This window comes from Lynx rufus, unplaced genomic scaffold (assembly GCF_022079265.1).
Source record: "Lynx rufus isolate CCGP_SWC_20201006 ecotype Redwood Valley unplaced genomic scaffold, mLynRuf1.p SCAF_12, whole genome shotgun sequence".
Taxonomy (NCBI): domain Eukaryota; kingdom Metazoa; phylum Chordata; class Mammalia; order Carnivora; family Felidae; genus Lynx; species Lynx rufus.
Genome location: NW_025814826.1, coordinates 12,868,920 through 12,941,008, shown reverse-complemented (window position 1 = coordinate 12,941,008; position 72,089 = coordinate 12,868,920). Strand labels below are relative to the sequence as shown.

The 72,089-nt window shown below is 38.0% G+C and overlaps 1 long non-coding RNA gene across 1 annotated transcript; it reads left to right on the top strand.

The window, feature by feature from the left end:
* Positions 1–38,081: 38,081 nt before the first annotated feature.
* LOC124507402 (uncharacterized) lies at positions 38,082–59,833 on the top strand. Its single transcript, XR_006961025.1, has 3 exons — positions 38,082–38,156; positions 48,389–48,450; positions 57,894–59,833. It is a non-coding gene; the product is annotated as an uncharacterized LOC124507402 (long non-coding RNA).
* Positions 59,834–72,089: the final 12,256 nt, after the last annotated feature.

Genomic DNA, 72,089 nt, shown 5'->3' with positions numbered 1-72,089 from the left:
AAAACTGAGAACTTTTCCTATAGGATCAAGGGTAAGACAAAGATGTCCACTCTCAACACTTTTATTCAACACATTATTGGAAGCCCTAGCCACAGCAATTAGACAACATAAGGAAATAAAAGGGATTCAAAATGGGAAGGAAGAAGTAAAAATCACTATTTGCAGATGGCATGATATTATATAGAGAAAATTCTAAGGAATCCACCAAAAACAAAACAAAATTGAAAAAAGCAAAAAACAAAAAACAAAAAAACTACCAGATCTGATAAATGAATTCAGTAAAGTCACAGGGTATAAAATCAATATACAGAAATCGGTTGGATTTCTTTTTTAAAAAAAATTTTTAATGTTTTTTAAAATTTATTTTTGAGACAGAGAGAGACAGAATTTAACTGGGGGCTGGGGGGCAGGGCGGCGGGGCAGAGAGAGAGCGAGACACAGAATCCGAAGCAGGCTCCAGGCTCTGAGCTATCAGCACACAGCCCAATGCGGGGCTCAAACTCACGAACTGCGAGATAATGACCTGGGCAGAAGTCGGACACCTAACCGACTGAGCCACCCAGGGGCCCTGAAATCTGTTGCATTTCTATACACTAATAATGAAACAGCAGAAAGCGAAATTAAGAAAACAATTCCATTTGCAATTACACCAGAACAATAAAATATCTAGGAATAAACTTAACTAAACAAGCGAAAGACCTGTAGTCTGAAAACTATAAAACACCGATGAAAGAAATGGAAGATGACACAAAGAAATGGAAAGACATTCCATGCTCATGTGTTGGAAGAATAAATATTGTTAAATTGTCTATACTACCGAAAGTAGTGTCAAAATGCCAACAGCATTTTTCACAGAGCTACGAACAAATAATCCTCAAGTTTGTATGGAACCACAAAAGAGCTCGAATAGCCAAAGCAATTTTGAAAAAGTAAAGAGAAAAACTGAAAGTATCACAATTCCAAATTTCAAGTTATAGTACATAGCAGTAGTAATTAAAATAGTACGGTACTGGCATACTAAATCAATGGAATAGAACAGAAAACCCAGAAATAAACCCACGGTTATATGGTCAATGAAAAACGAATATGCAATGGGAAAAAAGACAGTCTCTTCAACAAATGGTACTGGGAATACTGGACAGTCACATGTAAAAGAACGGAACTGGACCACTTTCTTACACCATACACAAAAGTAAACTCAAAATGGATTAAAGACCTAAATGTGACGCCTGAAACCATAAAAATTCTTAAAGAGAGCACAGGCAGCAATCTCTGACATTTTTCTAGATATGTCTCCTGAGGCAAAGGAAATAAAAACAAAAATAAACTATTGGGACTATGTCGAAGAAGTTTCTGTACAGTAAAAGAAACAATCAACAAAACTAAAGGGTAACCTTTGAAATGTAAGAAGTTATTTGCTAATGATATATCTGATAAAGGGGTATCCAAAATACATAAAGAACTGATACAATTCAATACTCAAAAACCAAATAATCCAATTAAAAATGGGCAGAAGACATGAACAGACATTTCTCCAAAGACGACATCCAGATGGCCAACAGACACATGAAAATATGTTCAATATCACTCATCATCAGGGAAATGCAAATCAAAACTACAATGAGATATCACTTCACATCTGTCAGAATGGCTAAAATTAAAACACACACACACACACACACACACACACACACACACAAGGAAGAAAAAACAGGTGCTGGTGAGGATGTGGAGAAAGGGGAACCCTGTGCACTGTTGGTGAAAATGCAAACTGGTGCAGCCACTGTGGAAAACAGTAAGGAGCTTCCTCAAAAAATTAAAAATAGAAATACCTTATGACCCAGTAATCACACTACTGGGTATTTACCCAAAAAATACAAAAACACTAATTCAAAGGGATAGGTGCTCCATTATGTTTATTGAAGCATTATTTACAATAGCCAAACTATAGAGCAGCCCGAATATCCATATAGATGAACAGATAAAGACAAGAAGGTGTGCTATATTAAAATATAATTACATATAATATAATGGAATATTATTCAGCCATAAAAATAATGAAACCTTTCCATTTGCAACAACATGGAGAGAGCTAGAGGGTATTATGCTAAGCAAAATCAGTCAAAGAAAGACAAATACCATATGATCTCACTCCTATGTGGAATTTAAGAAATAAAACAAATGAGCAGAGAGACACACATACAAATCAAGAAACAGACTCTTAACTATAGAGAGTAAACTGATGGTCACCAGAGAGGAGGTAGGTAGGTGGGATGGGGGAAACATGGAATGGAGATTAAAGATTAGACATCATGATGAAAAAAAAATAACAAAATCAATGCATATGATAAAAATTTTAAATCTATTTTGCATTTTTTTTGTATGATATGAGATGGAATTCATTTACCATTTCTTCATGAAACAGTTGTGGCGGTTTATCCTTTTCTTCTAAAAGTTTTTAATATGTGCATTTTTTATGTCAAGGATCTAATTCTGAATTCTGTATTTGCCTGATATATTTATCTGTTCCTATATTAATTCCATATTCATTTGATGGATACATAGTATGTTTTTTGTTTTTTTTTTAATTTTTTTTTCAACGTTTATTTATTTTTGGGACAGAGACAGAGCATGAACAGGGGAGGGGCAGAGAGAGAGGGAGACACAGAATCGGAAACAGGCTCCAGGCTCCGAGCCATCAGCCCAGAGCCTGACGCGGGGCTCGAACTCCCGGACCGCGAGATCGTGACCTGGCTGAAGTCGGACGCTTAACCGACTGCGCCACCCAGGCGCCCCACATAGTATGTTTTAATATCTGGTAGCAAGTATCTTCTCAATTTATTTTTAAAAAATTTTTTTCACGTTTATTCATTTTTGAGAGACAGAGAGAGACAGAGCATGAGCGGGGGAGGGGCAGAGAGAGAGGGAGACACAGAATCTGAAGTAGGTTCTGAGCTGTCAGCACAGCGCCGGATGCGGGCTCGAACTCACTGACCCTGAGATCACGACCTGAAATGAAGTCAGACGCTTTACCGACTGAGCCATCCAGGTGCCCCACAATTTCTTAATTTCATTATCTTATTATCTTTTTTAAAACACTTACTGTTCACTGCAAACTTTACCCATTTTATGCATTTTCAAACAAGTCTCTTGAATTGCTCATTGGAACTGCGTTGTACTTGTATATAATTATGGGAATATGATACTTTTAAGATATTAGATTTTCCCATCCAGGAATGTATGGTTTTTGATTTATTCAGATTCACTTTATGTTTTCATCCAGCATAGTTTTTGCATGTTGATAGATATTTCTGTATAGATATACTTCTTAATAGAGAAATATAGATATATTTCTTAATATTTTAGAGGTTGTTTGTAAATGGCATGCCATTTTCAATTTTCACTTTTAGGTGTTTATTGCTAGAGTATAGAAAAGCTGTTAACTTTGGATATTTATCTCGTATTTGTTCCCACTACATATTCATCTTAGGAATTGTAATATTTTCCAGATAATTTTTTTAGTTCTAGGTATGCAATAATATCATCAGAATGAAGACATAAAACTATCCCTTCTTTTCAAATATTCCACCTATTTTTTTTTGTTATAGTGCATTTCCTAAAGGTAATGATGATTTGTTCTATCTTAGTAGGAAATCCAGCATATTTCCTAATTTTAATTAAAATGATTTTGGTGATCACCATTAGATATTTGCCTTTAATGTTTGATTGGCAGTCTTTATTATGTACAAATAGTTCTCTTTTATTTCTTTTTATTAAAGTTCTCGTTAACAGTAGTGGCAGGATTTAATAAATGTATTTTTCTGAAATGTATCTCTTGATATGTTGTGTTTTTTTTCTCTTTTAATTTATTAATACAATTGATTATATGGATGGATTTCCTGGTACTAAGCCACTCTTGGATTTTTTAAAATAAACCTTCCTTGCTCATAGTATATTATTCTTGTAATATGTTGTAAGATTCCATTTGGTAAGCATTACTTACAATATTTATAGCTTTATTAATAAATGAGGTTGGTATATAGGCTCACATTCGTTTATCCTTTCCAGGTCTTTTTTTTTTTTTTACTTTCAAATATGTGCTATTATTATTATTATTATTATTTTAAGTGAAGTATAGTTGATATATCGAGGACTTTTTAAAAATATTTAATTTTGAGAAAGAGAGAGTGCGAGTGGGGGAGGGACAGAGAGAGAGGTTAGAAACAGAATCCGAAGCAGGCTCCACAGCTCAGACCCACCAACCAGGAGATCATGACCTGAGCGGAAATCGGATGCTTAACTGTCTGAGCCACCCAGGCGCCCCCAGATTTATTTTTAATGCTGATTTTAGCAACCGCAGGGCCTTCCATCTGCAATAATTTAAATAATCTTAAATAAATTGTTTCTTTGGGTTAGATAAAACTCAACTCTGAAACCATCTGTCTTTTATTTATTCTTGAGAGACGGCAGGGGGAGGAGGGGCAGAAAGGGAGGGAACGAGAGAGAATCCCAAGCAGGCTCTGCACTGTCAGCCCTGAGCTTGATGTGGGGCTCAAACTCATGAACTGAACCCTGAGCTAAAATCAAGAGTTGGAGACTTCACCAACTAAGCCACACAGGTGCCCCTAAAACCATCTGTCTTGTGGTCTTTTTTAAATAATAACTTTAACTACCTTTCTAACTTCTACAGTGATAATTAACCTAATGAAATTTTCTCCTTGTTCGAACATCAGTTTTGACAATATGTTAAGAGACAAACATGCAATTACTCCCAAATTTTCATTTTTTCAATGAGATGTGTTAGTTTTCTCTAATGGCTCTTTATCTCCTTTCTTATCTCTAGTCTCCTATTTTTGCTCTTCTATTTTTTTTTCTATTCTCAAGATCGCAAAGATTTAATCTATTTTATTCGTCTCTGCTTCTCTTTTCTCTGTGAATATAGGCATTTTAAATTATAATCTTACCGTGTTCCGTAAGTTTTTTTTTGTTGTTGGTTTTACTGAGCATTCTGTCCATCAGTTGTTAAGAAATAAATGATTTTTGCATTTATTGTTTGATCTTGGAAATGTTTTTAATTTCTAAGTATTTAAAATATTTCAGTCATCTTTTGTATGCATTTAAAAATTTTTATTGTAATATGACAGAGAAAGCGTTAAAAATTTTTTTTTTAATGTTTACTTATTTTTGACAGAGAGAGAGACAGAGCATGAGCATGGGAGGGGTAGAGAGAGAGGAAGACACATGTCTGAAGCAGGCTCCAGGCTCTGAGCTGTCAGCACAGAGCCCGACGCGGGGCTCGAACCCACAGACCGCAAGATCATGACCTGAGCCGAAGTCGCACGCTTAACCAGCTGAGCCACCCAGGCGCCCCGAGAAAACATTTTTAAACTTCTGCGTTTTCATTATCAAGCACAGATTTTTCTTTTTTAAATTAATTTTACTAATCATGATGATATTCTGATTTCAGAGACATCAAAATATTAAAAAGTATGTATTAGAACGATTCCTGTATGTGGATTATTTATTTAAATATTTTTCTTTATCCTTTTTTAACTAATTTGATCATAGTTTTTCTTCATTTCCTTCTCATCCTTGAAAACTTCTGAAATTATTTTTTAATAGTCACCAAATGGTGTCATAATGAACTTCTATCTTTTTTATAACATAGACTATTTCCCCTTTAATTCTTCTTCTCCCTTACTTTTCTCCTTTTCAATGAGAAATTTGGAAAGGTTTTCTCCTGTTTTCTCCCTCATCACAATTCCAATATTTTGCTACAATACATCTGCACTTACTAGAATGTATCTTGATGTAGGCCTCTTCCATTTCAAAAGTTTTCCTTAAACTCATTTTATACATTTCCAGAAACTTTATACTTATTATTAAGTCATATATATTCATTGCTCACAACTTTTTCCTCTTCTGGAGTTTCACACCTGTCTCAAGTTCCCTAAAGTGTGGCCTCATTTGCTATTCGATTAAAGTCAATTATCTGTCTTCAAATGAGTATTTAGTGGTATACTCTCAAAGTTCTTGAATATTTTTAAATATAGATAGACAATAAGTAGATATATCGAGTCAATTATTTGACCTTAAATAAACACTTAGTAGCATGCTCTCAAAGCTCTTGAATATTTTATTTTATTTATTTATTTTTTTTTAATTTTTTTTTCAACGTTTATTTTTTTTGGGACAGAGAGAGACAGAGCATGAACGGGGGAGGGGCAGAGAGAGAGGGAGACACAGAATCGGAAGCAGGCTCCAGGCTCTGAGCCTTCAGCCCAGAGCCCGACGCGGGGCTCGAACTCACGGACCGCGAGATCGTGACCTGGCTGAAGTCGGACGCTTAACCGACTGCGCCACCCAGGCGCCCCTTGAATATTTTAAAATAGATGATAGATTATAGATAGATAGATAGATAGATAGATGATAGATAATAGAACCATAAATAATGATAGAATAATGGATATACCTAGTGGCACAGATATATCAGTATTTATGTATTTATAAAAATTTGCCATTCATCAAAGATCAACCTTTTTTTCAATTATATACTAAAATTTTTAGTTCAAAAGTCATAGATTTTAGGGGTACCTGGGTGGCTCAGTAGGTTAAGCATCTGACTCTTGGCTTCAGCTTAGGACATGATCTCATGGTTTGTGAGTTCGAGCCCCACATTGGGCTCTGCTCTGACAGTGCTGGGCCTGGTTGAGATTATATCTTCCTCTCTCTCTGCCCCTCTCTGCCTCTCTCTCTATCTCAAAATAAATAAATGAACTTAAAAAAATAAAAAATATACAATATGAATGGATAAAGAAATTGTGGTTTATATACACAAGAGAATACTACTTGGCAATGAGAAAGAATGAAATATGGCCTTTTGTAGCAACGTGGGTGGAACTGGAGAGTGTGATGCTAAGTGAAATAAGCCATCCAGAGAAAGACAGATACCATATGTTTTCACTCTTAGGTGGATCCTGAGAAACTTAACAGAAGACAGTGGGGGAGGGGAAGAAAAGAAAAAAAGAGAGAGGGAGGGAGGCAAACCATAAGAGACTCTTAAAAACTGAGAATAAACTGAGGGTTGATGGGGGGTGGGAGGGAGGGGAAAGTGGGTGATGGGCACTGAGGAGGGCACCTGTTGGGATGAGCACTGGGTGTTGTATGGAAACCAATTTGACAATAAATTTCATAAAAATAAAAATAAAATAAATTTTTTTTAAAAAGTTAAGAGTTTTTAGTTTTAACAGGTCTTTTCGTGCTGTTTCAGATATCCCAAGTGTTCTTCCTTTGTTTATTTATACCTCGTTCTTGTTTAGGACTTCCAGAAGTTCAATTTCACTAATTATGACGTGTGATTCTTCAACCTATTCCTCCTCTTGCCACACCGCGGATGGTTTGATGCCTCTTCATGCTCCAGATCTTTGGTTTTTCACTATCAGATCACATCATATGTGAGACAACATCCCAGGACATACTGTGCTGTCCATACTTAATCTATCTTCTCTTTACTCAATTATCATCAAGGGTTCAAAACAGGGAGCATTCCATCCCCACTCAGAGTCGCCATGCTGTACAAGCGCTAAATGGGACATTTGGGAGAATATTTGTAAAGGGCTCATTCCCCGTGCCTGGCATAGAAATTACTGGGGCCAATGTTATCTCTCTCCCAACATCGTTTCCTCTGAAAAAATATTGATCAAGATATTTTATCTGTAGGCCATGAAATGCTTTATTCTGTGGAATGACTGGTCTAGATTTATGTTTTAAAAGGTTGCTCAAGTAGAAATGTGAAGGGCGAGACTACGCCCAGGAGACACCACTCACTGAGGACAAAAGAGGGAGATGGTTAGAGGAGAATGAGGCTGGAGACATAGAGGCCAAAATGGAAGCTACAACTGCATATTAAATGTTTTTGAAAAGGATGATAGAGATAATGAAAGTTAAATGTTTAAGTTTTTTTTTTTTAATTTTTTTTTCAACGTTTATTTATTTTTGGGACAGAGAGAGACAGAGCATGAACGGGGGAGGGGCAGAGAGAGAGGGAGACACAGAATCGGAAACAGGCTCCAGGCTCTGAGCCTTCAGCCCAGAGCCCGACGCGGGGCTCGAACTCACGGACCGCGAGATCGTGACCTGGCTGAAGTCGGACGCTTAACCGACTGCGCCACCCAGGCGCCCCAAAAGTTAAATGTTTAAGTTGACAAGGAGCAGAGCAGCCCGGCTGGATTCAAATCCAGGCTAGCTCCAAACCCTGTGCGACACGTGGTAAAATAGGGCAAAGAGAGAATGATTGACTGAGTGCCAGCGGTCAAAGACCAGTGACATGTGACCCAGAGGTTTCTAGTTTCGGGAGAGTTGGAAATAAGCCCTCAGGGCTTTGATTCTTAGAAACATGATACATTCTCCTTCCTCTCCTATCTTGAGCTTATACTTCTCACAGTATGGACCCTCCGTATTTTCTCTGGACTGTAATAGCACTTCCTGTAAAATATATGTCATATTTCTTTTAAAATGCTCCGATTGAGTTCAACCTGGCCGAGTCCATGCACCTGCTGGGGTTTGTGAGAACTTCATGGTCAGTCATTATTGGAACTCCCCCCCCTCCCCCACTGCATCATGCAAGTCCGGGAAAAATAAAGGAACCTGTTTTCAAGTCCACAACGGACTCCTTTGGCCAGTCTTTGTTGCTGTCCTTAGCCATCAGTGGCCTTGAAGGCCACCATTGTACCCAAAGCAAAACCATGTAAGAGTAAGTAACAGGTTTGTATGTGCCCATGCCACTATTCCCATACAAGTTTTTTTCTGGGTCCCTGAATTTGAGAGGGACCTAAATGTTCTTCCACCTGGGGAAACTCCAAGTACCATGTTCTTCTCTCTTTCAGGGAAACTTCTTTCCTTTAGCTCTCAGTCTTGGCCTCCCCATCTGCTCCCTTTCTCAGAGCACGTAGCTTAATTTTCCCACAGGCCTTGGGCCAACAGTTCAACACCATAGTCATCGGGACAGATCTAGCTCACTGATGTGCTTAGCTGGTCAGTAAAGTGCTGACCGATTCATGAGTATGAATTTCCAGTAATCACAAATGTGTATATTTCATATAAAAATCTAGAGCCCATATTCACACCCGGAAAAAAAACAGACTGGTGTTTTTAATGGTCGTCATTCTTGTGTATGGGGTTTGCACACCCCGCACAGCCCCCCTTAGTGCCCTGGCATGAGGATCAGTCAGTTCTCTTTTTCCTTTGACCCCTGAAGATATTCCATGTATCTTCAGACATGCAGTAACTCAGAGTAAGTGAAGCTCAGACTGTTGGGATGTAAAGCCCCTCACTCGTCTCTTAAGGAAATAACTCTCTATTCTTTTCTAATAAGACTGCGATGAAAAAAACATAAACACATTTATTTTCTCATTCAGGTTATCCTGCCACATTAACTTCTTAGTAGAATTCTTCTGTTATGATGATGTTCTGTCATCTCAACCATAGATGTGTATATAGTGAGCTAGAGCAATGAAGGTGTTACTTATAAATATTACTTACGTACTTTGAGAGAGAGAGAGAGTGTGTGTGGGTGGAGGAGGAACAGAGAGAGAGGGAGAGGGAGAATCCTAAGCACGCTCAGCTGTCAGCAGAGAGCCCGGTGCGGGGCTCGAACCTTCCAACCTGTAAGATCGTGACCTAAGCACAAATCAAGATTTGGACGCACCCATGCACCCCAGAACTTGTTACTTGTAACACCCCAGTGAGCACTACATCTCATAGGTCGGGAGAGCTGTCCATCAAGTTGGTTACGAATTGCCACCAGGAAGACTGGGTAGACAGATGTGTGCTCATGGCAGTTAGATGATAATGTGATTAATTGTTTGGATTTAAATAGAATTATCGTTATTCAGGCAAAGCCGAAAGGTCCATATTACTGAGGAAATATTTTTTCATGCAGCAGTCTCCTAACAGTTTCTAAACTGATCACACTGTTTCCAGTAGATCTTGAAAAACACACTTGAAATGTGTTTTCTGATAGGGAACTTCTATTTATAATTTAGTAATTGGCAAGAAGGAAAAAGAATGAAGAGGAATGAAGCAACAATGAAGAAGCTGCGATGTGAAGAGCTCTTGTCCTCTGTAGGGGCCAGGTGGCCCCGTTTCCTACAGCAGAGTAACTAATACTTTGTTATTTAACCCTGGTTTCTCATGTCTTAGAGCCCATTCTATTGAGCTTGTCCAGTTTTTACCAGGTAGTGCTTTGGAAGTGGAACCCAATAAAATTTCGATATAGATTTTTAAAAAATGTTTACTTATGTTTCATAGAGAGAGAGAGAGACAGAGCGCGAGCAGGAGAGGAGCAGAGAAAGGGAGACCCAGAATCCGAAGCAGGTTCCAGGCTCTGAGGTGTCAGCACAAATCCTGACATGGGGCTCGAACTCACCAACCGGGAGATCATGACTTGAGCGATGCGGAGTCGGGTGCTTAACCGACTGAGCCACCCCGGTGCCCATCAATATAGATGTTTTAAAAGATAGTAAGTATAGCAGTTCTAGCATTGACTTTATTCAAAGAAGTTTCAGGTTTCACAACTCATTAGATCACAAAACAGCAACACTTGCAATAAGATAATGACTCCTGCCATGATTAACACTGCGTACGTTGGCTGTTCTGAACTGATGTATGACAAACTCCTTGCAAATCAGAGAATTGTATTCACCCTCATGAGAACACAATTATAATCTTAGTCATTATAGAGAAAATATATAATAAGGAGTTATTACGAACGTATGAATATTTAATGTTTTTGTAATTTGTGATTACGCATTACATCACTGGCCAAAATATGTTTGAAAATAAGTCGGCAGACACTCTTTGGTGTCAACATACACACTTTTAGGACTTTTGCAGTAACTTTGTGGCATCCTCCCCCTTCAGTCGTCGTCCATAAATCACGAGCTGTTAGCTACTGATTTACACAAAGCACATTTCGAGGGTTGAGTTGCACAAATGAGTCCTATTACCCAAATCAGAGTATGAGTGTATGTGGGCGTAACCCTATTGCACCATGCACGACTCTAGAAGAACCCTTTAAGGAAGCTAGCCATTGCTCGTCAGTTTTGAGCAACTTTGGCAAACTGTCAGTAACCCACCAAGGCTCCCTTCTTGACATGTTTCCAATCTGAACAGATTGTGAGCAGAGTTGCTTTAATGCAGCCTGTCACAGGGCTCACGACTGTAAATCAAAGATGCGTGGCGTGAGATCACATGTAGGGGGAAAATGACATACTTTGTGAAGGCGTGCTGGATAAAAATCTATCATCTCATCTGTTTTGCAGACCTACCACCGCCATTACGATGCATAGGTATTAAGCGCAGGACACAAGCAAAAATAAAACGTTGCGCTTCTGTTAGTGTCAGTGTCAAAAGCACATCTCTGAAGTCCTCTTGCCGTATCAAGGAGAAGCAGCGACGGTCTTTTCAGAATATTCCTGCCAAACTGATTAACACCAAAAATACCTCTATGTGTGTACTCTACTCTCTGATCTTCAGCCGAGTTATTTTTTTTTCCTCTTTTTTAAAAAAATTGACCTACAGTTGACGCCCAGTGTTACATTAGTTTCGGGGGTACAACATAGTGATTCGGCAAGTCTGTGTTATGCTGTGCTCGCCACATAGCTACCATCTGTCACCATACAGCGTGATTACAGTCCCATTGACTGTGTTCTCTAGGCCGTATACCATGACTGACTCGTTCCGTAATTGGAAGCCTGTACCTCCCTCCATTGTGCCCATCACTCCCCCTTCCCCCCCTCTGGCAACCGCCAATGCATTCTCTCCATTTATGGATGCGTTTCTGTGTTTGTTTGTCCATTGTTTTGTTATCCAAAATATTTTGATTTTAGGATTTTAAAAGTAAATTTCACCCCCTTTAGTCCATATTTATAACTTTTCCTCATAGCTTGGAATTATTAGATTGTTGATCTAGACCTTGGGTAACAATCTTTAGTAACACACGGAAAGTATCTGGGTTTTTAAAACTTGGCGAAGACTACTACTTTATTCTGGTCAGCTGCTTGATAATTAGATTCATTTTCATTTCCACCTAAAATCACTAGTTGGGTGTAGCGTTCTATGATCTTCAATACAGACGTAGATTTGTGAAACAGCCACAACAGACAGGATTGGAATAATGCCATCACCACGTAAAACTTCATGGTGATTTCCTCTTGCGGTCAAAGCCTCCTACATCCCTAATCTTAGCAACTACTCACCTGTTCTCTATCTCTATAGCTTTGACATTTCCAGAATGTTATATAAATGGAATCCCACAGTAAGAGAACTTTCAAGACTGGATTTTTTCACTTAGCATATGCATTTAACATCCATTCGTGTAGCTGCATGCATCAATGGGTCACTCTTTTTCATTGCTGAGTAGTATTTCATTGCATTGATGTACCACATGGTTATTGATTTGCCCACTGAAGTGCGTTTTGGTTGTTTCTATTTTCAGCGATTACGAATAAGATGCTATAGATATTCACACACAATAGTTAGCGTGGAGATTAATTTCTATTTGTCTAGAGTACCTAGGAATGAGATTGCTATATGCTATGGTAGCACGTTTCACTTCCTATGAAACTGCCAAACTATTTTGCAGAGTGATGACAGCAGTTTGCAAAGTGACTAGCAAAGAATGAGAGTTTCTGCTGCCCTGCATCCTTGCCATCATGTGGTATTGTCACGTTTATTTTTCCTACCCATTTTAGTAAGTGTATAGAGGTATCCTCTTGTGGTTTTGATTCGCATTTCTGTAATGGCTAAAGGTGTTGAACATCTTTTATGTGTTTCTTTTCCCTTCTGAATAGTTTCTTTTCTAAAGAGTCTGTTCCGACTTTTGCCCATTTATAAAGTGGGTTCTTTGCCTCTTTATTGTTGGGTTTTCAGAGCATTTTAACGTATTATGGATATAAGTCTTATGGCAAATATTTAATTTTTGCAAATACTTTTTCCCAGTTGGTGGGAGGGTTGGTTTTTGGCTTTCACAACATAATCATAATTTTTCTAGCAAAGAAAAATTACTTTAATTTTAATGAACTCCAATTTGTGTTTTTTTCTTTTGTGGAATTATTATTTTTATGAATTTTTGCCCACCCTAAGTTTCCAAAGATTTTTCTCCCATGTGTTCTATGAATTTTGTATATCTCTTACATTTAAGTCAATCATTAGCTATTATTAAATTTTTATATACACTGTGAAGTAGAAGTCCATGTTTAAAATTGTGCATCTGAATATCCAACTGTTACTGTACCATTTGCTGAAAAAAAGCTTTCATATCTCTACTGATTTACCTTTGAAGCTTTGTTAAAAAATCAGTTAACCATATTTGCCTAAGTCTGTTTTTATAACTTCTATTCTACCCTATTGATCTATGTGACTATTTTGTCATCAAGATAACCTCCTTGAGCACCAAAACTTTACAGTAACTCTTAAATTTTTGTTGTCAGAGTCCTCCAGTTTTTTTTTCTTTTTCAATCTGTTTTGAGTATTCCAGTATTTTTCTTTTTTTACTCTTCTTATAAATCATGAAGTCAGCTTGTCTATATCTATAAAATTCCTACTAGAATTTTGATTTGGGATATATTAAATCTGTACTTAAATTGAGGAGATATTAACTATATTGACTATTCCAATAATGAACACAATATGTCTCTCTATTTATTTAGGTCTAAGAAGATGACTTTTTTCATCAATGTGTTACACTATGTAAGTCCCATAACATATTTTGTTAGATTTAAATGTGTTTCTTTTGTTTATTTTTTGAAGGAAGGTACTTTTTCAAGGTTAGGTTTACAATTGTTTGTTTTTAGTTTATAGAAATATAGCTGATTTTTGTAACTTGACTTTGTATCTTGCAACTTTTCTAAGCTCCCTTATTAGTTCGAAGAGCTTCTCTTTTTGTAGATTTGATGGTGTTTATTACACACAGTCTCATTGTTTGCAAATAGGAATTGCTTTATCTCTTCATTTCTAATTTGCATGACAGTTATTTCTTTTCCATGCTTTATTTCATTGGCTAAAACTTATAGTAAGGTTTTGAATAGAAGTGGTGAAAGTGGACATTCTTGAGTTTTTCCTGATTCATGGGGGGAAGAATTCAGTTTTTCAAAATGGCCTAATGCTACCTGTAGATTTTTTATAGAGGTCTTTATCACACTGAGAATGTCTCCTGTCATTCCTAGTTTGCTAACAGTTTGTATCATGAATTGATGTTTAATTTTGCCTGATACGTTTTCTACATGTATCGATATATTCATGTACTTTTCCCGTTAGGTCCTAAGCAGATTAGTAGAAGATGTAAAGAATCTCTTAAATGCACTTTGCAAATGTCAAATCTCTGTAAAATCTGATGGCCTAAAGCCAAAAGCAATCCAACAAATACATTTCTGTGTAGTTAAGATAATAAGGTTCATATGTGCAAGTCTTCTCATTATAAATTTAATACATATTTGGCATATACTATCTGTGATGGTTCTAATCTTCTGGGCTAGCGGCCAAATCCTGTCCAAAATGTTTTTGACTTGGTCTATAAGATATTTTTTTAAAAGTTGACTTAGAGTCCAGTACTTAAACTTCAACAGGTTTCATTTCCTTTTCTGGATTGCTAGTTTCCCTTGGAAGCTCTCACAAAACTAGACCTCATTGCTGTGTGGCACCATCAGGTGGAGTTGAGTAGCAGCGATCCCTGTTTTACAAGAGTCATAAGGTCTATTTCACTATAGTACCCAGAATTCCCTGAGCTGTTTTGTTCATTTATGTTATCTGTCTTACAGCAATAGGCTATGGAGTTTGCAATTGCTGACCTAGAAAACTGGGTAGATCCCTTGTTAATGAGTGAGTATACTCTTATTAAAAAATTACCAGAACCTACATAATGAGATACTATTTTGCGCAATGGGATTCCATTTTTTAAAAAAATAATTCAGATATGCTATTGAAATGCACAATTCTAAATATTTTGGAAGCAAATAGAACTTGACGTAGATAGTTGCTGTTATTATGGCCATGTGGATCAGAGTCTTAAAAATACTCATATCTTTGAACAATTAATTCTCTTTCTTGGGATTTACCTTAGGGAGATGATTATAGCCATGTGTAAAATTTTAGCAATGATTAAATTAATGATTGTCACCGGCACTTAGGAAAAAAAATGGGAAAATGATGAGTTACCAGGTTAGCAACATATCAATGACATAAAATCTTCCTACAAATTCCAGCCATTTTCAAATGCCCGGGAAATGGCCTTTATTGTGTCACCAAAGGCTTGCTATAAAACAAGACCAAAAAATAAAACCTCCTGAACATGCATTTTCCTTGAGTAAAACCAAACAAGCATGGAAGGATGTAAAGAAGGTGAAAAACCTTCTTCCCATCAGATCACTCTCTGCCTGTAATTCAGATCACAGGGTCTGTGCTAACCAGAAAACTTGGCCCCTGCCTTCTTTTGAATGGAATCTATGTAGGGAACTAGCAAGAACTGAAGCCTTTTCACTTCTTCCTTCAAACCTATTCAGAGACAATAGATACAGAAGAAAACATGGTTGAATACATTTCAAAATAAAAAGCATAAGGTGCATAATTGGACATGGGACAGGCCTAGTGAGGAGGGCAGGCCTGTAGTTGTACATCAGTTATGTGCAATATTTCTATAGTGGGGAACTCTATATCCTACCTCCCAAGAATAATGGAAGAACCATACCATCAGAGCCAAAGAATCCAATGAAGTCCACCAGACCCAATCTGGATAAATGTCAACTACACACAAGAAATTGAGTTGGAGTTACAGGCATCAACTTCTCTTCTGTGTCTAGTCTTCAGAAGTCCAATCAGAATAATCCATAAGTCTTGTCTTTCAGAAAACCTCAGGCCCAGCTTCCTTTTTAGTCAAAGAAAACTAATCCAAACAGAAAAAGGTAACAGCATGAAGACTATAAAAAAATTCCAAACCAGAAAGTAACAGAAAAGCATAGCCTTGAATATTCAAAAGAGGATAATTTTAGACATAATTTGCATAACATTTATGTTCAATAATTTTTTTTTTTTTTAATTAACAAAAGTGTTTAGGCCTTGGAGGTTGTTTTCAAGATTTTCACGTTAGAGATAATCTATTGCTAAATGCTGACATTTTAATCTCGGTGTACTCTTTGACCCAAGAATTGAATAAAGGAAAATTCCTTTTTGTTAGAGTTTTGTGGCCTTTATTTGGTTGTATTAAGTGTTTTAGTTGTTTGCACTGCATTGTGGTCACATTGGAGTCTCTAGAATATCAGTTTTCTTTATGTAATTTGAACTTTATTAATGTATTGCTACCTGGTTCTTTTTGAAAATAGTCTACAGTTGTTTGGAAATAACATGCCTTTTTTGCTTAAATAAACCAAGTGATATTGCATTATTTAATCCTCTATATACATTTTATATGTTCTTACTTATGTCAATAAGTTTGTCACAGTAAACATGTGAAAATTTCTACCTTAATATTCAGTCTTTTAATAGCATGTCTCCCCTAAATGCCATTTCACTAGGTATCTGTCTACTGAAAACCTAGTTTAAAATTATTTATCTGATAGTGGGGGAATTTAACTTCAGCAAATATATCTGTTGATCACTGATGTGTTTGTCTTACTTCATTTCACTTAAATATCTTGTGTTTATTATACTTTCTTATATTCCCTTTCATTTACTTTTCCAATCTTATAATATTGATCAAGTTTTGTTCGCTTTTTATTCCAATGATATGTTACCAGTTAATTATTTTTAATTTCATAGCATATATTTTAACATACATTTATCTGAAGTCATAGATAAACATTATGTACATTCTTTCCCCAAATAAACAAGATCCCTGCTTCTGCCTTGAAAAATTTAGGCATTCGCCATTCTTCTTCTCTCTTTTCTTCCTTCTTTTCCCTCCAAACTCCTACTATACTTGTCTTTGATATTTTATTTTTATTCTTAGATTTTATCATATGATAGTCATCTCTGTGTTTGCCTATGTTTTTTAAGAGAATTAATTTGTTTTCCAGTCTATCTCATTAGAAATGCAATTTCCATCAATTTCCAACTTTTTAAAAAAAATTTCTACAATCATGCTTTTTTTTATTTCAAGGAGAATACTTTTTCTTTCTAGTGCAGTGGCATATATATCGCCATATATATATATATATATATATATATATATACACACATATATATATATACATATATATATCTATCTTCGCTTTAAAATTTTTCTTGTCAGGTTATTAAGGTTTAATTTACATAGTAAATTCCACCTTTTAGAAATACATAGTTGATCCATAACCACCACCACCATCATTTCCACCTCACCAAAAAGTTCCTTCATATCTAATTGCTGTCCAGTCTCTTCCCTCACCCCTGAGCCCAGCAACCAATCCAATTTCTCTTCCCACAGCCTGAGTTTCCCAAAATGTCATATAAATTGAGTCAGACAGTGTATAGCCTATTGTGACAGGCTTTTTTCACCTGTATAATGCTTTGAAGAATTATCCATATTGTTGTATGTGTTAGAATCTCAGGTCATTCGTTGCTGAGTAGCATTCCATTGTATGGGGAAACCGCAATTTTTTAAACCCATTCCCAGGTTATAGGGCATTTAGATTTTGGCCCAGATTTTGACTATTACCTATAATGCTGCTGGTCATGTACTGATCTTGTGTAAACGTAGGTTTTCATTTATCTTAACTAAATGCCTAAGAGGGATTGCTGGTCTCTGTGGAAAGTGTATGATTAACTTTGTAAGAAACATGGCTGCAGTATTTTGCATTTCTCCCGGAAATCTAACCGATTTCAGGTTGCTCTGCATATTCATTAGGACTTGGATTGTCAGGCTTTTTTTTTTTTTTTTTTTCACTTTTAGCCATTGCAATGGATGAGTAGGAATATGTGATTGTGTTTATAATTTACATTTCTTTAACGCTTATTTTTATTTTTGAGACAGAGAAAGACAGAGCATGAATGGAGGAGGGTCAGAGAGAGAAGGAGACACAGAATCCGAAGCAGGCTCCAGGCTCCGAGCTGTCGGCACAGAGCCGGAAGCGGGGCTCGAACTCACGGACCGCGAGACCATGACCTGAGCTGAAGTCGGACGCTCAACCGACTGAGCCACCCACGCGCCCCTACATTTTAAAAATAACTAATGAACAATGGTGAGCATCTTTTCATGTGTATATGTGCTATTCACGAAACTGCTTTGGCGATGTGTCCTCGTGAAAGTCCAATAGAAATCCAATCACTCCATCCCATTTGTTGAAAACACTATCATTTTAATATTGAATAGCCATTGCATCTTTGTAAAAATCAATCGATGATACTTCTGTAGGTCCATTAGTGGATCTTTCCATCTGTTATAATGTTCTATCTAACTATCCTATTCAAAACCTTACTGTTTTGATTACTGGAGCTTTGGGGGGACCATACTTTCTGGTTTCTTGGTATGCTTAATGAGTTTTCAGTGACAACTAGATATTTAAATATTATAATGGGATAACTCTGAAAATCAGATTCTCCCCATTCCCAGGATTTGTTGTTCTTGTTTGTTGCAGGCTATAGTTATTCTTTGTTTTGTTACTTTTCAGAACTAGTTTTGCAAGTTTTTCTCCAGCTTGCGCATGGTCACTGTATTCTTTTTTCCTTTAGCGTGTTTTCCGCTAATGTTCTGACCCAGATTTCCTCAAATGCTAGCAGCTAAAACACGCGTGCACGTGCTCACACAAAGAAACGAGCAAACAAAAACAAAAAGCCTCCCAGTCTTTGCTGATTGGCTTTGAGCTAGAACACTGTTTTGACACTTAGCCCGAACGTTTATAATTCCAACTTAGTCTTTTTGCACTGACCCAAGAGATCAGTCAGAAGTGAAAGCTTATAGTCTTCTTGGGTCTTTTCTGAGAATGTGTCCTGCCCTGTATAAGTGTGTGTGTGGCATACACAGAGAATGAATGCCTTAATTTCTCAAAGAAACTATATCCCCAGCTTTTCTTCCTATCTTTGGCTGATCCACTGTGTTTTTAAAAATTTGGTGTTTTACATTTAATTTTTTTAACATTTATTCATTTTTTGAGAGACAGAGAGAGACACAACGTATGAGTGGGGAGGGGCAGAGAGAGAGAGGGAGACACAGAATCCAAAGCAGGCTTCAGGCTGTGAGCTGTCAGACAGATCCCAACGTGGGGCTTGAATTCACGACCCACAAGATCACGACCTGAGCCAAAGTTGGACACTCAACCGATGGAGACACCCAGGTGCCCCATGGTCTTTTATATTTTATTCATGCTTGAAATTCTCTGAAATTCTTTATCTATCTATCTATAATGTTTATTTATTTATTTTTAAGAGAGAGAGAGAGAGAGAGAGGCAGAGAGAGAGAGAGGGAGATAGAGAATCCCAAGCAGGCTCCACATTGTCAATGCAGAGCCCCCCAAGGGGCTCGAACTCACAAACCATGAGATCATGACCTGAGCCGAAATCAAGAGTTGGAGGCTTAACTGACTGAGCCACCCAGGCACCCCCCTCTCTGAAATTCTTGAATCTGTGGTTTGTCTTTCTTAATTTTGAAAATTTCTTAGCCATATTCTCTTCAAATATATCTTTCTCTTTTCTTTCTGGAATTTCGGTTATACCTGTGTTAGACCACTTTATATTTTCCCACAGCTCTTGGGTTCTCTATTCTGGTTTTTCACACTTTATCTCTTTGTATTTCAGTAAAGATAATTTCTATTAAAGTTAGATTTATTTCCAAGGAAATATGGTTCTAGGAATCCATTGAAAGTAGAAACCATCCAGGAAGGATTACCATCTGAGCCCTAATCTTAGAGAGGTACCACTGCTACAGAATCAATGTGCCAAAGCAGGGAGAAACAAGTAAAAATTGTCTCAACCACTCTGTCCTCTTGACCTTTAATCTCCTGTCATTTCCTGCTAGTGGCTAACTCCAACTAAAGCCTTATGAAAAAGATGACTGAGTAATGCATGTTGGGGTCATGCTCCAAGGATTTGGAACACCATAGAAAATGGCAGGCAATGGATGGAGGAGAGACTACAATTGCCATCATTCCTGTTAATCTGAAAATATGAAATAATGTATCATCATGGTTTAATTTGTATGACTTCTATTATGCAGGAGGTTGGCTTCCTATAATACCTTTACGGCCATATCTACTTACTTTCCTGAGGCTATTCTCTGCCAAGATTTTCCTTGTAGCCAAAACAATATCCTATCTGTATAAAAGTATCCATGATTACCTAGGAAAAATCCTTTAATAACTATTTTCACGTAAAATGAGTAGATTAGATATAGAGAAAATAAAAGGGATACACACATGCACACATTTTTCTAAGGTCGCTGTAGCAAATGTCCACGCCCTGGGTGGCTTAAAGCAACAGAAATGTATTCTGTCCTGGAGCACCTGGGTGACTCAGTTGGTTAAGCATCCGACTTGGGCTCAGGTCATGATCTGGTTTGTGAGTTCAAGCCCCCAAGTCCAGCTCTGTGCTGACAGCTGGGAGCCTGGAGCCTGCTTCAGATTCCGTGTCTCCCTCTCTCTCTGCTCCTCTCCGGCCGGAACTGTCTCCCTCAAAAAGAAATAGACAGAAATGTATTCTGTTCTGGTTACCAGTAATCACTGACATTGCTCAGCTCCCAACTCCAGTCCCTGCCTTCATCTTCACGTGGCTTCATCCTCTGTGTCCGGGTCTTCTCTGTTCCTGCCTTTCTCAAATCTCCCTCTACCTTTGTCTTGCAAGGACACTGGTCATGGAATCTGGGGCCCACCTGAACCATCCAGGATGACTTCATCTCAAGACCTTTAATTTAATTACATCTGCAAAGATCCTTTTTCTAAATAAAGCAACATTAGCAGGTATGCGGTATGAATATCTTCTTGGAGCCTTTTTTCAGCCTGTCATTTATCACACATACACCTCAAATAGGTCTCTTATTAATAATGCTAGGCAGATCTTCTATTCCTAGCCATATTTTTGTCCACTTGATGTCTCATAGCATGAGATAGGTGAATTAAAATGGTATGTTTTACTATTTTGCTCTTTATCCTCGAATCTCCTATAATTTCTGCTTTATGAACACTGCCACTAAGTTATTTGGTGCGTAAAAATTTATAATTATATCTTTATTATGGATTGCACATTTTGTTGCTATAAAATGTCCTTATGATTTCATGCAGTGTTCCCTTGTCTTACAGTGATATTGTGACTCCCGGCTTTATTATTTGAATTTAGCTGGTTTATCATTGCCCCGTCTTTAACTTTCAGTTATTTTGAATCACTTTCTTTTAGAAGTGTTTTCCTTTTTAAACGTATAGCGCATAGGTGTATACTCTGAGCAGCACGAAACATTTTTCAACAGGCGAGTTTGGGCGATTTCATTTATTTACATGACAGGTAAATTTGATTATAACTCTAATATAGTATGCTATATCTTTTTTTTTTTTTTAAAGTATCAGGCACCTCTCACACACCCTCATACCTTTAAACTCACCTGCCTCTTGTGCTGGCCAACGCTGCACCTGGGCTCTCCAGAAGACTGGATGTTGGCCCAAGCCCACAGACCTCAGTGCACCTCCAACTCCGAGCCAGTTGCCTGTTACTGCAAAGTCTCACTGCCAATTGCGCCGCTGGACATGTACGTGTAAGAAACCTGGAGCCATGTGGTTTTTGTTGATTTTTTTTTTTTTTTAATATTTCTCAGTTTTCACAGTTGTCTTGTCAAACGCAATTACACCCAGTACTTAATCTGTCCATTTTACCTGGCGTCTTTTTACCGGTGCAACTGCTGAAGGTGAGGACGTTATTATGCTGGGACCACCTCTTACCTTCTTTTCCATTTTTCTTCATGTTTTTAATTGACTCTCTTCTAGGAAGTCAAAATACAGTATGCCTATTTCCTGTTTTGTCACCATAATCTTTCCCTTCGTTTTTGTCTTTCTTCTACATTTATGTAGATTCATTGCTCACTGCCAAGCCTCTCTCTTTAATTGTTCAGTCGTCTTTAGTTCGGTTGGAGGTTAATCTCTATTAGATCCCTCAAAAGGGGATCAGGGAAACGCATTTCTTTTAGGTGGATGTTCATAACTCTACACAGCTTTTATATTTGTATTACAAATATCATGCTTTTCCTGAGGATTGTACACATTTTGCTCCAATATATTCCTTTGAAAGTCTGTACAGTTTTTTTCCCTTATAAGTGACTTATTCCTTTTGCCTAAATGCTTAAATGACTCACTTAAAATTTAAGTGAGTGGCTAGGAGTGCCTGGGTAGCTCAGTCGATTACGCATCCGACTTTGGCTCAGGTCATGATCTCACGGCTCATGAGTTTGAGCCCCGCATCAGGCTCTGGGCTGACAGCTCAGAGCCTGGAGCCTGTTTCGGATTCTGTGTCATTCTCTCTCTCTCTGCCCCGCCCCTGCTCACGCTCTAGCTCTCTCTCCTTCAAAAATAAACATTAAAAAGTATTTAAAAATTATTGATGGCTAGAAATTGTTCCCCTAAAGAGGTGTTTTCCCCCCAATTTAAGAAACTTTTTCTTCAATTGTATATTTAAAAATCAGGCTGTGCTTTTCTGCGTAGTGCAGCTCTGCTACACTACCTCTCCTTCGCTCTCTGTTTCTATAATTATCCCTTTAACTCAGATTAAGGCAGTGATTTTTCTCCCTTGCGTTCTTTCGGTTGATTGTCCATGTTTCTTTACGCTTAAATTTCCACCCCCCCCCAATGTATTTCCTGACCTCTTCCAGCTAGCATTTTTCTCTACCAATTGTTTGGTTCCACTCTTTCCTCTTTGAGCTCTTGTAAAAATTTTTTATGCTTTTACTTCATAGAGGCCATTGACTCACTAAGAGTTTTGTGGTGTTGTTTTCATTCACTGAGAAATGTTAGGTCACAAATTTCTTCTTCGTGACAACATGTTCTTTTTTTTTTTTCCTGGTATTTTTCTCCGTTCACTGGAACGTGTCCTGTGCTGCTTTATTTTTGATTCCCCATCTTGGAAGGAGAAGAGTTATTTCTGAACCACCTATTTATAGGAGTTTCTGGGGAAAAGGTCTATGGCTGCGTCCCACGCTGGCAGTTTTCCTTAAGATGCAGGATTTGGTGCATGCATTCTTTCAACTTTCCCTTTTCCCCATGCAGCAGAGATATGAAGCCTTAGAACTGTCCACATAACAAAGTCTCCTGATCCCCCGCGTCCCATTCATTGGCTGCTTCCGGAAAATGTGGCTTAACTGCGTTAGAGTTCACGCACGTCTCGATGGTTGGGAACTCCTCAAAAAGGTATGGCAATTCTGACGGCTTGTTTATTTCTCCCATCACGGCTTAGGAACACTTCTGTACAGGTTGTGTTCTGGTAAAATAAAGATGTGATTCTAGTCTAGAGAATTAAGTGGACTGATGTGTCTTATTCAGGAGGAGGATAGTGATATGGCATTCTTTTAAAAAAAAATGTATAAAAGGGGCCCCTGCGTGGCTCACTGGGTTGAGCTTCTGACTTCAGCTCAGGTCGTGATCTCACAGTTGTGGGTTCGAGCCCTGCGTCGAGCTCTGCACTGACAGCTCGGAGCCTGGAGCCTGCTTCAGATTCTGTGTCTCCCTCTCTCTCTGTCCCTCCCCTGCTCATGCTCTGTCTCTCTCTCTCTCTCTCAAAAATAAATAAACAGAAAAAAATGTATAAGCAATTGTATTAAATATAATTCTTCAATTGTAAGTGACAAAAGAATAACCGTTGAATTATAATTGTTCCAACAGAAATAAGATAGATTTTAAAGAAATTGCTAAAAATATGTAATAAATGAATTGATTTGAACTTGACAAATTTTGACAGTTATAAGGAGAAATTTACATTATATTCACATGCTTCTTCATTGCTGTTTCAGAAACTTGGAAAGAAAGTACAAAATCAAAAAAATATATTGTTAGGGCTAACGACACAGTGAGGCAGAATTCGACTGTATTTCTCTATATCACAATTTACATTTAGAAAGTAAAACAAAACCCATATTATTTATAACAGCATTTAAGCCATCAATTATATAGAAATAAATCTAACAAAAGATGAGAACTCTATTGAAAAACATAAAACTTCATTAAGAAACACATAAGTGGAAAGTATGCCACGTTCATGGAAATAAGACTAAAATATTATAAATATACTAAATCTGTGTCAAATTTATTTCAATATTCAATGACATCATTTTTTTTCCTCTTGTGGAACTTGAGACAGTAAGTTCTAAGTAAAAATGGAAAAATAATAGTAACATTTTTGAAGCTGGGAAGACTGAGTCTCAAGGCATTCTGACATATTTATTATAAAGCTCTAATCATTGAGAGCTCAGGTAACTGATGCAGGAATAGAAAATAGTGCACAAAAGCATAAAAGGAGCAAGAAAAAGACACACACATGAGGAACTTCGATATATGACCAAGGGACAAGGTAGATGAATGGAGAATGTGAATATTCCAAAAACGGCACCTAGTAATTGAGTGCCATTGGAACAGAATTAAACTGGTTTCCTGTTTCAAACATTACAAAAAAAAGTGTATATTGCATAAAGTTTAATTATGGAAAAAAGTATGAAGATTTTAGAAGACATTATAGAATTACATACTGAAGGTTGCCTGGGTGGCTCAGTCGGTTAAGCATCTGACTTCGGCTCAGGTCATGATCTCAAGGTTCATAAGTTTGAGCCCCCACATCTGGCTCTGTTTTGGATTCTGTGTCTCCCTCTCTCTGTGTCCCTCCCCCACTCGTGCTGTATCTCAGTCTCCGTCTCTCTCTCTCTCAAAAATAAACTTTAAAAAAAGTTAAACAAACATAAAAGATGAATTATACATTCGAGATTGCAAGGTAGTAAATGATTTCCTAAACGAGACACAAATTAAGGGAAAACTTATAAATCTGTGCCCCCCCCACTCGCATGCACACACTCTCTCTCTCACAATAAATAAATAAACATTTGTTAAAAAAGAATATTTAAAAAAGCTTAATATTATGGCTCATATAATTGCAAATTAAAATCATGATAAGCTAGTGTATACTTATCAAACCAAAATTTGGCGTTGAATACGGAGCAATCAAGCTTTCCTCCACTACTGTGGCAATGCACGTTGGCACAGCGTTTTAGAAAATAGTGTGTGTCACCTACCGAAATTGAAAACTATTCGTATATATATAACCCAGAGAATTCGCTTCCAGACATGAGTTCAGGGAGACTTGCACATGAACTTGTACGTGAACACATATCCATGAACGTCCATAGCATCCCTGTCAACAGAACTGAGTGTAGCCAAATAAGTAATAAACTGTGACATAGTCACACAGCATGGATCTCGCTGGCATAATTTTGAGTAAAGAAACAGGACATCAAAGAGACCATGTTGTTCTATTAACACAAAATTCCAAAGCAGACAAATCTAAATTTCTGTTGTTTACAGGTACATAATTGTATGGGAAAATTATAAAGAAAAGCTGGGAGCTGATTACCATGAAAGTTAATATGGTGGCTACATTTAGACCCAGAGGGGGTTGTTTGAAACACAGTGGAAGTTATTTTAGAGGAGGGACATGAGGACATTTTCTTGAGTGTGAGCTGTGTCCTATGTCTTGTTCATTGTAGTTTGCTCATCTATCCTGTTACTTTGCCCATGTGTTTTATTTACTGTTGATAGAGTATGTTATATTTTATGAGAATGAAGAAACAAAATATTCACAATGCCAGTTAAAAAGACATGTCATTGAGGAATAACTCTGAAATCATACATGAATTTATGGAGCCGAATATAAACTTGGCTTCTCTTTAATGTCCTTCAGTGAGGGAAGAACACCAGTTAACAGACTGCAACACGCAGTGCAGAAAAAGTTTACTTGTCCCACACGTAACCTTTAAATGCAGAGTAATTCTAACCACAATCTCAAGAGGCTTTGCCAGGGGGGTTGACAAACAGGTTCTGAAGTTTATTTATAAAAATGAAATTTGGGGTCGCCTCGGTGGCTCAGTTGGTTAAGCATCTGACCCTTGACTTTGGCTCAGGTCATGAGGACCTCATGCGTGAGTTCAAGCCCAGAGTTGGCTCTGTGCTGACTGATTCTTTCTCTCTCCCTCCCTCTCTGCCCCTCTCCTGATCATGCTCTCTCTCTCTCTCTCTCGAACTAAATAAACAATAAAAGAATATATAAAATTTTAAGTGTAGCCAAAATTATTCTGAAAAAGAACGAACACCTTTTGGTACTAAAAATGTTACTTCTGTGAGGAACCACTTTTGTTACCTTAAAATGAAGTCACAACCACTTCAGGTCCTTTACAGCTCACAGAATGTGAGGATACTTTCAATTCCTTTCTCCAAAAGGCCTTTAAAGAGGAAAATACAAAACTTCTTTTAGCATCCCATTTGAACTGGTATTGACTTTCCGTTTCGGAAGTTATTTTTGTGGCCCAAACGAAATTTCTTGTCCTCACGCTTGTGTCTTATGTTGTCTCCATTCTCTGTGCTTCAAGGCTTCCAATCTTTAAAGATTCTTCCTAAGTTCTCATTATTTTTCCCCCTCCCAATGGGGAGAAAAAAATAGCAGCTCCAAGACTTTCCCTGATTTTCATACTTCCTGTGTTCTCCAAAATTTTCTCTCTTTTTGTTTTGTTTCTCTTCAACTTGACTGGGGCAGGAGGGATGTGAGAGGGTAGAGCCTAGGTAGAGGCAGAAGATATTCACCAGTTACGGGGGACATTTTGTTTTGAGGAGTATATGCTCGCTGTTACTGGTCCTGCAGGTTTAACCAATATTATAAATAGGAAGGAGTGTTGTAATAAACAATAATCGTTTTTTTTCCAGGTTTGCTAAACCCAAGCCAATGGCGTATTTATCTAACAGAATGTATGAGTAGCACTGTATAATTTTCTGTTTATTTTCACATACATTATTTCATTGTATTTGCTAAATGGTTTTTTGAGTTGATGACTGGTATTATTACTCCCTCGGATGAGGGCACCCTGCGTGTTGACCTGATTTGCCCAAGGTCACCCGAGGACAGCAGGACAAGCCCTTAAGCCAAGTCTTCTTTTAACTGATATTCTTTCTTTTTCACATACTCAAGTACTCATTTGATATATCCAAACTCCAGCATCACAAACTAATTTGGATAACCTCCTAGCATTTACATAATGTATTCCATTTTGGGGTTATTGGGCGATTTCTCCTGTGGAAGAACATCTGCCTGCGATCGTCATTCGTAACAAATAGAGCGGTGCCCCCTCACTCCACCCCACCCCTCCCCCCATCAATATATTCGCATCCTAATTCCTCCAAGCTGGTGAATGTGCTACAGACCCTGGTAAAAGAGAAGTGGCAGATGGAATGATGGTTTCCAAACAACTGATCTTAAAATAAGATTGCTCTGGATTATCTGGTGAAGCCAAGGGAATCACAAAGGTCCTTGAAATGTGGACGAAGTGTCAGAAAAGGCTGTGTCAATGTGATGTGATGTGACGGCAGAACAAATCAGCCATTGCTTGCTTTGAAGATGGAAGGGGCCATGAGGCAAGGAAAGCAGGAGGCCTTAAAATACTAGAAAAGGCAAGAAAACGGATTCTCCCTGAGAGGCTTGTTTCCCGATGCCCAAAGTTGGGATCTTCTCCAATACCAATTCTCTAGTTCTCCAACACTGAGTGGGTGTCCAGCATTTCAATTAAATTCTGACACTAAGTCCCAGGGTTAGCCCCCCAGATTAAGGGCTCAGTCCCACCGGGCTGCCCCCACTTCAGACACCAGCCACAAATGCGGTGTCCAGGGTACTCACATTTCTGCCTGTAAATGCACGGGTTCCCACAACTCCTCCTCAGGTTCAGTAACTTGCTAGACCTACTCAGGAAGCTCGGGGAAACAGTTTACTTACCATAGCCTTACCATAAAGGATACAACTCAAGAACTGTCAAATGAAAGAGATGCGAATGAAAGAGACGCAAAGGGTAAGGGCTGGGGATGGGGTAGGGGTACATGCAGAGCTTTCTTCCTCCCCAAACCTTGATCTGTTCGCCAACCCAGGAACTCTCCAAAGTCCATTGTTTAGGGGCTTTTAATGGAACTTTCTTACGTAGGCATGCTTGATTAAATCACGGGCCAACAGCAATTGAACTCAATCTCCAGCCCTTCTCTCCTCCTGGGAGGTGAGTGGTGGGGTGAAGTCAAAACTCCCAAGGCTATAATCAGGGTTTGGACTTTGTGCTGACCAGACTCCATCCAGAAGCTGCGTAGGAATGTCCCGCCCAACAGTCATCTCATTAGCATACCAAAGACGGTCATCACTCCCAGAGTCCAAGCATTTTAAAACCTCTGTGCCAGGAACCGGAAACAAAGACTAAATATTTTTTATTATCTCACACGCCCCCAGAACCTCCAAAAAGGAGCACAGCTCTACCAACACACCTTGATTTTAGTCCATTGGGACCCAGTTTGGACTTCTGACCTCCAGACCAATTTGCATTGTTTTAAGTCACTAAATTTGTGATGATTTGTTAGAGCCATCTGAGACTAATACACCCTTTTATAAACATTTGCAGCAAATTATCACACTCCTGTAGCGAGGCAGGATTTCAAATATTGACAACATGGGAAGAGCTTTGGTTTTTGTTTGTTTGGTTGGTTTTTTGGTTGTTGTATTTATCAAAGATTCTCACAGCAAAATTTTTCCTCTTGTATAGCTGTTTATATCAATGCAATGCAAACTGACAGGATACTGACATTTGAAGGAAAATACACTATTTTCAGATCAGATATCAGCTGTCAACTTGGATAGAGTGTATTGTTTCTGATATTTTACAGCCCAGTTCACAAAAATTTTACATGCTTACAATTCAGTTCTGGTGTGAAAATTTTGTTGAAATATGTTGCATATGGAGTGGACAATAAGAGGCTTCATGGGCACAGCCTGAATAGATTACATTGGGCCTAAATAGGAAGGGACACATGTAAATATGAAATAAAAATGAGGGAATGAAAAAATACTCAATGAAGCAAATGAAATTAGTAAATAATTTACGCCAATAACACTCAAACACACAAAATGAATAAGTATTTGGATTGCTCACTCACAATTCAGAATTCAATGTACTTTCTTTAGCTGGGGCTGAATTTATATAGTAGCCAGAAATCAGGATACTAAATATTAATTAAGCCCTATTTTCTGTTGACTGAATTAGAACATTGTGATGTAACTATGAGAATCTTTGCACTGTAGGTATATGGGAAGAAATCTTCTCAATATTAATATGCATGTAGAGACCGATCATCACGTTTGTTACAACTTACTTTTAAAGTACTTTTATATGACTTTTCGAGATGAAAGTACATGCAAATACAAAGTATCAGATTATTGTGTTGATGAAGGGACATGATGAATTAGCATTTCCTTTTTACTCTAAAGAAAATGGAGCCCCAGAGAACTTAAGTGCACACAACAAAGTGTTCAGTTGTGCTTTAAAACAATCGCATTAGGGGTATCTGGGTGGCTCAGTCAATTGAGCGTCCGGCCTTGGCTCAGGTTATGATCTCACAGTTCCCGGGTTATAGCCCCGCATGGGGCTCTGTGCTGATAGCTCAGAGCCTGGAGTTCCTTCAGATTCTGTGACTCCCTCTCACTCTGCCCCTCCTCTCTCAAAAATAAACATTAAAAAATATATTACAAAAATACAGTCACATTAAAAAAATTAGAATTGTTAATCTGATCTAAAGAACCATGGTTTTTGAAAGAGAATAAAATAATTAGGCTTGAATTCTTTTGAATTATTTTGCATCATTTTTCAAAGCAAATGTGACATTGAACTTTCCTTGTAAAGCATAATTTATTATTTTTGTTAATATTGCTATTATTATTTATACATATTGAAAATAATTTCTAAATTATTACAAATAGAGAATTAACATGTTTTTGAAACCACTTTAGGATTTACATGGTTTTTACCTATATTACCTTATTTAATCTTTACAGTTATTATTTAAAATAACGGCGAATAGGTTTTTTAGTAACTTTTTTTAAACTAGGAAATAAATGTTTGAGCTCTGATTTACCCTTTGCCATTTATCTCTTTTTTTTTTAAGTTTATTTATTTATTTTTGAGAGAGAGAAAGGGCATGAGCAGGGGGGGAGCAGAGAGAGAGAGGAAGAGAATCTCAAGCAGGCTTCACACTGTAAGTATGGAGCCCAGTGCAGGGCTGGAACCTATGAACCGTGGGATCATGACCTGAGCCAAAACCAAGAGTTGTACCCTTAACTGACTGAGCCACCCCGGCACCCCTACTCTTTTCCATTTCAAATTCAGATGCTTCCCTCAGGGCCAGGGACACTGAGAATATCCCAAGAATGGATTTTTTAACCTATCTTCACCTTACAATTTCTGTATTTTTTTCATAATAAATCAAAAAAATGTCACAAATTACCTAATTAACAGATTCAAATTATACTGAAACCTAACTGCAAGCTAGGCAATATTAGTCACAGTTTCACATCTTCTTTGATAAAGGCTTAGCCAGGTCTTAGTATGTGGTTCATATTTTGTGCCTTACACACATGTCCCCCATACCACAGTGAACGAGAGGTTGGCTTAGTAAGCAGTGTCAGCCAGGAGAAAGAACTGCTTTCTCGTAACCCATCTTCCCAGATAGGGCGCCATTTTGCCATTTATAAAAGTGTCACATGGGCACTGGGTTAGGGCAACAAAAATTGCTTGCTAACTTAATTTTTTTAACCTTATTAATCAAGAAATCATAGTTACCAGATTTATCTGTTGTCTGTACTAGAAACATGGGAACTATATAGTTTTATATCTATATCATTAAAATTATTTTCTTTCAGACATGAAGATATTTGTGACCCTTCCTGAAATATTCCAAGATGATCGGCTCAAAAATTTCTTTTTGAGTGATTTGGTACAAAGATTACATTTTCTACAACATTATAAGAAAATGAGTCCAAAGGAGGACCAAAATGGACAGACACCCCCTCAAATGCTCTCCCCCTTTCTGAGTGTCATAAAGAATAAATAAGGCCACAACCTGACATTTGGAAGGTCAGAAATATGAGTTTACAGAAACTCATATAACCATATCAGCTTCATTGATTATCAGCTGGAGTTCTTTAATTCTAAAGATGGCTCTGTAACATTCTTCCTTCCCCATTTGATAACCTTTCTCCAATCTCCCATTCTCGTGTCACTATCTAGGCTCAAGGCATCAGTATTGTTGCAACATCCACAAACTATCCTATATGTGATCAATTGATTGATTGAGTGAACATTTATACAAGTCTTAATATGGCCCACACACTGTTCTAATTGTTTTACAAGTACTAACTTATTTAATCCTCTGCAAGAGAATACCATTATTATCCCCATTTTACTGATGAAGATACTGAGTATAGAAAGTAACTTTGTCAAGATACCACAGCTAGTGAAGTATCAGAATCAGGCTTCAACCTGGCTAGTCTAGCCAGAGTCTTTACCATTAACTACTACTTGTTTTAATTCCAGCCTTCCTTTCCCTTCTCACCTCCCCCCGCCCCTCATCCAATCCACTTCCTATACTATACCAGGTTAATCTCTATTGGGGACATTTTGACCATGGATTTATTAAACACACCCTTGTATTTCTGCTTGTGCCTGTACAAGTCACTAAAGGCTCAAGATACCCTCTGAGTCTTCCAGAAACTCATAGCTTAGTGGAAGAGACTGACATCTTGATGAATGGTAGCATGCATGTTACACATTTGATATGCCTGAATCCCATTAGTCTATTTCCTTTAGATTTTTGACTCATGGCGTATACATGAAAGAATGGCAAGGGAAATGAAAAATGAGACACCATTTTATTAATCCAGGCAAGCACTTCATAACCCCAAAGATGTAGGGATGTTTGTAAACTGTGTTGCCATAAGCAGCCAAAGCCTGAGGCATCCTTCACATAGATTTTGTCCATCACAGTATGAAGCCTGCTGGCAGATTATATGACTGGCCTCGGGTATCCACATCTACAAACACTGTAGGCCTGCTTCATAGATGTGAGGCTTGAGGAATTGAGGTCGAACAGTGAACATGCGTCACTTCCCAATGTGTTTACCGTTGGGAGGCAGCTCAGTGTCAGACTTTGACCAAGCTGACCAACCAGACCTTCTCTTTGGGAACGGGCTGGAAACACTGTACATGTCCTATTGATTCTGTGTATGTTGAAAGGAGCAGAGGTTTTCTCCCTTCCCAGAGTGGGAGGAAAGAGAATATGGGTTCTCTCCAGCGGTGGAGTAAGACGCACAACCCCAAAGGCGCACTGAATGTAAAACCACCTGACTCTGACCGGGAAAATCAGACACTTCCCCAAAGAGCAGTCTTTTGAACTAAGACTTGATGTAAACTTAATAAATTTAAGAAATAAGCATAAGTGTTTATCGAGAAGACGAGAGAAGAAAAACGTATTTCCAGCAAAAGGAAGGACAGGAGCAAAGCTACCCAAGTGGAAAAGAATATGGAGGTCCAAGAAGATGCCATGGCTAAAAAGGGCTGTATTTGCAGGGTAAGATGAGCCCAACGGTTGGGGGGGGGAGGGAGAGGGTCAGCATGCGAATGAATTTGAAAAATGGATTAGGAATCTGGACTGAATCCTACGAGTAGTATTCAAGGTATGTACCATGAATTTCTGAAGTTCTGTGGGGTTTCTGAGGTTCCGCAAACACTTCATTCGATACCCTTTAAATTGCATTTTTAAACAGTTCTTAAAACATGTGACCAAAAATAATATATTCTAAAACTTAACCCCCTGAGGATTATCAATATAATAACTACAACCAAGTTATCTCATTATGGGGTATATATTTTAGTCTTTCTGTGCAATTATTATAACTTCTGATGAAAACGATTGATTAGGAAGTTTGCTGAGTTGTCCCAAGCGTGTCTAGTTAATTGATATTAGGGAATGCTAAGGCATGCTAAAGCTAGTTTTAGAACCTATGGTAAGAGGTGTTTTTATTTGGTACAAGTCTTATATTTATAAATGCTACCTTTTTATGTTTTGTGAGGTCAAATAATTTTGGGTTTCTGCCTAAAACTAGAAAATGTAAAATAATCGAAGGCCAGTTTCAAGGAGAAATGACCAATCAACTGTGCTGTCACCTGATCATTTAACCAGTGTTGGTCAGAGTGACAATACAAAATAAAATCAATTTGTTCTGCTTTTACACAAAATCACTCACGGGCAAAAATACTCTGATCCTATTTATTTGGTGCTGGTGTTTATCTTCAGTTGCAATAAGATAGCCCCATGCTCCACCGAGTTTTATGCAGTGAGTTTTCCAAAAGAGTTTCTGTGATTCTCACTAAGTAATAATGTCATTCTGTAAACAACATAGCATGCGTGAAAATAAAGCTTTACACTTCTGTCTGCAAAAATACATAACTTCATGTTATTTTTAGAAACATGACTTAAACTTAAATTTGATGATATTCAAATACCTTCATGTGTCGCATGTGTTGGAAAAGCTAAATTACCAGGACAGAGCTTATTCAACTTTCTGTTACTGACATGCACAAATGTCATGTGAATCGCCTCCTAGAAAATGCAATCAGCTAACTCAGTCAAGACGAAAACATCCATTGTTCTTGCTTCATGTGAGATTTTCATATGGACTTATTATTTTGTGGGATGCTTGACACACGTACAGCTGGGGGAAAAATCCATAATGTGGGACTGTTGGAATTACTCAGATCTAGCCTGTTAAATTTAATCATATTTTCAGAGTTTAAATATCTTAATTTCCAAAGAACAAAGTGAAATGGGATGATATTTTAGTATAAAGAAAATCTGTTTTACATATGTAGTTGCAACTGAATAATATAAAGCAACTGTTAACCTCCAAAATTTATAATTGACCAAACTAACTACAACTCATGAATTACCAAGTGCCTCGGGCAGTTCATGCTGCTATACTAAGATACCATAGACTGTGGGTGCTTAAATAACAGATATTTATTTGTCACAGTTCTGGAGGCTGGAAAATACAAGATCAAGGTAGCGGTAGATTCACTTTCTGGACTGCAGATGACCGTCTCCCTGCGTGTGCCCATGGCCTATCCTCATGCACGCTTGTGGAAAGAGACAGAGAGATCTCTCTCTCTCTTCCTCTTCTTATTAGGGCACTAATTCCATCATGAGGGTGCCACCCTCATAACATAATCTAAACCTGATTACCTCCCAAAAGCTCTATGTCTAAATACTGTCACACTGGGGTTAGGGTTTCAACATAAGAATTTTTCAGAGATGCAAACATTCAGTCCATAACACCAGAAGGTCACCCTGGCATCTATAGGGTCATCTCTGATACAACTTCCTGCTGAATTCATAACACAGGTGATACAACAGAAAAGTAGAAGAATGGAAAAACTGTTGTTTCCTAAATGTGTCCAAGTGGTTATTCTACTTTTAGTAGGTAGTAATAATAATTAAGATGTTATTTTTCGAAATAGCATTGATTAATGACACACAAGCTGTCCGTTTTGTTAAGGCACCGTCTTTAAACTGCAGATCTCTCAATTATTTGTAGTAATTTCAGTAACTTATAGGATTTCTATACACTCTTATTGGTTGTCTTGAGTTAAAATGCTGATAATATTTCAAGGGCCACCAAAAGTAGTTACCCTTTATTTCCTAAAACCGAAATACTCTTCCATTAGATAGAACAGATTATTATCTGTAAGCTTAACTACTGAAACATCCTACCAATAAAATTTTTCTAAAAATATTTTTTAAAAACACATTTAAGGGGCGCCTGGGTGGCTTGGTCGGTTAAGCATCTGACTTCGGCTCAGGTCATGATCTCACGGTCCGCGGGTTCGAGCCCCGCATCCGGCTCTGTGCTGACAGCTCAGAGCCTGGAGCCTGTTTTGGATTCTGTGTCTCCCTCTCTCTCTGCCCCTCCCCCGTTCATGCTCTGTCTCTCTCTGTCTCAAAAATAAATAAACGTTAAAAAAATAAATAAATAGGGGCGCCTGGGTGGCTCAGTCGGTTAAGCGGCTGACTTCGGCTCAGGTCATGATCTCGCGGTCCGTGAGTTCGAGCCCCGCATCGGGCTCTGTGCTGACCGCTCAGAGCCTGGAGCCTATTTCACATTCTGTGTCTCCCTCTCTCTGACCCTCCCCCGTTCATGCTTTGTCTCTCTCTGCCTCAAAAATAAATAAACGTTAAAAAAATAAAAAATAAATAAAAAATAAAAAATGAATAAATAAATAAATAAATAAATACACATTAAAAAAATTGCAGTGACACTTGAAAAGTTGTTTTCTAGGGTTATGGGTTAAAAACTTTGAAATTGTTGCTTAGGTATACTGGGATTAAACAAATCAATGGACGATGGAAGGTAAGAGTCAGATTTCTCATTGTGGGAGGAAACAGTGACATAAGAGCAAGAGGCAAATGCAAGAATGAACCATGAGGTCCTGCATTAGAATCAGAGACATTAGGGGGTTCCTGGGTGGCTCAGTTAGTTGAGCGGTTGACTTCGGCTCCGGTCATGATCCCGCAGTCTGTGAGTTCGAGCCCCACGTTGGGCTCTGTGTTGACGACTCAGAGCCTGGAGCCTGCTTCAGATTCTGTGTCTCCCTCTCTCTCTGTTCCTCTCCTACTCACACTCTCTCTGTCTCTCTCTCTCTCTTAAAAATAAATAAAGCTTAAAAAATTAAAAGAAAAAGAATCAGAGACATTAGGGTGAGCTTGTGTATAGTTTATTTCAGATACAGCTAGATGGATAACAGAAAAAAGAAGAACTATTTGTATACATTTCAGAGCTCTGTTCACTAAGTCCTTGAAGCAATTACGTTCCTACAGTGCGCTCACCCAGTGCTCAGACCTTGTCTTTTAATATATTTCCAAATAAAGGAACTGGAACTCTTTGGAAAAATGATTGTAGCGCTTGGACAGTGAATATATAGATGAAACTGGAGCCTCTTGCCATGCCAGAAAGTAAGAAAGTAAGTGCTAAAAGACAATACAAAACAAAACAACATGGAAAAAAACCAAAAAGCAAGAAACCAAGGATGGGAAATGTCAAGGAACACAGTGCCATTAATGGCCAAATTTGAATTTTCAAGTAGAAAAGGCTTACCAAGCGCCAGTTCAAATTACGGCAAAAAGACAGACACAGACTGAAGCAGAAACCAGCAACGTGCTGAACTCCAAAAACAAAAAGAAATCATGTAAAGTTTCTTGAAAGATGAGGACTAACAAAGGAAGATAATAGCTTGTCATCAGATTTCTCCTCTGCAACACTGGACAGTGGAAGACAGGGCTTGAGGAAAAGGACAGTGTCCTTGTAGTATTGTGTATAGCCAAGCTTTTATAAATAAGGAAGAAGTAAGGCCACACTCATATATTTCAAGTTCCAGAAGCCCATCATTCATCACAATTGTTCCCCCCACCCCAAGGGAGAAGGGAGAGGCAGTGGAGGGAGAATTCAAAATATTACACCCAAATAATAAAAAAAATCTCTAAAGGTAATAATAATATCTATAAAACAGGAGTGGGCAAAGAATCATGTGAAAACTTCTATCAAAATAAATTGTGACCATGTGTTTGCAAGCTGTAAAGTTCTTTGCTAAAAATGAAGTTTAAAATTATCTAAGAGATTCAGTCGCTGACTCCTACCAAAATGCAGAAGCAACCTGAGCGGTTGAAAAATAAACAGAATTTACTGCTCTTCCTTTCAAGTTTCCAGATCAGTTGAATTATTAAAACTTCAAGATTCTAGACTGCTATGTAAAAAGGGCTATTATCATTCATGACTACTTATCTTTGTGACTCAATATTTTTTCTATTCTGTCCGAAATAACTTCTTTCCACGCTGAACTGATACCACACTTCACTATCATTCCTTCCTGTCAATTTAATATTATCAAAAATATATTAAAATTGTTAATATTCTTTAAAACAGTTTCACTGTTCTTATGTTCTTGATTCATAATATAGTACAAATTACGAAGTTGAATTTGTAAGGTCTATACTACTAAAGCAGTACTTTTTTTTACTCATTTTATATGCGGACGTCTTTTTTGGGGGGAGGGATTTTCTATTAAGAAATAGTTGACAACCGTGGCTGTCGACAGGCTTTGAGTAGGAACATCGCATGAACAGAACCGGTAGTTTAGAAAAAACCCCGGTGGCAGTGTGACGAATGGCTGGAAGAGGATAGAAAATACACAGACAGGAGTAGAAGACCTGTATTATCCCGGTTAAGTACTTGGATTATCAGAGCTACAGTCTGTTAAGCACTGGCTGTGTGCCTGGGATTGTGTCGAGTCCTTCAGATACATTCTCCATCCTCTGTCATTCTCACAAGGAGCCAGGCAGGTGTTATCACCTTCCTGTTAGTGGCCTGCAGGGGCTAAGTGACTTGTCCAATCCAGCCTCTTTATAAGCTACGGGACAGAATTGTTTTCCGCTATTTCACAGTACTGTGTGCAATTTCAAACAAATAGAGAATTCTTTTAGGTATGTTATTTATTGCTTTTGAAGTCACCCTAACATTTAATATTAGGAAGCAGTGAGCAATTAACATCGATTTGTAGATGGCTAAAAGAATAAACAAATCTCCCCAAACTGCCATGTTGTTTCGTTTATTTTCAACAGTATTAACTAAGGCGTACAGTCTTCTAATAGCTTTTTTCTCTTTGCTGTTTCCATTTGAAATCAGAGTCCAATTATGTTGCAAAACCCACAATTCAGAAGACTGCAGAGAAATTGTCCTTCTCCATATATTCATATAGTAGGACTTTTTCTTAGTAAACTGAAACTTCAAACACAAGTTTTCGATTGAAAACTTATCTTAGTTTTTTTTGAAGATAGTAAAAGTGAAAAAAAAAAAAACCACACACATTTGAATGCAGGAAGCCTTTAAGCACCTTTCTCTCCCCTGCCCTCCCTTCCCCCCATTCTTCCTGTGAAGCATCAGAATAAACATCCCTCGTTTGAACCAAATCGCCCACTGCGCGTAGCTGATATCATGAGCACGGATACATAGACCTCATAAACAGAGCTCTCACACCTTATCAGAACATTCTCATCTGAAAGGTGAGGATGCTGGGACCCTGCCTTTTTGTACGTGGTCAAATCAATTAGGGGTAAAGAGAAAAAGCGCATGGTGAGGAGGGGGCGGGCCATTCAGGTTTGTTTAGATTTCACTTAGCTTAAGTCCATTAAGGTCTAATTCATTATGTGTTTTACCTGATTGTGAGCAAGGCAGCTGAATGTTGTACGGCTTTGTAATGCTGACATTTCCTTCACACAATTTAAAATTAAACCTTTTATTAGTTCAGGGAAGGCTGAGGCAGGAAACAATAGAAGCTCGGGGAGAGTAATTATTTCTGTTCCATTGTGTAGGATATTTGAGCTTTTGATTAGTTGCAATATACAGTACTTAACAGCTAACCAATGTTGCCATGATTAACAATACATGAGAAGTTTTTTTTTTTTTTTTATCTTAACAGTGTGCTGCACACCCCTGAAATGTTGGCTTTCTCTGTTTCTTGGTGACTTCAATCTTGTTTTAAAAATACCTCTCATTTTCTGGGGTGTTTGAAAACGACCGTGCTATCAACAGCGTGGAGTAGAAAGCAGCAGGAATGGCAAGAGGGGATCACTGTAAAATGGATGCAAAAAGCTGTGGGTTGTACACCATTAAGCGTTCTCAGTGTGTTTCTAATGAGCTTATGATGGCCTCACCGAATTACTGTTTCTACTCCAGCTCAGTAAATTACAGTATGCCCAAATTAAATCAGTGGGACTCAAGAGAAGCCAGTCTTCATCAGGGTCCACATTTGTAAGAATTAAAAAATCATACTTAATCATATTCAATCATGTCCATTGTCTCCAAAGTATTAAGCTCATTTTCTTCCCCCAAATATTTGGGTCCTAGAGTTTGCTTTATGCTCAAGGAGCAATCTTATTTCTTTTCCTATTTTATACAAGTGCAATTCTTATTTCCACGTTTGGTCATTCCAAAGCACTTGCAGTGTGAATGCTGAAGATGAATTCCAATTCAATAATCACTATTAAGTGGTAAGATTATCATGATCACATCTGTATACGTTAGTTACTAAATATGTGTGGCTTTCTCTTTGATTTTAAAGTGCTCTAAAAGCTGGGATTTGGTAAATTATATATTATTAGTTAGAAATAACGTATGTCATTTGGGCTAAAAATGTTTTTTAAAAGGCTGGAGGAGAGACCACAACACGTGTCATCTGCTGTGTGAATGAATGGCAATGTGGTATAGATAAAATAAACCACGCCACATAGATCAGCTTTCAAGAATAGAACATAAAATGCTGCTAAGTTTAAACTGGGAGAAATAAAATTTACAGAAAAGGGGATAATCACTGCTTTTTTATTATTTCACGTAACGATTATGTCAGATAATTTGTACTTGTATAACCCTTCTTGTCTAAGAGTTAAAGAAACATTACATGAGCACTTGAGAGGGATGTGTACACTGCTCTTGTTGGATAGGATATTCTGTATACTTGTTAGGGCCATGTGGCTCATAATGTTTTTCATATTTATTCACTGTTGCCTTATTGATTCTCTGTCTGGATGATCTATCCATTGTTGAGGGTGAGGTATTGAAGTCCCACAACTATTATTGTATTATTGTCTATTTTTCCTTTTAGCTCTCTTAGGTTTTGGCTTCATAAGGTAAGTGCTCCAATGTTGGGCACATAAATATTTGCAATTGTTAAGTCTTCATGCTGTATTGACTTCAGGCTATACCATAAAGTTAGAGTTATCAAAACAGTATGGTATTGGCATAAAAAAGGAGAGAAATAGACCAACAGAACAGAATTGAGAGCCCAGAAATAAACCCAAGTTCAACTAATATTTGATAAGGCAGCCAGGAATACTCAATGGAGAAGAAAGCGTCTCTTCAGTAAATGGTGCTAGAAATTCACATGCAAAAGAATAAAACTGGACCCATAGCTTGCACCACTTACAAAAACTTACTCCAAATGGATTAAAGACTTAAACTAAAGACGAGAAACCATGAAACTCCTGGAAGAAAAGATAAGGAATAAAAGGTCCTTGACATGGGTCTTGTTAATAAATATTTGCTCATGATAACTAAAGCACAAGCAGCAAAATAGAAAATAAACAACTGAGACTACATCAAACTAACAAGCTCCTGCACAACAAAAGAAACCTCAACGAAATGATAAGACAACCTAAGAGATGGGAAAAAGATTTGCAAAACATATACCTGATAAGGGGTTAATATCCAAAATATATACAGAATTCATACAAACAACTCAACAGCCAAACATAAATCATCCAATGGAAAAAAAATGAGCAAAGGACCTTAAATAGACATGTTTCCAAAAAAGATGTACAAAAGACCAACAGACACATGAACTGGTGCCCAACATCAGTAGTCATCCGGGGAATACAAATTGAAACCACAAGAAGGCGTCACGTCATGCCTTAACAGGCATGGCGATCAACAAAAAGACAAGAACTATCAAATGTCGGTGAGGATGTGGAAAAAAGGGGACCCTCGTGCACTGTTGGTGGGGATTTAAATTGTGCAGTCACTATGGAAAACAGTATGGGGGAATCCTCAAAAACCTGAAAATAGGAATACCATATGATCCCGCAATTCCACTTCTGGGAGTATATCCAAAAGCAATGGACCCACTAAGTGGAAAAGATATCTGCATCCCCGTGTTCCTAGCAACATTGTTCATAATTCCAAGACCTGGAAACAACCTAAATATCCACTAATGGATGAGCAGATAAAGTTATGGCATACACACACACACACACTGGAATACTATTCAGCCATACAAAACGAGGAAACCTTACCATTTGCAACAACATGGATAGAACTTGGAAGACATCATGCTAAGAGAGATATGTCAGATAGAAAAGACAAATATTATATGATTTCAATTTTATGTGGAGTCTAAAAACAAAACAAAATGAAAAAAAACACCCCAAGGTCATAGAAAAAGACATCAGGCTTGTGGTTACCAGAGAGAGAGGATGGGGAAGGGGGGATTGGAGGAAGGTGATCAAAAGGCATAAATTACATCAAAAGGGATATAATGTACCACACGATGACTATAGCTAAGAGAGCCATTTGATATATAGGAAGGTTGTTAAGAGGTAAATTCTGAGGGTACTCATCACAAGGAGAAAACGTTTTCCTTTTTTTTAAATTGTATGTATATGAGAAGATGGATGTTAGCCGAATCTATTGTGATAATTATTTCACAATATATGTAAATCAAACCATCATGCTGTATCCCTTCAACTTACACAGTGGTGAATGTCAAGTGTTTCTCCATAAAACCGAAACAAGGAACAAAGATTTTCCCATTGCATTACAGATAATAAAAGGCTGAGCCAGAATTAATACCCAGAAAAAAAGAGAAACATTATAAACATTAAACAATTTAGTTTCACTGTCTTTCTTTCATAATTCTCATTGGTTTGGGCTATACAGGAAGAAAAAAAAAGGCCCCAAAGAGTATTTAAATGGAATTGACTCCCAGTTTCCATTTTCTAAAACCAGACAGCATAATCCCTACCCATTAATGTATTAATTGGTTATCACGTTACTGGTGGAGGGTCAAATTAGGCTATTTAATTTATAGTAGGGAATAAAATTCCTCTCTCCTTTCCCACAGAATCAAGCCATCATCCTGCCAGCCTCTCCCCATCTGGCTCAAACCACTCTCTGCTTTTCACCGAGAGCAGCTTAACAACAGGACTTTATACAGTTATAAATAAATAATCCAGGTTCTCATTCCTAAAATGGAACGCAGCACAGAGCTGGTTTAGAAGTTGGCACTGCGCGTCCTGCGTATGTGAAGCATCAGCGTTGATTAGCACAGACAGGAGATCGGAAAACCATGAAGCACTTTTGAAACCCTGATAGGAAGTGACTCTCTCTGGATGCAGATTTATTGATACTGACAACATTGTTTTTTTCCCAATTTTGAAAAAAGTGAAAGTACCTTGTACATGGAAAAATACAGAAACCAAATGAATAATGAAAAAAACAACGGCTCAGTAGAACTAAATGTCCCAATGCCTGAAAAAGCATGTGTTTGTGGTTGGAGAGTGGGGAGAAGGAAAAAGGAAGCAAAGAAAAGGGAAGGAGGGAGTAGGGTAGAAGGAAGGAAAGGTTAAATACAAAATGCTTTCAGCAGAGGTTTAAAAAATAAATATCCTATATGATTTTCAAATGTTTGCAAAGATTCAGTCCTTGAGCTTATCTACTTCTTTAAAAAGGGTCTATGATATTTTGCAACATTAGCCTGAAATCCGGAATCTTGAGGAATGTCATCCCACACCTTATATATTCATACTGGCCAAGGAAAGAAATTGGTGTAAAAGTGAATCCCTTACAAAAAAGAAAGATAGATGGTGAAAAAAGAAAAGAGCAAGAAAATTGCCTTAAAACACATAGCAATCTTCTCAAATGTCAGTCTCTTGATTTTTTTTTTTTTTTGGTTGAGAAAAACGAGAGAGTTTTTACCAAGCCTTTCCAAATTTATATGTGGTTAAGTCAAAAATTGAGTCACTGAATGGCTGCATTACAAGAAAATCCCAGTACTGTAATTCAATCTTCCTCAATATCGTCAAACACTCTCTTTACTGACACCACAGGGGAGAGAGCTAGAAATCACTCAACATTGGAAGTGACGACGTTTATTGCAGGATCAAGAGGCTGTTCTGTCCCATTCCAGGGCTGTGTTCAGAGGAGGATATTCACCTTTGGGTGCAAAACAGTGGGGTGGCTCTCAGGTCTGAGAGTGCTCTTTCTGGACTCTGCTCCAGACTCCTTGAATAGACTTTTTGGGCCAGACAAGGTGTTCCTTCACTCTTTATGACGGCTCTGTCCCAGTAAACACACTCAGAACAAGCAGACCTTCAACTACATCCTTCCTCTGGGATAAAACTCCCAAGGTAACCCCATCCTAGTAAGTGCCATACGTAGCACAGACCTTTAAAGGAGCTAAACACTGTCTTAGAACAACCATTGAATCCATCATATGAAACTAAAGTTGGGGTGGGGGGTGGGTGGAGGGCCACTCAGTCATTGCAGAAAGGATGACATTGGTGGGAGTCTTTGATCCAAGAATGGCCGTAGCCATATCCATGGTACAATCCTTAAGGACAAAGAAACAGGTAAAAAAATATTGATATGATAAACGTGATAGAAGTGAACTTACTCTTCTCCCCTAACACATGTGAAATTTCCCTTGGAATTTCTTGTGGGTATAGATTGAGTTCCCTGCATATGGTGGGTGGACAACAACTATTGATGATCATTTTCATGACCTGGCAAGGAATGCGAAGTTTCCATGGGAGAAAATAAACCATTAAAAAACAAACAAACAAACAAACAAACAAACTTCAGGTGACCAAAAATAATATTCATCAGGATGTCGACAAAGGATCAGAATGGGAAGAGAATAAAAATATGCAAGACAAACAGTATTTTCTCTATTTTTTTTTTACATTTATTTAGTATTGAGAGACACAGACAGCACGAGTGGGAGAGGGGGAGAGAGAGAATGAGACACAGAATCCAAAAGCAGGCTCCGGTCTCTAAGCTGTCAGCACAGAACCCGACATGGGGCTCGAACTCACGAATCGTGAGCCCATGACCTGAGCCGAAGTCAGACGCTTAACCGACTGAGCTACCCAGTCGCCCTCAACAAACAGTATTTTCTGAGTGGAAAGTCAATGAAGTGAAAAGGGCTTAGCAGTTGCCGCCAAAGAAACACATTAAGAAGGGATAGGAGACTTTTGAAGGCATAATATTTGTTAAATTGGTATTATCTATTATATAATTTGAGGGAGTTATTGGTCTGCAGGGGTGCTTGGGCAAGGAGAGAGACTATAGTTTAATTCAGTGTCCAGAGTGTCGAGGAAACTGTTACCCATACGTGAAAGAATAAACAAGCTGGTGGCCGTACAAGCCAGAGGAGGTGGTCTACCCTCGTCAACATCATCTTGACTGCCTCCCGAGCTCATTGCCAAGGCCAACATTATTAGTTTTTTTCCTTTCAATACTTTTATTTTTTATGTTTTTTTTTTAAATTTCAGCAGTCTATCATTTCAATTATGAGGTGATAAGTATTTCAGTTCTGTTATGTGCCTATCTAATACAGGGAGATGAATACAAATCTATTTATCCACCTGTCTATCATCATTTTTTAAAAATATAATTTATTGTCAAATTGGTTAACATACAGTGTGTACAGCGTGCTCTTGGTTTTGGGGGTAGATTCCCGCGGTTCATCACTTACATACAACACCCAGTGCTCATCCCAACAAGTGCCCTCCTCAATGCCCCTCACCCATTTCCCCCTTCCTCCCATCAACCCTCAGTTTGTTCTCTGTATTTAAGAGTCTCTTATGGTTTGCCTCCCTCCCTGTGTGTTTGTAACTATTTTTCCCCTTCCCTTCCCCCATGGTCTTCTGTTAAGTTTCTCAAGTTCCACATATGCACGAAAACATATGATATCTGTCTTTCTCTGACTGACTTATTTCACTTAGAGTAATACCTTCCAGTTCCATCCACGTTGCTGCAAATGGCAGAATTTCATCCTTCCTCGTTGCCAAGTAGTATTCCATTGTATATATAAACCACATCTTCTTTATCCATTCTTCAGTTGATGGACATTTAGGCTCTTTCCATAGTTTGGCTCTTGTCTGAGGTGCTGCTATAAACGTTGAGGTACAAGTGCCCCTATGCATCAGCACTCCTGGATCCTTTCGATAAATTCCTAGTAGTGATATTGCTGGGTTGTAGGGTGATTCTGTTTTTAATTTTTTGAGGAACCTCCACACTGTTTTCCAGAGTGGCTGCACCAGTTTGCACTCCCACCAACAGTGCAAGGGGGTTCCCGTTTCTCCACATCCTCGCCAGCATCTGTAGTTTCCTGAGTTGTTATTTTAGCCACTCTGACCAGTGTGAGGTGGTATCTCAGTGTGGTTTTGATTTGTACTTCTCTGATGATGAGTGATGTTGAGCACCTTTTCATGTGTCTGTTAAGGCCAACATCATTCTTGCTAGACCCTGAACATTCTAAGAGTCTAAAAGCCCTCTGTGCCTTCATTCTTGGGTTCTGCAATACTTGATTCTGTCTAACCCCATTAGTACAAATAGAAAGCATTCACAGACTTGCTGAGGACAGCAGCCCAGAGGACCCAGAGAGACATGGGCACAGATGGATGGATAACATAATAATGACAGGAGGCTAAGCCTACATTGTACAAAATGGGGAACCAAAAGATCCCATGATGCCTGTCCGCCTCATTCTTCAACCTCCCACAGCATATGTAAAATATGTTGGGATCAAGCTAGGCTTTGAGGGATCTGAAGGAAATTACTTTGTTCTCTGAGTTCAGTTCCCTCATCTATAAAACCTGGGAAAATACCTGCCTCATATGTATTTTTAGAGAATTAAATAAAATAAAGGTATGCAAATATACTGGCATTATGCTCACACATAGTGGCCAGGGTTCAAGTTCACTTCTCTCACCTCAAAACAGAGCCCTTATTTAGGAAGAGAAAAAGAAAGCTCGCTCTCTATTCAGAGCAAATCTCTGGCACTTCTCAGAAAATGAATTTGGTAAGTGTGATTTTCTTTTTAACTTACTGGATAACAATATAAATGTATAAAAGATAAGAAAAGCTCAGCGCCACCAGGGGCAATTTAATACTCAATTTCAAAGACAACATGAGTTTGGAACTTTGAAGAAGAGAGACTGGTGATACATAATTTAATCTAGTTCTCAAGTGCTTACATTTTAATTTGGATTGTTTAAACACCACTCATGAGACTACAGGGACTTTAAACCATATCACAAATCACAGAATGAAGCACTTTATTTTTCAGGCAAGTTTATTAAGGGTAGGCAGTTGAATGACAAGTAACTAGAGTAATCATGAAAACATTTTTTCGTGATGAAGACGGATGGCGGTACTCCTGCTTAAGTAATACAGTTAGGTGGGCAGTTTATACTTTTTAGAAAGATGTCATATCTGGAATGTTCCTCCCTCTTCAGATAAGACTAGTTTCTGATTTAGAAAGGGCTTTGGAATCTATCCTACGGTGTGTTTGGTGGTTAAAAACAAAAGTTTAGACATATCATAAGCAACATCTAAGAGACTCCTTAGAAAGATAGCTTATTAAAGGGAAAACAAACTGGTAATCGTCAATTTCGTCTCCATTTAAAAGTCTCTCAGAGAGAAGCTAGTTCAATTATTTCAAATGGAGTGATCCCAGTGTGATGTCGTTTACGTAGAAAGACGCAGATACATTTGACAAAACATTTAAATTTTACACACATATAGATATATAAATGCTAAGGAAATAGAGATTACGAAGGAAATATATCAAACTCTGAAACCTTTGGAAAGCACTGACGTTTAGTGTTGGGAAAGGAGGAGAAAGACCACAGGGAAATAATGGCTGCCCTCAACCACGATGAGGCAGGGGTTTATGTCTGAAAGCCAGGAATCGGTAAAATTGCTTTTCTTGACTTCTAGATCTAAAACAAACAAACCAAAACATTTCAAGCATCCTAGCGAAGAGGTTAAGAACCTTTCCCTTTAGAAATCAAAAGTATACACAAAACTGGAAAAGGCAGATTCAGTATTGACACGGCGTGTCTAAGAATGAGATAGCTTATATTGCAAAACATAAATAGTTTAATAAGCTAATAGTTTTGATGAAGAAGTATTGGTAGAGTAGAATGCAAAATACCGATGGATTTGTAACAAAGTTTGTTTTTCTAATCTGTAATTTTTTCTCTCCTAACGTTCTTGCTTGGTAAACTAGAAATTGAGCAGACGATGTCAGTACTTGTATTAGCTGTCTGTGAACTAAAAATTGTTCTGGTGGATTGGTATTTTATCATTATGCAATGTCTCTCTTCACCTTTAGCAATGATGAGAGCCTAACCAACCACTGCGAATGCTTAGGATAGCTGTATTAGTTTAGTGTTAGCTACTATGACTTTTCCCATTCTTTCCCTTTCAACTTTTCTGTGTTCTTAATTTTAAGGCGTGTCTCTAGTAACAGCATATACTTGGATTTTTTTAAACCACTCTGACAGTACCTATATTTTGATTGGAAAATGAATTACATTTACATCTGACGCATTGACTGAAATATTTGTGTTGAAACCTACATCATCCTACTTGGTTTCTAGTTTTCTATCTCCTTTTGGGTCTCTTTCCCCCTATTTTGTGCCTTCTTTAAAAACAAAACAATCAAGCATTTTTGTCCCAACGTTCTCCTGTATTACATGTTGGTTATACGTTCTCCCCCCCCCCCCCCCCACTTAAGCTGTTACCATAGAAATGAGAACATTCATTCTGGACTTATTGAAGGTTAATAAACTTAGTACTTTTACAACATCCCAGATGGTGAAAGATCTGAATATTTTAAATCCATTTACCCTTTTGTGCTATTATTTTCATGTCATTTATTTCACCTATATGCCTTAGTTTGGCTTTCCCCTCTCCCCCCAAAACAGATCTTAGGACAAAAGTTAGAGCTCAGAGCTTATTTGGAAATGGATCCCAGAAGGAAAGTGATCAAGTGGGGAAGGGAGGAAAGTAAAAAAATATGTATTAATGATCAGGTCACACAGTTTGGGGACTTAAATGTATTCGGGGCTGTACTGGTGGTACATGAATGGAGTTTCCACCATTTATTGCTGTTTCAACATTTACTGGTGCGGTTTCCACCATTTATTACATTCTCAATTTCAAGGAGTGTAGTTTTCAGGAACAACACGTGCATTTGATTGTTTTTTTTATTAATTCCAGTTTTCGGTTGAAATTCGGATGATGACCCGAAGAATTTTGCCAGAGAACTTTTAGCCTTATTAAACTCCAATCTGTTTCTACCTCCGATGTTGGGCCTATGTGTTAATCTGGTTCTGTACATGTTTCCTCTTTATTTTCATTCATTTGGTTCTGACATCGTGTGAAGTTCTGGATTATGCTATCTTCCTCCAGAGAGGATTTGTTTCTCTTCTGATAAGCAGTTAGAATAAACGCTGATCTCCTTCAGTCAGTCAAGGTTTCTGTCTGTGTCACAGCTGCCCTAGACCCTCTGCTTTGATTCGCCTTTCGCAAGGCTCGACAGGAATCCTGGGGTATTTTCCTTCCTAATGGGCCTTGAATCTCCATTTTTCTTTCCTTTTCATCTGATTACTGAAACTGTTGGAAACTCGGCTGAAATTTCTTAACTGACGGTGTCTTCCTGTCTTTCCAGTTTCTCACTTGATGCTGTTTAGGAATCAGAAGGTGCCAGAAAGGGGAAGAGAAGCAGAGAAGGTAGGGCTCACTTTAAAGCATTTCTCTTTTCTCCAGAAGCTTGGTCCCTTAAAGCCTTGTCTAACATTGTTTTCTTACTCCTAAAATAGCTCTTTTCTTGTTTTATCCAGTTTTTATTTATTTTGCCTTTGGTGGGATCGTTGGTTTAAATCAAGCTATTCTCTCACAGCCAGAAGCCAGATTATTGTGGTAAGGTGGAAATTCTCATTTATTGTATGGTCTTAGTGAATGACACCAGAAGTAAACGTGGAGACATTTTTCACTGAGAGTCTCTGGAGATTTTGGTTCCTCATAATTATTAGTACTCTACGAGTACATGCCATATAGATATTTTTAATTTTTAATGTTTATTTATTTTTGAGAGAGAAGGGGAGGGGCAGAGAGAGAGGGAGATATAGAATCGGAAGCAGGCTCCAGGCTCTGAGCTGTCAGCACAGAGCCCGACATGGGGCTAGAACTCAGAAACCATGAGATCATGTCCTGAACTGAAGTCAGACACTTAACCACCTGTTCCACCCAGGTGCTCCTGCCGTAGTTTTTATGAAGGTAGAAATAATACGAGGAAAATGTGTATAGACCTCAGCAACTTACGAGTATAAATACCTCTATCTTTTTTACGTCCTCTGAAATTACCAAAACACCCCAGGTGATTATCTCTTCTAATCAATTAATTAACAATTTAATTAATTATCTCAGTGAGAGGTAAAGATTTAAAACATATATTAATTATTTGTTCCTCTGTGCTCAGACTTATTCTTTTAAAGTTTTTTTTTAATGTTTATTTATTTTTGAAAGAGAGAGGGAGAGAGAGAGATTGCACGAGCTGGGGAGGGACAGAGAGAGACGGAGACACAGAATCTGAAGCAGGCTCCAGGCTCTGAATTCTAAGCACAGAACCCGGTGTCTGTCTTGAACTGATGAACAGAAAGATCATGACCTGAGCCTACCTTAGCTGCTTAAACAACTGAACCACCCAGGTGCCCTTCAGAGCTATTATAAGCACTACGAGCTACGGCTGGGGAAGGTAGTAGTAAGAAAAAAAATAAGATCTATAATAAATAGTCCTTATTACTAGGACGTTTATAAGCAAGTTTTTCAGAAAAGACTAGCAAGTATAAGAAATCACTGAACAAGTAAATGTGGATTAAGTCACATTGATAGTAAGTGTAAAAGAGTAACAATATAAAAAAGATCCACAGGGACAATGTCTAATGAGGTGTTAGATATTGAGCCATTATTGTGATAAAGTTATTTGGTTATTTGCAACCAAAATTTCTACAAAGATTAGTTGGTTTCAGAGATTTTATGATATCCTCGGAGCACAAGAGCTAATTTATGCAACGTGTTTATTCCCAGAATCCATCATAATCTCCGTTACAAGTCCCAGAATGAGAAACTGAACATGCACGTCCGCACAGAGAATATTCTAGTCAACGAATAAACTCTAAGAACAAACTCTCTTTTTATGAGGTTACATTCTCCAGCCAAGAACACATTAGGAACACTTGCTAATAGAATTATTTGTATTTTTGCAAATATGAAATGAAATGAGGCTGTTCCTGACACTTTTCACAAGGAAACCGGACAATTTCTTGTGGTGATATTCAGTTTCATTGTTTTGGCCAAAGAGATCAAAGGACTCAATTATGTTAAGTTCTTAATCATTTTTAAGGTTACACACTTTCATTTTCATTTTTATTTATGATTTTGCCAGGAATCATAACATCTCCATGACATGCTTTTAGAAAAAAAATTGCAATAAGAACATGGGATTGAAATGGTAGATGCCTTATAAAAAGTAACAGGTATTTTTATTATACAGCCATTATCTTTATTATAAAATTTCAGTTGATGAAGCAAAACTGGGTAGAAAATCGTTGTAAATATCAGTTATAAATGAATGCATAGACACAACAGTATGCTAAGTGCTATAGCAAAAAAGGTGAAACGGAGTCTATCTATGTGTGAATATATGTGTATATAAATGCACACATATTACAGAAAATACGACACGGCTGTAACAACCATACTAAAATATATGGAGTACTACTTTAAAGTTCAGTTAATGCAAGTGACAACCAGTTATAAGACATAATGGGAGAAAAAACCTTTGATAGTAGCAACAGAACAGCTAAAGTACTGAAGACAAGCTTAAGCTTAACAAGTAATGGACATCTTCAGCCATAAGAAGAAAATTTTAAAATACTGAGACACAAAAGAAGATTTTCATATAAACAAATAGAAATTTTGGCTATGTTCTTTTTTTTTTAACGTTTATTTATTTTTGAGACAGAGCATGAACAGGGGAGGGGCAGAGAGAGAGGAAGACACAGAATCTGAAACAGGTTCCAGGCTCTGAGCTGTCAGCACAGAGCCCGACGCGGGGCTCGAACTCACGGACCGTGAGATCATGACCTGAGCCGAAGTCGGATGCTTAACCGACCGAGCCACCCAGGCGCCCCTTGGCTATGTTCTTGAGTAGGAAAAAACAACATAATGCAGTCAGATCTCCTAATATTAATCTTATTGATTAGTTGGCCAAATATACATGAAAATTCTAGAAAAATGTAATGATTTGGATTGCCTTTGTAAATTATTAAGCCACATTACAAAGCTAACTATATGAAAATAGAGTGGTACCTGCTAATACTGATGAAACAGAATAGAAAATCCATCTAAATCCATAGGCATTTTTTTCATTTGATAAAGAGAGCACTCCAATTAAAAAAAAAAAAATATATATATATATATACATGTTCCTAAGTAAATTAAACTGAGTCAAGGGTAAGCCATTTTGGAAAAAAAATACATAAATTTGGATTCCTGCTTCACACACAATAAACTCTAGACAGATCAAAGAATTATAAATGAAAAATTAATCATAAGCTATTAATGGAAAAAAACTGAAACATAGAATTCTTTTACAGTCTCAGAATGGTGAAGGCCTCTTAACTATTGCACAAAATTTTAGAAGCCTTGTACTAACATATTGGTAAATTCAACTATATAAAATACAATATTTCTGTGTGAAGAAAAATAAACAAAATCAAAAGATAAGTGACAAAAGAAAAAATTGCAACTTATATCACAAATTATTAATTTCCTAACGTGTAAACATTTCTACCAATTAATGAGAAGCTCTTCAAAAACAGTTGACAATTTGCAAAGCATATGAAATACCAGATTACAGAAAATGAAATGCAAATATTTGACTCCTAAACATATTTAGAATATGTTTATAAAAGGAAAATATAAAATTATAATTTCAAGATACAGTTTTCACTTATACGTATTGACAACTATTAAACAATTTGATAACACAAATGAAGTCTCATACATCTTGCTAGAAGTATAAACAGGTACAACTATATGGAAGGCAATTTAACACTAATTAGAAAAATGTTTTCTGATTATGCATTGCCCTTATTCGTATTCTGCTACTGGGGATTTATCTTACATTTGTATCCACATGTGTTTAAAACAACTTATGCTTAGTTACTCACTGGGTACTTTTTAATATTGCAAAAATTTTGAATGAAATATGTTTTCATCATTAAAGGAATGGTTAAGATTATTATGTCACTTTTTAATAAAGCATGTTATCTAAAAGAATTAGAAGTTGACATATGTCAAGAGATCAAAAATATCTAAGGTATATTTTTAAGAGAAAAAATAAGATGAGAATTGTGTTTTTGGAAAACTACCTTTTTGGGACTGAATTGCGATCCCTCAAAATTCATATTTTGAAGTTCTAAACTCCAATACCTCAGAATGTGACTGTATTTGGCCATAGGGTCTTTTAAAAGGCAATTCAAGTAAAATGAAGTCATATGGGGGCCCTAATCCAATATGGCTGCTACCCTTATAAGAAGAAATTAGAACACAGGACAAAACATACAGACCTGGGAGCAACCGTGTGAGAACACAGTGTGAAGGCAACCACCAAAGAGACAGGATTCAGAAGAAACCAGATCTGCCAACACTCTGATCTTAGACTTGTGGCTTGTAGAACTGTTGTTTACATGTCTGTTGCTTAAGCACAGACCAGTCTATGGTGTTTTCTTATGGCAACCTGGGCAGACAGATACACTACCATTTGTGTAAAAATCGCATATATATACACGTACATATGAATTTGCTTGCATATGTATAAAATATATTTAAGGATAGAGAGACAAGCTGGTTGCAGTGTTTTCTGTGGGAAAAGTAACTGTGTTGTCAACGGAAAGGTGTGAGAGAGACTTCTGGAAAGAGCAATGCCCTTAGAACCAGGAGAAAAGTTTGAGTAGCAGTCCCTGTCCACTTAGTTAGCATGTGCCCTGGAAGAAAATCATTTAGCCATACAGTGCCTTGACTAGACATCTTTTTTTTTTTTTTTACAGTTTATTCATTTTTTTGATAGAGACAGAGAATGAGTGGGGGAGGGGCAGAGAGATAGGGAGACACAGAATCCGAAGCAGGCTTCCAGGCTCTGAACTAACAGCACAGAGCCCCACGTGGGGCTCGGACTCACGGACCATGAGATCATGACCTGAGCTGAAGTCGGATGCTTAACTGATTGAGCCACCCAGGCACCCCTCAACTAGACATCTTTAAAATAGGTGCAATGAGACCACTAAATGAACAATAAGACCACTACAAATGAACACATAATCCATGCTGTATCATTTGAGAAGTTTCTCTCCACTTAGGAAAAAAGTGACAACTGAGGAAATATAAATACGTGAACATTCAGTATCTAATCAAAAACTTAGTCTCACGTGTCACAAAGACTAAAGTTCAGAAGAGCTGAGGATGACAATTGCGTTAGGTTGGTCATAAGCAAGGAAAACAACTAAGAAATAATTTTCTTGATTATGGACAGATAGTATAAACTTAGCAAAAGAGAGAAAGGAAATAGGGATCCCCTATTTTATTTCTGTCCTCCCTGTCAAGGAGAATGATCTTCAACCTGGAAACGGAGGAAAAGCTATTGGGTGGGGGGAATTGAAACTGAAAGATAAGTGAACAGATTGTAAAAGAGCATTCAGCTTCTCAAAATAAATCCACTTTTCTGGACCCAGATGAATGGTTCTACGGTACTGACAGAACTTGCCACAGAGAGCCCTTGGCTACTATCAGTAATCATTAAGGAGATAGTAGAGAAGAATAAAGCCCATCCTGGTTTTAAAAAGCTTTGGAAGGTGCCTTCAACAAACCATAGAAGTGTCACCTTTTTCCTTTTACTCTTGATTTCTCAAACTTGTTATGTTTGTGGAGAATGAAGGCCCGTCTCTGGAGCAAATAGTTAATTATTTGAGATAGGAGCTTGTGGAAAGGAAATTCGTAATCGCTGGAAACCAGACTGGGTACACACAAAGAACAAATAAAGAATCATGACGGGCCAACTGCAGAGTTGATCTTTTGCTTTTTTTTGTTCCTGCAAATTACTTTTTTCATATCTCTATTATGGCCCATGCGATGTTCTGAAGTATTTGCTTACATACATGTTTCCCTAAATATACTGTGAGTTCCTCAGGATATGGATGATGTTCTATTTTAGACTCCGAGCTTTTAAAATCCTATTCATTTTTTTTTTTTTTGGAAGCTTAGGAGCAGTATCTGCTGTAGGCAGAGGACATGTGGGTTTCATCAAGCCATTTGACAAAATTTCTAATTATGGATGTTTGGTCACAGTGGAGAAAATATCTACAATTAATATTTGTAGCTTGTTAAAACCCACTATGCAAGGGGCATTGGTGAGTAGATATTAACTTGAGGGAGATCTGTATGTACTCAGTATAAACCCTTATCTTCAGCTCAGCTCTGTTTGGAGATGTAGATGTCATAGACGCAGAAAATTTATGATTCATATAATACTGATTGAGTAGTACTAGTTTTGTATCAGGGATAAAACCGTAGGCAGGGCGTGCTTAGTCCCCGCCATTGGAGCATTTGTAGCATAAGAGAAGAAACATATAAATACATTGAAGTAAAATACAAGAGTTGTCAGAGGAAACTCCAGAATTTTTCTATAGGATGAGTTTAATGTTGGCGATCTGGTGGAAGGTGTGCCTACGAGGCTCATCTTGAAGCTGTATCTGCTCAGTCAGGACTGGTTTTACTTAACTCTACATTCATTTGAGCATGTTTGGGGTGAAGAATATTCTGGAAGACTATGAGAAGGTGAGTTGAGGATGAAGCTTCTAGACAGTGCTATGACAGAGAAAGTACAGAGGGCTATGGGGTTACATAGTAGTGGAATCACCTAATCCCTATCCATCAGGTATATGATCTACTCTAGTGGAAGTGATGCTGTGTCTGAATCATGAAGATAAGTGAAGGAATAGGTGGAGAAAAAGACAAATGTTGCAGGCAGAAAGAGCAATATACCTGCCAAGTTATAGAAGCAGGATCATGACATCTTAGGATATTCAGAAATGTAGTATGATTAGAACACAGACTGAGAATGAGGAAGTACAACATGAGGAGCCACAGAGAATAGCCTTGTTTGCAAAGGTACAGTCTATATTTATCCTTTGAGTAATGCAAGCAAATGTAGGTTTTTAACACTAGAATATAACATATTCAGTTTGTTTTGAGGAAGTTCCTTGGGATGGAGAACAGATTGGAGATGCTACATCTGGAGGCAGGTAGTCCACTTAGAAAGCTCTTATAGGACCAAGAGATATTGGTGGCTTTCCTGGGGAAATGGGAGAGCCAAGGAATCATGAGGTAGTGACATGGTAACATTGATAGAAATGAGGGATCTATTGCATGGGTTGCATGGGGTAAAGGAAAAAGAGGAGGAGTCATATTAAATTGCATCGTTGTCAGCTTGGGCTGTGGCTTTTATTGAGTTAGGACACAGGTGGAACAGAATGCTTGGAATTGGAAGGGAAGATGAGGATTCAGTGTGGTAGATACTTAGCAGAAGAGAGACTACAATAAAGATAACAATGTATTTATTGCAGCATTATTTGCAATGGCCAAGATATGGAAGTAAACTAAGTGTCCACCAATAGATGAATGGATAAAAAAAGGCATGGTATATATTCACAATGGAATATTATTCAGCCATCGAAAAATCTCGCCATTTGCAACAACATGGATGTATCTGGAGGGTGTGATGCTAAGTGAACTAAGTCAGAGAAAGACAAATACTATATGATTTTACTTATATGTGGTATTTAAGAAACAAAACAAATGAACAAACAAAGAAAAAAAGTGACAAACAAAAAACCCCAGAGTCTTAAATACAGAGAACAAACTGGTGGTTTCTAGAGGGGAGGTGGTGGGGGAGATGGGAGAAACAGATGAAGGGGATTAAGAGAACACTTACTGTGATGAGCACGGAGAAATGTGTAGAATTGTTGAATCACTATATTGTACACCTGAAACTAAAATAATGCTGTAGGTTACTTGTACTTGGATAAAAAAAGATAATTAGGGGCGCCTGGGTGGCGCAGTCGGTTGAGCGTCCGACTTCAGCCAGGTCACGATCTCGCCGTCCGGGAGTTCGAGCCCCGCGTCGGGCTCTGGGCTGATGGCTCAGAGCCTGGAGCCTGTTTCCGATTCTGTGTCTCCCTCTCTCTCTGCCCCTCCCCCGTTCATGCTCTGTCTCTCTCTGTCCCAAAAATGAATAAACGTTGAAAAAAAAAATTAAAAAAAAAAAAAAGATAATTATATGAGATTCAATAGTATATTGATTTATTATTATTATTATTATTATTATTATTATTATTATTTTGTCATCCTTGCCTTTAAGAACCTCATTAACGGTATGGTGCAAAACAAACATATGCACAGCAATGTTTATGAGCCCTCTAAGGCCCTTTGGATTCTAGATTAAGAACCCTTGTTAAGGGAATTGATCGGATCACTTAAAAGGTATGTGTACATTGAAATGGAAGAAGTCTTATCATGGGACCATGAGGAATCATAGGCAGAGAGTAAGAAATTTATCAGATAACCAAGGAAGAGAAGTCAGAGAGTAAAGAGAAAAACCAGAAGAGTGTCATGGAAACCAGCTGAAAATATCTTCACTTTGAGAAACTTGTTAACTGTTGTAAAAGATGGATTTGCCAATACACTGAATGAATAAATGTGAGAAAGTAAATATTTCAAGCAGCCAGAGTGATACAACAAATCCAATAAGAAGGAATTTAAATATTATTAAAAGCAAAACCCAGGGGGACCTGTGTGGCTTAATCAGTTATGCGTCCGACTTCAGCTCAGGTCATGATCTCACAGTTCATGGGTTTGAGCCCCATGTCGAGCTCTGTGCTGACAGCTCGGAGCCTGGAGCCTGCTTCAGATTCTGCGTCTCCCTCTCTCTGCCTCTCCCCTTCTTGCGCTCTGTCTCTCTCTTGCAAAAATGAATAAACACTAAAAAAATTTAAATATTATTAAATACAAAATCTTATACTTGGGTCCAAAAAGCCAGCTGGAAAATTATAGAAAAGTAACATTTTTATTTAATTGAACTACATAAAAAGCTTTAGGATTGATATGTATCAATAGAACAATCCTTGTCTACAATAATGTACATAGAATGGGAAGAATCAGTAATAGTCCCATGTTTAGTCCTAAATAGTTTGAGATCTTCTTTTGTAAAACAGAGAGGTTAGAAACATTGGTGTCTTAGAAAATATAAATTGAATCAATGGATGCAATGTTGAGGGAGGATGATTTTATGTCACCAATTCAGGTAAGAATTCCTAGTAATTACTTCTGTCTAGAAATGTCTGCTCTTCAAATCAGTATATTCCTCAACATTGTGGAAACAGCGTAAGCAGAGGTTAGATGATAAATTTCTGCAAAAATAAAGAGAGTTATCAGACAGTAATTAGAGGTTGGGACTGAATGACCCTTAAGTTATATTCTAATTTTACTATTTTAAGATTTGAAGATTTCTACCAAAAATTTTAAAATATAAGCATCAGTAAATCTAGAGAAAACTATGTGTTCAACAGTCATTTTATTGTCATATACATTGTATCATTATAATATATTTTATTAGTGTATACTCTATGTTTAGTCATTCCTACCTGGTAGTGATTTTATAAACACTTTAAATAAGAAGTTATATCGTGAGCACTCAAGTGTTAATTTTTTTTTAAAGTTTAACCATTTGGATGCTATAAAATAAAAGGTAGCTGCTAAACCAATTATTAATTATGCAAAAAAGTAAATAATGAATGTGCCTATAACATTCAGGCAACAGAGGTGCTTATTAAAGTAATATTTAAAAATAAAACATTTCACTTCCAGAACTATATGATACAAGTAACTTTCATTAAACTCTTAATACTTGAACTCGATCATGGTTTTGAAAATCTTGATGAAAATGGAGACACAACTATTTTAACTGATAAAGAAAAAGGAAAGTTTCTATAAAACTTGAGGCAAACAATTTTGTTGGAAACAATAATAACACCAAGAATTTTCCCCCTTGTTTTCAGACAATGTCATAACACCACTGAGAAAAGCGGCTTGAAAATGAAAATAAACACACTTCTCATCAAAAGAGAGGATTTGTACAAAGCGACCTGTATTTTATGTGTGATGTTATTCATCCATGGTTGTAGAAAGCGTATTCCAGTCCTGTCTGTACCCCAGCTGCCGGAGAAAGGACGGCTGTACCTGTATTGGAACCTGCCTCAGAATGTCTACCCACGAGATCTTACTCCAGCCAGACTTCTAGTGTTTTGTGATTTTGCCAAGAAATAAGGGAAAAAAGATCCCTAAGATGGCTATTTCAATGCAGCAAAGAGGAGAGGCTGTCTGTTTTCTATGGCCCTGTGTAATTCAGATCCAGGATGACTCATTCCTCTTAAGTGAGAATAAGCTTCAAAAATTAGCCCATTTTCCTCTCCTTCAGGCTTTAGTGTCCACATCAGCCAAACCAAGCAAAGAGTTCACTTTGAAAGAAATCTCACAGCAGACAGCAAAGCCTGAGCCACAAAAGACCCATTTGTAAAGAGATTATCACCAAGGCAGCTCGTGGTTATGATTTGGGACAAAATAGATTCATAGGAGTCATACTTCTTTCAAATACATTTTCTAACTTGGACCATATGAAAATTGGTATCTAATCTCATACAAAAAAAAGGTGTATGCAGAATATCTTCAAATAAACTGGCACGTATTTAAATAGGAATTATAATTAATATCATTATCACTAAAAGAAATGATATTTTATATACACAAAGGCATGTGTTATATCAAACACGCAGACCATGGTGTCTAATACGGTCCCCACTAAAAGGAACTAGGCTCTGCAAATCAATGGGTAATCCCAAGGCTGGGCAAGAGACATCTTTTGATGTCAGAAAGTAAAGAAGTGCTTAAAAAAGGGTAGGGGGATATGACAAAGACATAGGAGCCAGGGTGAGGGGCTCCCACTGCCCAAATACAGGAAAATTTGAACACCAACATAATTAAGAACAATAAAGAATGTTAAACCATTGGAAGAAAGAAGAAGCTATCAGTTCATACCAGTACCAGATTATTGATGAATAGATGATGGATGGATGGTAGATGACAGATGATGATAGATAGACAGATAGATAGATAGATAGATAGATAGATGATAGACAAATATTGATAGGAGGGAGAGTCAAAAGCTAAATGTGGAAGGAAGGGTAAACTTAAAAGATCATGATTTTGTATCCATCATAGTAAAAATTAGATCAAGCAACAATTAGCAAGGGATAATCAATGTAAGAGGAAATTTATATGAGGAGCAGGATATTTACATAGTCATAAAGAATCTCCCCACAGATTGCTGATTGGTAATAATATGGTGCAGAGATTGGACAACATATTGGCTGAGTGATCAAAATTAACATCACCAATGAGAGACAGATGGACATCATGTGCCTCCAGATGTGATAATGCTGAGACAGGCACAACACCACTTAGGCATCATACCAGGCATGATCATAAGACAACGTTGACAAAATCAAAACGAAAAATGGTTTAAAAGAAAAGCAAGTTTATTCTTCAAAAATGTTAATGTGGAAGAAAAAAAAAAGAGGCACAGTGGAAATATTCCAGATTAGAGGGCCCTGAAGAAACACAGTAACTAAATGCAATAACTGATCCTAAAATGGACTGTGTGTAAAGAGGGAAAAAATATACCATCATGCACATTGTTGGGGCAATTGGCAAAATTGGGGTACAAACAGTAGAGTATACAGAAATGTCCTATCAAATTAACCATTCTACTAGGGTCAGCTAACAGAATCTCTCTATTCTCAGACTTAAAGCATTGAAGCCTTTAAAGTATATGCAACTTATTTTCAATTGATTCAGAACATAAAACACATACACGATGCAGCAAAAGGAGTAAGTTGTCAATTATATTTTGGATACAAGTTGACTTTGAGTCAAATGTATATGGGAGTTCTGTGTTCTGTTTATATTTTTGCATCTTTGTACTACGTTGACTTTTTGTACATTTTCTGTCAGCGCCAAATTATTTTTAAATAAAAGTTTTTTTTTTAAAGTCTGTGCTTGATCTTTGAGGATAAAGAGGTACAAAATGCAATTGTGTCATCCTGGAATCCAAGTCCTAATTGGGGCAGAGCATCCAACATATGCACATGAAAAATAAATATTGAGGATCACACATGACAAAATAATTTCCATAAAATACTTATTGTCTTTTTGCCTGTTTGATTGCAATCTCCTTTTGATGCCGTAAGCTTTCATAATAAAATCGATATGACTGATAGTATGCGAGTTGATGTGTTTCCATTAAATTGTTTTATAGTTAATTTGATTGACTCTGATATCAAAAGTGCTTTAAAAAAAAATCAAAACGAGGGGCGCCTGTCTGGCTCAGTTGGTTAAGCGACAGATTCTTGGTTTCAGCTCAGGTCGTGATCTCACAGTTTGTGGGATCGAGCCCCACATCAGGCTCTGCACTGACAGCATGGAGCCTGCTTGGGATTCTCTGTCTCCCTCTCTGCACCTTACCTGCTCACCTGTGTGCATAGGTGTGTGCTCTATTCTGTAAATAAATAAACATTAGAAAAAAATCAAAACCAGAGAAATGCCTCACTCCAGTGCTGGTCTCAGGTATTCACAAGGCAGTGTTTTATTTATTTATTTATTTTTTTTAAAAATTTTTTTTTTTTTAACGTTTATTTATTTTTGGGACAGAGAGAGACAGAGCATGAACGGGGGAGGGGCAGAGAGAGAGGGAGACACAGAATCGGAAACAGGCTCCAGGCTCTGAGCCATCAGCCCAGAGCCCGACGCGGGGCTCGAACTCCCGGACGGCGAGATCGTGACCTGGCTGAAGTCGGACGCTTAACCGACTGCGCCACCCAGGCGCCCCGGCAGTGTTTTATTTTTAAGAGTTTACTTGAGGGGCGCCTGGGTGGCCCAGTGGGTTAAGCATCCAACTTCGGCTCAGGTCACGATCTTGTGGTTCCTGAGTTCAAGCCCCGCATCCAGCTGCGTGCTGACAGCTTGGACCCTGGAGCCTGCTTCGGATTCTGTGTCTCCCTCTCTCTCTGCCCCACCCCCGCTCACACTCTGTCTCTCTTTCTCAAAAGTGAATAAACTTAAAAAAAAAAAAAAAAAGAATGGACTTGAGAACATAAAGGTGGAAAATTCCAAACCCATTCCTCACCAAAACCAAATGGGAAGAGTGGAGGGTGGGGAAAAAAAGAAAAGATACGGAGCAAACCCATCTGCACTGAGTCTTTCACCACCTGGCTCTGTTTTTGTCTCCACCGTTACTGGAGTCATCGTTCAGGATGACTTCCGTATCGCAGAAAACCCAGCTGACAATCCAGTCTTTGGGTTCCTTGACATGTTCCTGCCTGAGGGTAATTTTACCCTTCCAGCTGTACAGTCTCCCTCAAACTACGCTCGACTCCTGTGCCCCTTTCCTTCTCCCAAAATGTTGCTAGGGAAAAATACACAACTCTGCTGCCCGGTTTCATCTTAATTTGTGACTACAGAGTTCAAGCGAGCCCTTAGGACGTCTCTGCATTCTTACCTACTGTTCCCTAATCAGCTGACTCTCCCCTGTGACACACGTCTCTTTCTTGAGATCTCCTCCCTCTGTGTATACTCATCACCCTTTCTTCCATATAGTCATTATCTTCTCTTTTTAACCGAGGAAACATATGTAATTAGAAGAGGTCTAAGTAATACCAGATTTGCCATTGTTTCTGCATCTGCCTTGCTTCTGAGTTCAGCGGGTATACAGGTCCTGGACGTATCTAATGTAATCCCTCCGTTTATGTACGGGATTCCTAATCTACTCAAGCACTTTGCTCCTGCCATTATCCCTCTCTCTCCTCCAGCAATAAATTTACCCTCTCTACCGCTACCTAATCATCCCCCACCCTGCATCTGTATTTCATCTCAATTCACCTCTGCATATGTCCCTTTCTATTTAATCATCTTCAGCCCCTGAATTCCATATTTATGCTTGATGGCAAACATTTGACACTCTATTTGTATTTCTTGTAGACATTTCATGCTGTCACAATGGATATTTTGATCTTAACCCTCCCCAATTTCTTCCCCCCCCCATTATTTTCTTTCCCAGTAAATAGTACCATCATTTCATAGAGTGGCAAAGGATAAAAGTCTGGAAGCCTGAATTGTTTCTTTACTGATTCCAATCCATCCGATCTGGCCACTTTTAACAATGTCTACAATTGCCACTCTAGTCTAAGCTACCACCAACTCTTGATGGATATACTTAAGGACGGGCAGCATTAAGTATTTAGATTATTACTATCATCACCAAAAACATTTTTGATGCCTAGTTCATGCAATAAATTAACTTTCTGAATAGCAGAAATCTCGTAGGGTAGGGAATATTCACTCACTTTGTAGTACGTGACAGGGTTCTTCAGTTATAAATATGGTTCTTTCCTTTTTTTTTTTTTTTTAAATTTTTTTTTCAACGTTTATTTATTTTTGGGACAGAGAGAGACAGAGCATGAACGGGGGACGGGCAGAGAGAGAGGGAGACACAGAATCGGAAACAGGCTCCAGGCTCTGAGCCATCAGCCCAGAGCCCGACGCGGGGCTCGAACTCCCGGACGGCGAGATCGTGACCTGGCTGAAGTCGGACGCTTAACCACTGCGCCACCCAGGCGCCCCTGGTTCTTTCCTTTAAGGACTTTCAGTAATCACAAAAATAATAATATTCACTAGCAGTTTCTACTATTCCCCATACACGATTGACATTGTGCTTAAAGTTTGATATAAATTATCACATTTATTCTCTACAACCCATTTTCACAGTAGGGATTTCTATCCCCAATTTAAAGCCGATAAATAAAGGTTCAAAAAAAATAGCTTACTGGCCAAAGGATCTCATGGCTGGCAAACGCTGTACCAGGCCATGCCCACGCTCACTACCACATCAGAAACCCTCTTCCGTCTCACACTTTCACGTTTTAACACAGAAAGTTCCATGGCAATAGAAGAGACTGATAGAAATGCAGCATAACTTGTAGAGACTTTGAGAGTCGTAGACAGAACATGTAGCCTGAAGCTCAGACCATCAATATCCGGTCAGTGAGACGCCTTTGTGGACGAAGGGTTAGAGTTCAGCTTTGAAAGAAGTACAGCGTGACAAAGAACCGGGCCCCACAGTAGCACAGCAAATGCACCCTTGTGATAGTGTGAACAAACCGGCAACTCGTGTGGTAGCCAGAAGTTAGACCAAGAAGCAAAAGCTTCTTGAGCTTGAAGGGCAAAATCTGAGAGTTTATACATTATTCTGCAAGCAACATATTAAGCAATTTTTCCTGTAGTGAACAACCTCGGAATCTCAGGGCCTTGCAAAAGCAAACCTTGACTTTCACGCACACAAGGCTGCGGGTAAACTGTGTTTCCCTGACTTTGATGGGGGTTGGCTGAGTCAGGCTGGACTCCAGGCTTCCAGCTCAGGATCCGGTGTGCTCGACCTGTCATCATTCTAGGGCTCAGCCTGAAGGTGCAGTGGCTACCAGGGGCATGCATTTCTCCTGGAAGATCACAGGCACATAAGACCTCAAGGGGACACGTGGGATGCCTCGTAGGCTTTGGCTTGGAACTTGCTGGCACGCTCTCACTTCTGCCCCATTCCATTTGTAAAACGAGTCACATGGCCAAGTCCATAGTGGAAGGCACTACAGAATTCCAGGGCAGACTGGAGGAATGATGAAGAGGGAACAATAATCCATTCTACCACAGGCAACGCACAGCGTTTCAGGTATTCGAGAAGATCATTAGAAAAAGTAGGAACGACGTGAGATAGCGGTGGGGCCAGAAGGAGAGACTAGAATCCAAGAGATCAGACAGGAAATGACTCAGGAAGCTCAGGAAGCTGAAAAAATAGAAATACAATGCCGAATATCGAAGAAAGGTGATGAATTCGGTATCTTGTTTCAAAGTGAGTTCTGGTGCCATCTTAGAACCAGCCTCTCTAGATAAAAGGTTCAATCATAGGAAATGGGAGCGGTTTCTCTACTTCCTCCTAAACCCAGGCCGCCATGACATGGTTTGTATTTGGTCATGGCAATCAGTTACTGTGCTCGTATCAGCTGTACCTCTAGAGATTCCGTGTGGACATGAAATGAGCGGTACACGGTAAATGCTCCTGTGTGTCCCCGGGGATCTCTGTGCACACCCTTCTCCATGGCATTCACCACGCTGTCTTTAGTGGCCAATCTCTGGTTGCCTCTCAAGTGTACAATTTCTTTACTCACTTCGTATCCCCGGTGCCTCCAAAGGAGGCTGGGCTTTCAGTATGACATTTTCCAGCTCCCAACACAGAGGAAGGTGGGGAGAAGGGTGTTGTAACGGCTACTGAGTGAGCTAGTGTATTTGCCACGTTCAGTAGTAACCACTATAATTTAGTGCTAAGAACGTGAACCTTGAACTCTGAGCTTATTTTAATTAATTTATTTTTCAATCCTTTGACAAATACAGCCAAGTGGCTGGGCTTGCAAAAAAACCTTCTGAGCATTGAAAATGCAATATTTAATATTTAAATGGAAAAACTGTCAGCTCTAAGTACAGCCCTGTAAAGAATGAAAACAATTTTCAACGTTTATTTATTTTTGGGACAGAGAGAGACAGAGCATGAACGGGGGAGGGGCAGAGAGAGAGGGAGACACAGAATCGGAAACAGGCTCCAGGCTCCGAGCCATCAGCCCAGAGCCTGACGCGGGGCTCGAACTCACGGACCGTGAGATCGTGACCTGGCTGAAGTCGGACGCTTAACCGACTGTGCCACCCAGGCGCCCCAAGAATGAAAACAATTTTCAAAGACAGTGAAAGAACCTGCATCTCTGGCTACCGAATACCAGGAGAAAGGAAAAGAGACAGTAAAGAGAATGGCCAGGCAACAAGAAAGCTAGGTTTATTTTTAGTGTATCTTTTCTGCAGAAGGAAATGAGGACATTTTTTACAACAAAGACCATTTTGTAAGAGATTGGAACTTGTGTCCTTTCTGAAGTTATAGAATCACTTGAGAAAAATAAAGTGTTGGAAGTCGCCAAGAAAGTATAAAACTCAGTGAAGATTTTTGAAATAAAATGCAAAAAAAAGTAAAGATACATAAAGTTTCTTTGAGGAATTCTCAGAGGAAAACGATTTAAGTCGCCATTACAGATAACATTAATGCTTATGTATGGTGATGCTACAATATCATCTTAAGGTGTTATCTTGAAAACTGACCACAAGCATACAGATGTATACATTTTTTTTAAATATCAGAAGACGTTTGGAATATGTTTAGTTTGTACGTTTGGAATATGTTTAGTTTGCACTAGTCAAAAGTAAAACTGCTTACTAAAATCTACATTTGTTTTTCTTAAATTAGTAATTAATTTTTATTATCTTCCAAAGTATTTTTGCTAATGAACATTTTATAGTTTTTTCCCCTTCTTCTGTATTGTATTTTTAACTGGTAGAGGAGAAAAACAATTTGACCTGTGCATCAAAAGCAGAAGATAAGAGGGGCGCCTGGGTGGCTCAGTCGGTTGGGTGTCCGACTTTGGCTCAGGTCATGATCTTGTGGTTCATGAGTTCTAGCCCCATGTTGGGCTTTGCTCTGACATTGCAGAGCCTGGAACCTGTTTCTGATTCTGTGTCTCCCTCTCTCTCTCTGCCCCTCCCTCTGTCTCTCTCTCTCAAAAATAAATAAACACTTTTTTAAAATTAAAAAAAAACACAGAAGATAAGTAAGGCCCCTTCCTTATTTCATATTTTCTTTATCATCCTGAGCTTACGCTCTAAGTTATCTTTGGTGGAAATGTGTGTCAAATGCCTTCATCTGAAACTATTGAATTACTAATTAAATAGATGTATTTATGCTATTTTAAATGAAAGAAGTGAATAATACACTTGGCTACTTTTACAATGAATGTGAGAATAAACAGATGGAATTTTCCTGCTTAAGTGAAGGTTTGTGGGACACATAGAAAATGAACAAGTGAAATGTTATAAATTTTGTCTCTATAACCCTGAAATCTGAAGACATTCCATTTTTTTATCTTGACCCATGTTTAACAGCACCTGGATTTCTGCCATATGACCACAGCCCTATTTCCATCACTGAAATTGTGGCAAGTCTGTGTGGGACGTACAACTTTTTCCCAGACTCTCATTTTTCCAATTTGCTGCTACTTGGTGACTGCGTGCTTTTTCCAAATTTTAGCAGCTTGGATGTATGGCCACGGATGGAAAAACTAAGGATAAAAACCATGCACAATTCTGATCCCACAGTCATACCCTCATGATTTAGGATATTCCTTCAGCAATGAATAAAGTGTTACTTATTACTTTTTTCTTTTCATGTTATATAAATATATTTCATTTATTCAAGCATAAATAAATAACTCAACCTCAACTATAGAGCAAATGTATAAAACATTGAGTACTATGCTCATGCTTCTTTATTTGATTTTGATCCGTTGGTTCAAACCAATCTCTCAGGGTTTTGTGGGACAAAGTCTCAGTGTTCATATGCCCTTAGGAATGCTTTTCTTCATGATTGATTAAGAATTATAAAGCCCTCCGTGACCACGGTATGCTTCTTTCTTTGCTTTTAAAGTAACCCATCCCTTCTTCTTAAACTTGCTTCAATGGATTATTCCTTTTGAAGGAAAACCTACATTATGGAGCAAAACGTTCGTCTGGAAAGCACGGTGGTTTCGTTCAAACCTAACGATGGTGTCGTTCAAACCTAGCGATGGTGTCAGACCAACCCGAATGCAAATCCTGATTCTACCCACTGCTTCTGTATACCTCAGTCAGAAAGTGCATCTGCCTGAACTTCAGTTTCTTTATTTGTAAAATTGGGATGATAACACCACTTGAAAGTTTACTATTGGACTTGATGACGTACCTAAAGTACCTCCCATATTCTATGTTCCCAATGATGCTGCATACTGTCTTCTTCTTTGTTCTTGTAAAAAAAAGTCACTCCAAATAACGAAGTTGCCCTTCTGCCCATGTGGTACTGTGTCTTTCCCAAATGGTTCCAGTAGAAATCCTCAGTCTAACACTATGTAAATAAATAACAAACTTGCTGTTTAATTGGACCACATTGATTTTTTTTTTTATGTCTGGGGAATTTGTTTGAAAATCACTTGTATAAAATTTCTACAAACACATATATAATTTAAATACTTCACTCTTGACGATAAAAATACTTTATCCCTCAAGCTAGTGCAAAACACCAGTTCAAACAGATCATTCTTCAAGTCTCCCTAGAATGAAAATCGTAGACAAATATTTATGATATGGGAAATTTTCTTAAATACTGTATTTCCGTTTTCTTATCTGTAACATGAAGATGAAAAATAGTACCTTCTCTCCTAAGGTCGCGTGAAGATTAACCATGATAATGAACACAAAGTTCTGGCACATTTGAAATTGATTTTTTGTTTGTTTGTTTGTTACTGTTACCATCATCATCTTCATGATTGAGTTGTTAGAATCTAGGCCCTTCCTGATTTAGGAAAATTTCATCTTCATGATTGAGTTGTTAGAATCTAGGCCCTTCCTGATTTAGGAAAATTTACCGACACTCTGAACTTTCCTTCCCTTTCCTTTTTTAATTTAAATTTGAGTTCGTTAACATACAGTTGATTTATGCTAAGTGAACGTCCCTTTTCTTACCTCCAAACAGAAGGAATGATCAAATCCCAGGCCTCTAGAGCACTTAACTAGACACCCGGTGAAGAATAACCACTCAGAAATATTAGTTACATTATTGTAAATATCCCAGACACAGGGATTTATATTTACGTTTACATTTATGTTACAGAGAAGAGTTTTACGTTGACTTGGGTTCGTCTTGCGGTTAAGTTGGTTATATAAATGTTCTCTGAAACTCTTCCTCACGAGCTCTTCCTTGAAAGAGACTGCTCCTTTCTTATTCTCTGTCTCATATGGAGGGTTCCCTATTCAGCCTTGTTGAGCTACCCCCTCCCACCCTACAGTCTCAAGTGCTTGAATCCGTAACTGCAGTATCCCCACCCCATTCCCACCCCCAAATCACCCCCAGCCCCACACGGAACCCTGCATCAGCATTGCTTCCTGACAGAGCCTCCAAAGTCTGTTTTCTTTGTAGGAGAAACATCTCTCTCCAGAAACCTACCCCCAAGGGATTCCCTACGTGACTCAGTTCACCCATTTCTTCTTCAGTAGTTTATGTCTTTCAAGGCATTTGTCCATTTCATCTGTGATTGAATTTATTGGTATAGAATTTTTTGTAGTATTCCCTTGCTATCCTTTTACTATCTCTAAAAACTGTAGGGATGATCCTTTTCTCATTCCTGATGTTTATAAGTTGTGTCTTGTTTCTTTTTATTTTTTTCCTCCCGACTAGAAGTTTATCAATTTTATAGATATTCTCGAGTAAGCAGCCTTGAATGTCTTTGGTTTTCTCTGCTGTTTTTCTGTTTTCTATCTTATTGACTGTGGCTGTGATTTTTATTATTTCTTTGTTCTGTGTACTGGGTTTAATTTACTTTTCTTTTCTTAGTTGCATAAGGTGGAAGGAAGTTTAAATCAATGTTTTGAGACCTTTTACTTCTCTTATATAGGCATTTCATGTGATAAATCTTCCCAAAAATACTCCTTTAAATTTATCCTGTGTTTTCATTTTCATTCAAATCAAAATATTTTTCATATATGTTTTGATATTTCCCTTCAATGCATGTATTGTGTGAAACTGTGTTATCTTGGGTCCATATATTTGGGAAAGTTCCAGAGATATTTCTGCTATAATTATTAATTTATCTATTTCTGTTTACATTTCTATTAGCTTTTGTTTACATATATATATGCTTATGTTCGTTTATATATATATATATATATTTAAAATTTTTAATGTTTGTTTTTGAGAGAAAGGGGGATAGAGTGTGAGTGGGGGAGGGGCAGAGAGAGAGGGAGGCACAGAATCCGAAGCAGGCTTCAGGCTCTGAGCTGTCAGCACAGAGCCCGACGCGGGGCTTGAACTCACAGACTGTCAGATCATGACCTGAGCTGAAGTCGGACGCTCAACCGACTGAGCCACCCAGGTGCCCCATGCCTGGTAATCTTTGATTGAGTGACAAAATTTGTGACTTTTACCTTATTGGATGCTGAATATTTTTGTATACCTGTTAAGTGTCCTCGAGCTTTGTTTTGGGACACTGTTAAGTTACTTGAAAACAATTTGATCTTATGAAGTCTTAACATTAAGATTTGTTGGGTAGGAATAAACAGTCTCAGTTTGGAATAGTATTCCTTACCAGTGAGGTAAGATCCTCCTGAGTGTTCTTCTCAATACCCCATAAATCAGAAGATTTTTCCACTTTGGATAGAAAATCACATCTCAATTTTTTAAATTTGTGTTCACTTGCTTTTCTTTATATGTTACCTCATACTTTTGAAAACTGAGTAACAAACTCAAATCTACTTGTGTAAGGCAAAGCCATCAACATACTGTGTGAAGGTCCTCACGAGATCATCATCTGGATAGAGGTTCTGTATTACAATATGGGAATGGATAAGAACCCCTTCTAGAAAAGCCAGATCAGAGCAGCACATTTTTATGCCGTAAACTGTGAACCTTCAGCATGAATTCTTAGGTCAGCACTTTGCTCATCACTTTGGTTGTCTGAAGATAATTCACTAAAAGTTTCCTCAGAAAAGGATCATAAGAAAAATACTCCCTGATGTCTTGGATATAAAATTCATTGGTCATATTTCCTTTTCTTAATCATCCTAAGGTACTGCCGTTAAAAATCCATGGCAATTTGATTTTTTATTTCCCTAAGTCATTTGGCATGTTTTTTCTGATGCTCAATAATTTTACTAGCCTATGTTTTAGCGATACTCATTATATTAGCTAGCTTTCCTTAGCAGCTTAAAGCAACAAGCATTTATTGTCTCACAGTTTTTATGAGCCAGTAACCCAAGTCCAGCTTGAGGAATTCCTCTGACACAGGAGCATTTTTTTTTTCAACGTTTTTTTTTTATTTTTTATTTTTGGGACAGAGAGAGACAGAGCATGAACGGGGGAGGGGCAGAGAGAGAGGGAGACACAGAATCGGAAGCAGGCTCCAGGCTCCGAGCCATCAGCCCAGAGCCCGACGCGGGGCTCGAACTCACTGACCGCGAGATCGTGACCTGGCTGAAGTCGGACGCTTAACCGACTGCGCCACCCAGGCGCCCCTCAGGAGCATTTATAAGGCTGCAACCTAGGTGTTTCTGGGGCTGCAGTCACCCCAGTGTTCGACTAGGGAGAATCCACTTAACCAGCCACTCATACAGCAGTGGACCTCCAAAGACCCCAAATCCAGCTCATTCACGTGGTTATTGGCAGGTCTCAGTTCCTCATGGCTACTGGTTGAAGACACTGGTTCTTGCAGAAATAAGCCTCCACATAGGACGATGTATCATATGACAGTTTGCTTCCCCCACAGGAAGGTTGAGTATGGACAAAGAGAGACAAAAAGAAACAGAGAAACAGAGATAGAAAGAAAAAGGTAGAAATCATATTTTTTTATTACCTAATCTTGGGGAGCTGTATTCTACCCATGGGACTCAGGAGGTGAACACACTAGCGCCTGAATACTAGGAAATGGGAATCACTGGGAGACATTTTGGAGGCTGCCAGTTGCCGCCATTGTGTTGGTTTTTCTAGGGAATAACGGGAAACTCTTTCAGTAATTAGTTTCAAGCCATCTTCTACTTCAAGAAATTTCTTACTACAGTTTTGAGAATGGAAAGAATTTTGTTCTGTTCAATCGCTTGATTTTCTTTTTTTGTTTCCCGTGATGGACATCCATGGTCTCATATAAAGAAAATGGGAAATCATGAACAGAGATTGAAAAATACCTTAACTGCTCGGTGGTGAATAAGGAAAGTCCATTCTCACCTTTGTTGTCCCAACTTCAAAAAAAGAGATTTAGTTATAACAAAGGTAGGATAAGATTGATTTTATTTATTGGCCTTTGCACAACGTATGGGAATAGTTGCTTTAAAAGAGGCTGGCATGTATGGATGCTGAGACTTCTGAGCAAGTATTATGAGAAACACTTTACTTTTCAAATGGCAATGAAATAATCTGAGCCAAAGGCAGCCATAATATTCTTCAATCACATATTGATATTGGATAATAAAGATGAAGATATTTGTGACAAATAATAATGTCAAAAAAGAAGTTAAATGTCTACATTCCCCATGATTTTCAAACTTATATTATACCTATGAGCAGACTGAATGTTCAGTTCCTTTAAGTTAAGGAAAATTTAGTGAGAATATTTAGACATTTAAATAAAATAGCTTGAAATGATGTGAGTATTCTTTTTCTATTTATTTTATCACCAGACGACTTTAATGCCAGAAGACAAAAATTCATTTTCCATCTTTTCTCTGTGGTAATGTGGACTCATATCTAAAAACCATTGTACGACACTATGAAAGAGCTGTAATAAAGTTATATAAACCTGATTATCTTTCATCCAGAAAATATAGCTCTTAGTACTTCCAAAGTTGTGTTCGTAATAGCAATTAATGAGCTAGAAAGTCAAGTTGATTCTAGAATATTCTGTCTAAGGAGTGGGTATCCTAAGCACTAGATGCCAAGGCACAAATGATCTACATAAGAAATTTTAATTTTCTTAAGAAAGTAACAACTTTCTTGGTCAAGCATGAAGCCACAATAGAGATGAAATATAATGGTACCAAACTAAATTATACATATCTGATTTTTACATGACCATATTAGAGAGCCTACACATGTATTTTTTTATCCTTTTATTTGTTTAATTGCATCTAAAGAGAATCCATTAAAGCTGAGCTTGAAGAGGTATGTGTATTTTCCTTTCAATTCAGTCATTTCATTATTATTATATTTTTATTTGAGAGAGAGAGAGCGTGAGCAGAGGAAAGGGGCAGAGGGAGAGACAGAATCTTTAAGCAGGCTCCATGCTCAGCATGGAGACCGATGTGAGGCTTGGTCCCATGATCCTGGGATCATGCCCTGAGCTGAAATCAAGAGTCCAATGCTCAACCGACTGAGCCACCCAGGCACTCCTCAATTCGGTCATTTTAGCTAGTAAGTAATGGATACAAGTGTGCACCATACAGAAGACATACTCACTTCTGTGTCTTCATGTGGCTACATCTCC